At 47.0% G+C, this 72089-nt stretch overlaps 2 protein-coding genes and 1 non-coding gene across 3 annotated transcripts; all 3 read left to right on the plus strand.

Annotated features, from left to right (window-relative positions):
* The first annotated feature begins 8059 nt into the window (after positions 1–8059).
* Positions 8060–9025, plus strand: LOC123348340 (olfactory receptor 226-like). The gene has a single exon (XM_044985854.1). It carries the CDS (start codon positions 8060–8062, stop codon positions 9023–9025), a length of 966 nt encoding a protein of 321 aa, XP_044841789.1.
* Positions 9026–24709: 15684 nt separating this feature from the next.
* TRNAT-UGU lies at positions 24710–24782 on the plus strand. Its single transcript has one exon. It is a non-coding gene; the product is annotated as a tRNA-Thr (tRNA).
* A 41143-nt stretch (positions 24783–65925) lies between these two features.
* LOC123348341 (olfactory receptor 1009-like) lies at positions 65926–66870 on the plus strand. The gene has a single exon (XM_044985855.1). It carries the CDS (start codon positions 65926–65928, stop codon positions 66868–66870), a length of 945 nt encoding a protein of 314 aa, XP_044841790.1.
* The last annotated feature ends 5219 nt before the right edge of the window (positions 66871–72089 follow it).

Raw genomic sequence — 72089 nt, forward strand, 5'->3', positions numbered from 1 at the left:
GGTTTGGGCGTTGGAAGGGGTGAGGGGTGTGGGGGAAGGGTGAGTATCTGCCCCTGGATGAGGGCTCTTTTTGGGGCTCAGGGCACCGGGGAGGATCGTGGCTACGGTCGAAGTGCATGTCAAGGGAAGCCTGCCTTTACATTCGGGGATGGCAGGCACCAGGACCCTAGACAAGCATACACATCAACGAAAGACCTGGGGCAGCATACACCACACAGACTGACCCTGGTGCCTAGTGACTGCAGTCTGTGTGTGCCCTGCAGTTGACCCTGCACCCAAGTCTGTACCATGGTATAGTGGGCTATGCACTGCAATTACAATTCCCCCCCCCACACACACACAGAAAGTCTTCTGACACGAGAAACGTGACGGAAACAGTGAGTAACACCAAACCGCTTTTAATAATGTAGTACACAGTGGGGGGTTTAAACTTGGAGTTGGGACTGGGTGATGCTGTAAGGAAAGAACTTGTACAAATTTACAGCGCGAGAGGTGTCTTGAACATTAGCGCTCTGCTGCGGTGCAGTGACAGTTCTCACGGCCCCTACCGCCCCTCCTTCTTGTAACTTTGGGTGAGGGGGGGACAGGACTTCTTGGCGTAGGAGGGCGGTTGCAGATGCAGTGCAGGGGGGCTCTCTCCTCCTGCCTGCGGTCCTGCAGAACATCTACAAGGCGCCGGAGCGTGTCCGTTTGCTCCCTCATTAGACCAAGCAGCGTTTGAGTCACCTGCTGGTCTTCCTGCCGCCACCTATCCTCCCGTTCGATGTGTGTGCGATGCTGCTGACACAGGGTCTCCCTCCACTGTCTCTGCTCTGCCGCCTCCGCTCTGGAGCAGGCCATCAGTTCCTGGAACATGTCGTCCCTAGTCTTTTTCTTTCGGCGTCTAATCTGAGCCAGCCTCTGCGAGGGGGATGCCGGGGCAGTCCGGGAAAGAGCCGAAGCTGTGTGATGCGAAAAAGTAGGTGATTTCCTTGAACACATACATGTTTGCCAACAGTGAACACAGTCTAGTCAGTTTCAGTTAACAAGACCAAAGAGGGCACCAAGTCTCAGGAGATCTCAGAACTAGTCCGAGATTTCGGAATACGCTCTCATTGGCGGCGCCATTGCACTGGAGAGTGCACAAGCGAGGAAAGACAGCTGCATCCCTCTTGCACAAAGTCCTGGTAAGCCTTACAGTACATACTGCTTATCAGTTAGTGGTTAGCTGTGCTCTCCTGCTAAAGGCAATGTGCAAAGCAGAAAGGATGAGCCTTTTGCAGCCCCTCCCGCCAGTGCACGGGAACGATAAATGGATGCTTGTTCTCTGTGGCCTCTCGCACGTGGCTGTTAGGCGAGGGTCATTGTTATGCAACCTAATTTTAAACCATTAACAATAGTAACACTACACTAATTGCCCTACTTAGATGCAGTATTTGCAGAACGAGATCACCCTGAGGCGGGTCACTCGTGCCCAGAAAGACAGGATGTTACGGGACGCACTGCACAGACCAGGACCATATGCAGCAATGCTAGTAGAGGCGATGATTCCTCTCTATATTCGGATGTCCTGGCGTGGAAGAGTCTGCTTCCACGGAGCGCCCAACAAGGCACCTCTTCCGACGAACCTCATGCGGAGGCTTTGCGAGGAACTGAATGACACCTTCATGGAATTGTTGATAGAGGATTATTATTCTATCCCCATTTGTGTGGACCTTCTTTTCATATAGTTTAATATTTAGAATTTTGTAAATACTGTTTCTATTTTTTCTATAACAATGTTATAAAAAATAAATGTTTATACATGTGTAGCACTTACCGCCTGATCCTTCCCCTGATTCCGAGTCCGGGTTAACGGCAGGGGAGGGTTGGTAGGGGATCTCTGTGAGGGTGATGAAGAGATCCTGGCTGTCAGGGAAAGCAGGAGTGTGTTCGCTGTCGCCTGCGCCATCCTCAAAAGACCCTTCCTCATCTTCCCCATCGGCAAACATCGAGGAGGAACTGTCCCGGTACACTATTCCGTCCTCGGAGTCCACCGTCACTGGTGGGGCAGTTGTGGCAGACCCACCTAGAATGGCATGCAGTGCCTCGTAGAAGCGGCATGTCTGGGGCTGTGCTCCGGAGCGTCCGTTTGCCGCTCTGACTTTTTGATACCCTTGTCTTAGGTCCTTGACTTTCACGCAGCACTGCATCGCATCCCGGCTGTATCCTTTCTCTTTCATGGCTTTAGAGACCTTCTCGAAGGTCTTCGCGTTCCGCTTGCTGGAGCGCAGCTCCGAGAGCACAGACTCCTCGCCCCACACAGCGATCAGATCCATGACTTCCCTGTCAGTCCATGCTGGGGACCTCTTTCTATTCTGGGATTGCCCGGACTCCTCTGCTGGAGAGTCCTGCATCGTTGCAGGTGCTGCGTAGCTCGCCCCGATGTGCAACCAGGACGTCAGATTCAAACTGCCCAGACAGGAAAATGAATTCAAATTTTCGCGGGTCATTTCCTGTGTGGCTGGCCAGAGAATCCAAGCTCGGACTGCTGTCCAGAGCGTCAACAGAGTGGTGCAGTGTGGGATAGCTCCCGGAGCTACTAAGTTCGATTAGCATCCACACCAAGCCTAATTCGAGCTAGCCATGTCGAATTTAGCGTTACTCCACCTGCCGGGGTGGAGTACCAAATTCGAACTAAAGAGCCCTCTAGTTCGAATTAAATGGCTTCCTGGTGTGGACGGTTGAACGGTTAGTTCGAATTAACGCTGCTAAATTCGAATTAAAGTCCTAGTGTAGACCAGGCCTAATAGTGGGGGATTTCAATTATCCCCATATTGACTGGGAACATGTCACCTCAGGACGAAATGCAGAGAGAAAATTTCTTGATACTTTAAATGATTGCTTCTTGGAACAGCTGGTACAGGAACCCACAAGGGGAGAGGCAATTCTCAATTTAGTCCTGAGTGGAGCGCAGGATTTGGTCCAAGAGGTAACTATAACAGGACCGCTTGGAAATAGTGACCATAATATAATAACATTTAACATTCCTGTGGTGGGAAGAACACCTCAACAGCCCAACACTGTGGCATTTAACTTCAGAAAGGGGAACTATGCAAAAATGAGGGGGTTAGTTAAACAGAAATTAAAAGGTACAGTAACTACAGTGAAATCCCTGCAAGCTGCATGGACACTTTTCAAAGACACCATAATAGAGGCCCAACTTCAATGTATACCCCAAATTTAAAAACACAGTAAAAGAACTAAAAAAGAGCCATCGTGGCTTAACAATCATGTAAAAGAAGCAGTGGGAGATAAAAACGCATCTTTTAAAAAGTGGAAGTCAAATCCTAGTGAGGTAAATAGAAAGGAGCATAAACACTGCCAAATTAAGTGTTAAAATTTAATAAGAAAAGCCAAAGAGGAGTTTGAAGAACTGGTAGCCAAAAACTCAAAAGGTAATAACAAAATGTTTTTTAAGTACGTCAGAAGCAGGAAGCCTGCTAAACAACCAGTGGGGCACCTGGACATTCAAGATACAAAAGGAGCACTTAAAGACGATAAAGTCATTGCGGAGAAACTAAATGAATTCTGTGCTTCAGTCTTCATGTCTGAGGATGTTAGCCAGCTTTTGTAGGTGACAAATCTGAGGAATTGTCACAGATTGAAGTGTCACTTGATAAACTTAACAATAACAAGTCACTGGGACCAAGTGGCATTCACCCAAGAGTTCTGAAAAAGCTCAAATGTGTAATTGCAGAACTACTAACTATAGTCTGTAACCTGTCCTTTAAATCGGCTTCTGTACCCCATGATTGGAAGATAGTTAATGTAATGCCAATATACATTAATGCCTCCTGGCAGGCTAGGGGGCTCTGTAGGGAAGCATGTGATCTGGGCCTAGCAGCAGTCAGCCTGAGATAGCCAGCTTACAGTAGGGTGGGCTGAGTTTTGCCTGTGTGTTTTTAGTTTTTGGTTCTTGTGTATCAAGGTTCTGGATTCTAAGAAATAAAGTGGTGTTATGCTGATACCTTTCAGCAAGAGTATGTAATTCATTTAGTATATTACATCAGTATTAAATCGAACCAAGGGTGTAGGCACCTATGTCTGGGGCACAGGTGCCTAAGTACCTTTGTGGATCTGACACATAAAGTCTATCACTGTAAGCAATTTTCTCCAGCCTTTTGGTGGCTCCTTTTTGCTCCGTGTCTAAGTTTTCAACAGCCATAAGATGTAAGTGGAGACATTCTGTGACTCCTTCATTTTGACTCAGTCTCAGCTCTTTATATGCCCAGGGCTTGGCTGGTGTGAATCCGCATAATTCCATGGAGGATTTGACCCCTGACTTTAATGGATTTAGGCTGATTCTTACCACCTAAGGATATTGTGATCATCTAGTCTGACCTGCTGTAGAGCACTGGCCAGAGAACTTCCTCAAAATAATGTCTAGTGCAGATCTTTTAGAAAGGCATACAATCTTGATTTTAAAATGGTCAGTAAAGGAGAATCCACCATGACCCTTGACTCCAATGGTGCTACCCCAATTTATACAAGTTCAAGATCTTGCCTCATTGACGTCAATGCAGTTAGGCCGATTTATCTCAGTTGGGAATCTGATCCTCTGAATTCAACTGAGCTCACCTACTGAGGATGTGGTGTCATGTACAGCAGTGACATTGCATCAATTTACACCAGCTGGGAATGTGATTCACTCATTTCAGTGAGGGCTTTGTTTGGACATTAGGGTTTGGCCTATGATGGTTGGGACTGCCTCCAGGAAATTAGACTTGCAGAAGACACTGTGCCCACCTAGGAACTTCATTGCCATTCTGCATCCCAACACAGGAACTCCCACTAACAGTGAGGTTAGAACTCTCATTCTCAGGATACCAAAAACACAAGTTCCAACCACTTGGGCTAAAGGAACCATTAGATGATCCTGAAGTAGGGCCTACGAAGAATAGCTGAGCAGTTCTGATCCCACATTCACCAGCTGGTTAATTACATTATTTTAAGCAGTAAGGATAGGGTATTTAAAATTATTTGAAATTGAATCCCCTAGGGTGCTTAGTAAATCTCCAGATGCATAGATTAGGTTAGACAAATACACACCTGGTTACCAAAACTGACAGCTTGCAGCTTGTCCACAAGCTGACATTTTCACAGAAGACTAAGGAAGTCATGTGCCCAAATCATATTTACATTCAGTGGGAGTTGGGTGCCCAATTCCATTAGACTAATTTGAAACTATCTATGAGAGATAGATATGCAGAGCAGCTGTAGCTGTGTTGGTCCCAGGGTATGAGAGAGGGAGGGTGGGCAAGGTAATATTGTTTAGTGGACCAACTTCTGTTGGGTAGAGACAAAAGCTTTTGAGATTACAGAGAGCTCTTCTTCAGAACTGAAGAAGAGTTCTGTGTAAGCTCAAAAATTGGTCTCTCTCACCACCAGAAGTTCGTTCAATAAAAGATATTACCTCCTCCCCCACCCCGTCTCTGAGATGAAAGAGAAAAGAGAGAGGAGAGAGAGATACTGTGTGTGAGACACACACATACAGAAAGAAAGAGAGAGAGAGGGAGAGAGAGAGAGAGATCAAGCAAGCAATAACTTTAATAAATAGAATATACTTTTGAGTAGAAAATATGAATGGGACATTCATACAACATTCCTTTGCAGACTACCTTTAGAAATGTGGTCATGTTTTACAGAAAATCCTGCTACCTTCACCTCAAATCACCACAAGTTCCTCTGAACCCCAGAGAGAGACACTGTAAGGCCTGTCATTGACAGCATTACAAATGGGTCACTCTGGAACGTGATGTTCACAGATGCTATTCTCAGTGCCTAGCCTATTATGTCTGGGCATTTAATCATTTACCACCTGCTTGTACAACTACAGCGAACAAGCAGAGAGGTTCATGAGCAAATAAACTGTTTAGCAAATCACACCTGGGAGAATGTTCAGGGAGGCTGAAGGTTTGATCCATGGGGGTTTCTTTATTTTCATGGATATAGTTAGGTCTCTCAGCCAGAATCACTGAAGGAGCCAGACCCGTGGCTGATGATACATCTCCTTGTGAAAACACTATTCAGCCCTCTGGTTTGTGTTTCTCCTTGGTGGAGAAAGGAGCGGAGCAGCAATCTGAATACTGTCCCATCTACATTGATGGGCACTTTCTCGTGCTTGGGTCTTTGGAAAGAGACATCTCTCATAAATAAAGGATCCTCCAGCTTCAGACCTTGAATGTGTAAGTAAACGAAATAGTTATTATTATTTTAATGGATTCTAGCATGATGGGCTTGGATAAATGCGTAGAGCGCCCCATTGACTTCCATGGACCTGTGCCAATTTGTACCTAAAGAGAAATAGACCCAATGTCAATAAATATAAAAATTAAGTTGGGTTCTTCTCTCATATAGAAGCAAATTACTACAGTGAATTACTCCTGATTTTTGCTGTTCAAACTGCAGTTGAATTCCTCCAAATTGAACCCAGCATAACTCAATTCCCTTCAGCAGAGTTAGTCTTCTTTCACACTGAGAGGAGAAACATGCCTACTGTGCTTGTGGTTTAGGCCCATGACAATGGGTTGAGAATCAGACCCAGCGTAGCAGGGACTCAGGAGAAATATAGAAGTGACAGACCGGACAACTGAGCCCTTTCCTGTATCCATCCAAATGCAGAGCGTAGACACTAGCGGAGACTTGGCTGGGAGTATGGCTGAGTAAGAATTGAGGAAGAATCTCAAGCATCAGCCTATTGACTTCAGTGTGAATATGGCCCAAGTAACAATATTGCCCAGTAAGGCTGGGATTTTCTAAGGGGCCTAAGGGAATTAGGAACCTGATTGTCAATGGGACTTGAGCACCTAACTCCCATAGGCTCCTTTGAAAATCCCAGCCTAAGTGAGCAATAAGTAAATAATAGCTAGTAAGAAAGTAGATAATGAATAAGGACCCCAATGCTCCCCCTCTCTCAGTCTCTTCACCTCAAGGTTTGTCCACACTGCATGCTTCTTTTGGTGGCATGTGGGGTAGATATGCAGGCAGCCCCTAGCACCGGTGTAAATAGCAATATAATTGGTGAGGCATGTCTTAGGTAGGGTTGCCATTCCTCCAGGATTGGCCTGGAGTCTCCTGGAATTAAAGATTAATCTTTAATTAAAGATTATGTCATGTAATGAAATCTCCAGGAATGCAGCCAACCAAAACTAGGCTTGGGTGAGAAAAGAAACACTTGAAACCTGTTTGTATGTGTCCCAGAACAGACCCTACACAGCTCTCTACTCGCCCAAGCAGTGCTGTCTACATGGGTATTTTCAGCTGTATAGTGTCCTGCTGCCTCCCCCCAGCGCTGGAGCCTTTCCCCACCCTAGGGAAAGACTCAGGCAAGGGTGATGTAGCCAGGAAAGGCTCTCCACCGCTGAAGTGTTTCCCCTGCCATTGTCTTTCACTGAGCCATGCATCTACACACTGCAGCATGTAGCTACACATACCCTACCTGCTGTTGCCAGTGCTGTGTAGTGTAGACATATCCTCAGTTTCACTCCACACCTGGCCCTTTTAACATCTTTTTCCCTGCTCATCCCTCCTTCTCTTCAGTTCCCACCTCTCCCTTCCTTTTAGCTGATCTTCCCCCTAACAAAATAAATGGATGAACATTGATAGAATATCACAGTTGGAAGGGACCTCAGGAGATCATCTAGTCCAACCTGCTGCTCAAAGCAGGGGTAATCCCCAAACTGTTTTTTGACCCCAATCCCTAAATGGCCCCCTCAACAGCTGAACTCACAACCCTGGGTTTATCAGGCCAATGCACAAACCACTGAGCTATCCCTCTTCCCTGTTAAGCAAGGGCATAAAATATGGATGTGTAAACATGGAGTTAGAAATAAATGAATGAATGAATGAATGAACCAACACTGAGTAGCCATAGAGTAAGCATCTCTGGATGTATGCGAATAAGTAATATCAAGTAGGATATAGGGAGGTTTGGAGGGGTTGAATTTTCCCCCCACATACTCCCATATCCCTACTTAAAGCTCCGTTCAGTCACTTTTCCCAATTAACGTTTAGGCAGTGAGGAAAGCAGACTGTGGAGATGAGAAAGGGAAACCAATCCTCACACACTGACTTCATCATATTGGGCTTCCCAGGGCTCCCAGAGCACCAGGGGTTGCTCTTTGTGCTGTTTGTAACCATCTACGTGCTGACCCTCATGGAAAACCTGGTCCTGATTGTCACCATCAAGTTGAACTGCCAGCTTCACACCCCCATGTATTTCTTCCTGGGCAACCTCTCCCTCTTGGAAATCTTCTATGTATCGGTGACTGTTCCCAAACTGCTCTCCAACCTCCTGTTGGGGGAGAAGGCCATCTCTCTGGAGGGATGCATGGCTCAGCTGTATTTCTTCTTGTCCCTGGCTTCCTCTGAGTGTTTTCTCCTGGCGGCAATGGCCTACGACCGCTATTTAGCCATCTGCCATCCGCTGCGCTACCCAGCCCTTATGCATCACAGAGTCTGTGCTGTGTTGAGTCTGGGCTCCTGGCTGAGTGGCTTCCTGGCTTCCTTCCCATCCATTGTGATGCTCTCCAGGCTACAGTTCTGCAGCGATAACACCATCCAGCACTTCTTCTGTGACCTCCCACCACTCCTGAAGCTGTCGTGCACAGACACCTCCACCATTGAGACGCTGGACTTTGTGGCAGCACTGTCTGTCCTTGTGCCGTCCTTGCTAGTGACAGGAACCTCCTACATCTGCATCTTCTCCACCATGGCCAGGATCCCATCTGTGGTTGGGAAGCATAAAGCTTTCTCCACCTGTGCCTCCCACCTGTTGGTGGTCTCCATGTTCTATGCCACCACCATCTTCATGTATGCACGGCCCAGGGCTGTCGGCACCTTCGACCTCAACAAGCTGGTGTCTGTGCTGTACACGGTGGTGGCTCCATTCCTGAACCCCATCATCTATAGCCTGAGGAACAGGGAAGTGAGAGAGACCCTGGGCAGAGCGCTAGGCAGCAAAGCCAACTCTTTGGTCTTCATCGTTAGAGTCAAGTGGGGATAGAGTGAAAGAGTCACAGAGTTTAAGACCAGAAGGAATCACTAGGCTATATAATCTGACCTCCTGTATATCACAGGTGACCAGCACTGCCCAGCCCCTACACACTAAACCCAACAACCAAAATTAGACCAAAGTATTACAGCCCACAGGACTCAACTATAGGAGATGAGGAGGGACCAAGGTGTTACAATGTCCAATGCACTTGCAATGGCAGGGAATTGATTCAGTGAGAGATACCCAGATGAGAAGGTGAAACTTTTCTGAATTGATCCCATTTATAATACTATTAGGCCATACTGTGTTCCTCACAGTAGAGTGACTAACTCCTATGCTGATGGATAAGGTCAAAGTACTTTTTAAGTCCCTTGAGGTGGGGATGTTGCATAGGACGCTAATGGAATTAGGTGTCAAAATCCCATTGTATTCAAGGAGGAGTTAGATGGCTAACTCCTTTGGTCACCAGTTAGGTGCCCAATTCCCATTGATTTTCAAAGGAATTTGAACACCTAAATCATCACTGAACTGGTGTGTTTCCAGTGGGGCCCCACAGAGACCAGTTCTTGGCTCTTACACAAGTTCACATTTTTATTAATGACCCGGGAGAAAACATAAAATCATCACTGATAAAATTTGAGGATGGCACAAAAATTGAGGGAGTGGTAAATAATGAAGAGGACAGTTCACTGATACAGAGCCATCTGGCTCACTTGGTGAACGGGGTGCAAGCAAACAATACGGGTTTTAATACACCTAAATGTAAATGAATACATCTAGGAACAAAAAAATTAGGCTTACACTGCACTGGGAAGCAGTGATTCTTCCCTGATAGCAGCTGAAAGTTGAAGCAAGACAAACTCAGACTGGAAATAAGGTGTCATGTTTTAACAGTGAGGGTTTCAGGCCAAAGGAGGGGTCTCGGATACACTCAGTGAAGCCACACCAGGTGTATAAGTATAACTGGTTTTATTGCCAAAGTATAATAAGCTTCCCAGCCTTCACGCATTACTAAATACGTGCTTTCCAGCAACCAAGCAAGCAAGAATCAATGCTTATGCCCCTTCTGTTATGGACGGTCCCGGACCCTCCAGCCTTCTCCTTGAGTGCTCATAGCAAGTGCTGCTCTAGCATGGGGAATTCCTGTGCACCCACAAGGCCAAGGTCCGCAGGTGAGACTCTTTGTCTAAAGCAATTCTCATAGCCGTTTTTATCATCATCTCTTTCTCAGGGGGTATATTCTTACACAACCACGCTCTGGAAGGAAACACTATTGCTTTCTATTCCCCCACTTAACACTCTTAGGCCCTCCTCATCTCTTTACTTGTTTATCCAGTTGGAGTGGCTGCAAGCCAGCCTGGCTGGTCAAAGCCAGTTCACCACAAGCTCCACCCAGATCATTCTTTAACAACAGTCCAAGGTAACTTGTGGTCAGCCCCAACAGAAGGTAATTAACCATTGGAACAACTTACCAAGGGCTGTTGTCAGGGACGGCTCTAGGTATTTTGCTGCCCCAAGCACGGCAGGCAGGCTGCCTTCGGCAGCTTGTCTGCGGGAGGTCCCCGGTCCCACGGATTTGGCGGCACACCTGTGGGAGGTCCACCAAAGCCACGGGACCAGCGGACCCTCCGCAGGCATGCCACCAAAGGCAACCTGCCTGCCGCCCTCGTGGCGACTGGCAGAGCACCCCCCGTGGCTTGCCGCCCCAAGCACGCGCTTGGCATGCTGGTGTCTGGAACCGCCCCTGGCTGTCGTGGATTCTCCAACACTGACAATTTTAAAATCAGAAGTGGATGATCTTCTAAAAGATCTGGTCTAAGAATTATTTGGGGGAAGGTCTCTGGCCTGTGTTGTACAGGAGGTCAGACTGGATGATGAGAGTTGTCCCTTCTGGCCTTGGAATCTATGAACTCCCTTTAGGTCTTTTGACAATCCCAGTCAAAATATGTTCTAATTGGTGATCAGGTCCTGTGCTGTACAGGGGTGAATTTCACCTATAGAGTGAAAGAACACAATTCTGACTTTAAAATCTCACATTTGATTTGTGTTAAATTATGGCTGTGAAACATGGAAGAGGGGACTAACCAGAATCCAGGAGGGCTGGAAGCTGAGAACAGGAAGAGATGGACCAAACGATGTTGGGTGTCCATCACAGATTTAGGATGATAGATTGGTGTTTTCCTTTGGACTTTGATTGCACCCAAAAGGGTGGGGCAGAAGGTTTAGCTAGAGAGCTGAATCACCTCAATAACAGAGCTGTGCTAAAGGCCAAGAGAGTCATTGAAAACCCAGGAGGGAACCTGTGGCAGGTTGTCTGCAGTGCCACACCACGAAGGGGTGTGCTCCAGAACTGCAGCCTGCTATAGGTCTCATTGAAAATCCCAGTCCTGATGTCTATTCCGTTCTTTGGATTTCAGAATAAAAGCTACCTCATATCAGGTACAAAGGAAACAGAGACTCAGGTACCACAATAATCAGCTTAGCTAAATAGACAGATCTTCATACAGGGATCTGACTGTGACGTTATTGACATGAACTGTGACCATACAGATCATTGTTGCAACCAGGGTTCTATGGTTGCACCAGGTCTTGTACAGAGGACAATTTATGAGTTTACCCTGTATAAGGTTTATACAGAGTAAAACAGATTTACTGGGAGTTTGGATCCCATTGGGAGCTGGGTGTTTGGGTGCTAGAGTCAGGAGCACTTGCTAAGCCATTTTCAGTTAAGTCTGCAGCTTTAAGGGCATGGGTCAGACCCTGGATCTGTCTTGCAGCAAATTAGTGTATCTGGCTCAACAAGAAAGGGTTCTGGAGGCCCAAACTGGCAGAGAAAATGGGCTCAGAGGTAGTCTCAGCATGTAAGGTGACAGTCTCAAGGGGGTCTCTGTGACCAAACCCATCACACTGACCTCAAGCCATTGCCATGTGTTTGATGTTCCACTAAACACACACATCAAGGCTTTATAAACAAATCCAGACTGAAAACCACACCAAGGCCTTGCATAGCAGAAGACAACACGCTCTGCCCCTATGGCCATGCAATAAGGGAGGAAAGAAAGTGGACCTGCTTTGGCCAAGAGAAAGTATCACAGTTATGAGGATCCTGAACCTTGATAACAGCTGTGTAACATGTGATACTTGGACTGTGTGTTTTGCTGTCATGGGAAGGTGCCTCCTCAGCATTCTGAAGAGGGCAGAGTCCTCGTGGATGAGAAAAGGGCAGCTACACTGTATAATGGGCACTAGGAGCAGCAGAGGGTGGGGGCGGGGAAGGGGCAGCTACACTGTATAATGGGCACTAGGGGCAGCAGAGGGTGGGGACGGGGAAGTGGCAGCTACACTGTATAATGGGCACTAGGGGCAGCAGAGGGTGGGGGTGGGGAAGGATGGCTATACTGTATAATGGGCACTAGGGGGCAGCAGAGGGTGGGGGTGGGGAAGGGGCGGCTATACTGTATAATGGGCACTAGGGGCAGCAGAGGGTGGGGGTGGGGAAGGGGTGGCTATACTGTATAATGGGCACTAGGGGACAAAAGAGGATGGGGGTGAGGGAATGGGTGGCTATACTGTATAATGGGCACTAGGGGGCAGCAGAGGGTGGGGGCAGTGAAGGGGCCCATTATACTTTATAATGGGCACTAGGGACAGCAGAGGCTGAGGGATGGGGAAGTGAATAATTTATTCTGGTTTCCACCTGCTCAAGTTCTGGTGCTCTACATTGAAAATATGGGATTTGGGCCTGCTTGACATAAATCAGAAAGAATTCCATTAACCCCACACATATGTTTACACTTTAGAGCAGAGGTGGGCAAACTACGGCCCACAGGACCCTCCTGCCTGGCCCCTGAGCTCCTGCCCCGGGAGGCTCGCCCCCAGCCCCACCCCCGCTGTTTCCCCTCCCCCGCAGCCTCATGTCACTGTGCCGCCGGCACAATGCTGCCGGCACAATGCTCTGGGCAGCGGGGCTGCAAGCTCTTGTCAGGCAGTGCAGCTGCAGAGCCATGGCCTGACCCAATGCTCTGTGCTGCGCGGTGGCATGGCTGGCTCCGGATGAGCGGCTCAGCTGCCTGTCCTGCTGCTCTAGGCGTCACAGCTGTAACGCCGCCAGCCACCAGTGCTCCCGGCAGTGCGGTAAGGGGGGAGGGAGCGGGGGAGTTGGATAGACGGCAGGGGTGTTTGGGGTGGTGCTCAGGGGGCGGGGGTGTGGATAGAGGGCAAGGGAGTTCGGGGTGGTGCTCAGGGGGCAGGGGTGTGGATGGGGTCAGGGCAGTCAGTCGGTGGGGAACAGTGGGGTTGAATGGGGGCAGGGGTCTCCAGGGGGCAGTCAGGAAGGAGAGGAGAGGTTGGATGGGGTGGCAGGGGACAGTCAGGGGTGAGGGTTCTGGGGCTGTCAGGGGACAGGGAACTGGGGGGTTGGATGAGACAGGAGTCCTAGGGGACCATCAGAGGGCGAGAAGCAGGAGGGGTTGGATAGGGGGCAGGGGGCAGGCAACACCTGACTGTTTGAGGCAGCGCAGTCTCCCCTAACCAGCCCTCCATACAATTTCAGAAACCCAATGCGGCCCTCAGGCCAGAAAGTTTGCCCACCCCTGCTTTAGAGCCTTGCAAATTAATTTGAATGGAAAATTAAATCAGAAGATTACATATGTGAATTCATGTGAATGGGTGGGTGGGGAAATGAATGAGCTCCCCTGTTTCAGTGGAAGGACAGGTGAAGTGAGGTTTGAAAGCTGGGGAATTATTGTTTTATGTGGTGGTGTATGTGCAAGGCCCTTTGTGTGCAGGGTTTTTTTTAATTTTATTTTATTTTGTTAAAAATTTCCTGAGAATTTATCCGTGTTTATTACAAACTTAAAAAAGGGTGAAAATCAATGCAAAAAAAATCCATTTCTGTTAAATATTGACGTTAATACTGGGGAACAGGAGGACAGAAAAACAACAACAAATAGCAAAGTAAGAATATTGAAAGTAAAAACAGTTTAATACTGTGGTTTATTTCATGAACTGTACTTTAACAGTACTTACACACATGCACATGCATGTTTGGTTTTTTGTGTGTATGTTTTCCACTGCATTGCCTTACTTTAAGTGTAAATGTGAAGCTAATTTATTATTTCCATAAACACATCTACCTACAGTAATGTAGCAGAGTTTCTAACACAATCAGTATTTTCATGGACTTAAGAGCTCCAAAATTCATGTTCAAATTGGTTAAAAAAAAAAAAGTTGGAAAAATCTGGGGAAATTTTCAATAAAAATTGGTATGTGTTAGAGTGCTACTGTGTGTGTGTGCACATCAGGGCCGGCTCCAGATTTTTTGCTGCTCCAAGCCAAAAAAAACCCACCCCAGAATGCAAAAATGCCAAAGCAAAAAAAAAAAGCCGGAGTGCCGCCCCTTGAAAAGTGCTGCCCCAAGCACATGCTTGAAATGCTGCTGCCTAGAGCCAGCCCCAGTGTGCATGCATATTGTGTGTGGGTCTTTGTTTGAACCTCCTTTCGTAGAATATGTGTGTGTCCACATGCTTATGGGTAATTCCTGTATATGTGTGTGAATCTGTACATGTCTCCCTATGCCTGCATGTGTATCAGTGAGCACATGTTGGGAAACAAATGCCTGGTTACCATTTGAGTGTGAGAGGTGTGATTTGCTGTGTACACACAGCTAAAGGCACAACCTCAGCTAACGTAAGTGAATGTAGCACCACTGAGGACAACCCAGTTAGCTGGTGAAAATGAGTGTGAGGTTCTAGCCCGATGTTCCAATGCCTCCCTGATTTCTCCACCGTACCACTGATGTCCAGGCACAATTGTGCTCCATAGAGCTGCCCCTGCAATTGTCTGATGCTAACTGCACCACTGCCTGAGATGGTATGGGGCCATTAGCATCGCTGGCACCAACTGCGTATTGCCATGGTCTTACAGCTCTGTCCAGGCCTCTCTGGTCTCCGTCTAATCCATAGCAGCAACGGGCCTGAATGAAACTTCCTGGACTTCAGGATCTGAGAGCAAAAAAGCTCAGATCCAAACACCCCAATAAACTGGTGAGTCTCAGAATCCAGAACTGATTTTCACAGCCCTGGTCATTCATGAGTTCTTAATTGGACAAGCAACCACATGAGAACCACCATCCTGTGGATCGCACCAACTGGTCTCCTTACTGGCAGCTCAGAAGCCACATGAAGGGACAATAGACATGGAGTGTGAACGAATTTCTGGGTTCTGACCCATAGAAATGAGCACCTTGGGGCATTGCCTGATGGGGGGGGGGAGGCGGGGAGAGAGCACGCACATGTATCCCTACTCATCTACCTAGTCATCTCTTTATCCATACATCCATCCAACTGTCCATCTGTATAATCATCTGTCCATCCACCTAATTGTCTTTCTTGCCTGTCCATCAAGATATCTGTCCATCTTCTCCTTCTATTTGTCCATCTAAGTATCTACCCCTTGGTCTGGCTCATTGTCTGTCTGTCTACACTTTTGTGAATCTGCCTTCCAAGATGTTCATCTGTCTAATGATCTCTCAGTCCACCTGGCTAAATGTGTTTACATTCCCATTGTCTATTTATTGCTAATGGATCCTTCCCTGTGGAAGTGGACTTCAGTGGGCAGGGGCTGCTGAGTGAGGACATCACAGTCACTAAATTCAATTTAAAGGTTTAACCTGATATTTGGTAACTAAGAAATATTCCTTCTCACTCTGTGTGCTGCTAATTTCACAGGCAAAGCAGGGGGGAACTGGAGCTGACAAGAGGCTGGCAATGTATCTGACACTCTGCTAACAACAGCAGTGGCAAGGGGATAGACTGTAACAAGTGCTATCTTGTTCCCTGATGGCTGATTAGAGAAGTGGTAATGAATGGTCTGTCCACGGTGTGAAAGGTGCTTGACCTTAAGGATGCAACTCTTTCTATAGGTCTGATGACAGATGTGCTGTGACAGATCCCCAGTGTGAAGGAACCCAGAACAGTTTCATTTGGAACATGTTAATTTCACTGATGCTTTGCTTAGATAAAATATATTTTTTTAAAAACCTCCTTCCTTATGTGCTTGTTAAAACCATCTCAGCTAGCAACACACTTACTAAAAAGAAATCTCTCCAATTAGCTATGAAGGACCTGTGACTCTAGAGAGATTTAAAGGAAGACACACAGATCATTAAAACTTCAAGTCTTAATCAGCACTCTGAGGAATATTAAACCCAGCCAAGAGCTGGGCACTACCTGGAGATTTAACAAACTCTCAAGGAGTCATGGGCCAATAGCAGAAACAAAGTTACTCCTTCTTTTAATGGGTCCCGTTGAGGACCATTAGAAACAAAACGCTGTCAGGAAATGCAGGTCCCAGAGGCAGTCCCATCGGGGCTGATTAGAAGAGAAAGTCAGAGGCACTGATTAAAGTTAGACAAAGGAAGGGACAGGCCTGTTTCTGTGTCAAGTAGCCCCTGCTGGTTAAAGTGAAAGGGGTCAAGCCAGTCATTCCCAGCCCCTGTGAACGGCGACCCCTTCATTCATATATTCCATCAGACCCCAGGGAGGGAGGGAATGCAAGCGGGAGGCATGGCTGCAAGGAAACTGCCATGTAAACACACCTCATATTCCCACTAGGTTAGCCAAGACAGCATGGCCCAGGCAATTCCAGGTTTCTAGGCCTCAGAGAAGGAGCTCAGCCAACATACCTGGGTTATGACAGGCTTTGCTGTCCTGCCCACAAACCCCAGCTCTGCCAGTGCCCCTCAGTCCAAACCCACAGCCCACTGCACTGTTCCATCTCTGGGTTCACACACACACAGCTCTGGTCCTGCACCTCATTTCCAGCCTGCAGCCCCTGTTATCCCAGCACCGGGCTACCCCACAACACAGCACTCTGCTGATGGGCTCCAATCCTGATCTGCAGCCCCCTAGGCTCCCCCCACCCACGCACAGTTCTGTCATTGCCCCTCAGTCCTGATCTGCAGCCCCCTGTTCTCTGCTGAAGTCCATTAGTCCTGACCCACAATCCCTCTGCTCTCCCCGGGTTGGCTCCCTTCACTGCTTTGGTGACATACCTCAGTCCTGACTTACATCATCCCTTCTATTCCTGCCCTGAAAACGATCCCCGGCTCAGCCAATGCATCACAAGAGTGAGCTACAACCCCCCCCCATCATTGCTGTCCCACCCCGAACACACAACACTGACAATGTTCCTCGGTTTGCCCACTGCCAGTCCAGTTCACACCCACTCCTCTCTGAACACCCCGAACCTGGCTTTGAACACCCCAATGCCCTGGCTAACCCAGGCCTGCCACCCCCAGAGCCTGGTATTTCTGCTGAGTTCTGCCCCAGAGCACCCCCTGCCAGGCTAGGCCTGGGACAGAGCCGAGCTGTCTCAATGCATCGCAAAGCAGCTTGCGCTTTCCTTCCGCTACTCACACACACATACACACCCCACTGCTGTGGTCCTCCTGGGACACACCCACCAGAGTACACTGGGCTTCACCTGTGACGGCCCCTTACCCATGTGCATGGAACAACAAACCTACGTCAATCGACAACCCACACCCCTGCCTAAATACTCCACAATGCACAAAACTTTGATATCATTTTGGATGTGCATGCGCACGCACACACACACACACACACACACACACACACACACACAGAGAAGGCCTCAGTCCATCCAACAGGGCAGTCCACACACACACCAGATTGCAGCCCATCAAACAGGGGAAGTAAGTACACACATACCCCACAAGTCTTATAGCCTCCAAAAGGGGGTAACAATACACACATGCATACACAAACACAAATACACACATACTGAACAGGATTCATTTTTCCACCAGGGGGCAGGAATCTCTCTCTCTCTCTCTCTCTCTCTCTCTCTCTCACACACACACACACACACACACACACACACACACACACACACACAGAGCCTATATCCATCAACATGGCAATGACAGACAGATGCAAGTGCACACTGAAATGCTCATTGCATGCAGCAGGAACACACAGTTACACACCCACAGAACGGGGCTGTTTACCACCAGCAGGGCTCACCCACTGATTCCTGCATGAAGATGAAGTTCTGATCATCACACTTGACCAGCCCTCAGATGACTCAGCTTAGTTCCTGGCTTTACTGCTGGTCCTGCATGGGGCACTGAGATGGTGACTGAGGGTGAAGTTTACAAACCAAAATTAATGGGAATTGTGTCTCCAAATCCCACAAGCTGGCTAGAAAAAAAAATCTTAACCTTAAACCCTGTGGACCAGACCTTCAGCTGCTAGAAACTGGCCATAGCTCCATTTGATTCAATGGGGCCAGACCCCAGCTGGTTTCAATGGGTCATAGTTCCTTGTGTGAATCACTTAATTGTTGTAAATCACTTCATAGTCTCCATGCCTGGGTTTCCCTATCTGTAAAATAGAGATAATTGCACTTCTCACCCCACAAGGTGTTATGACATAAAAGTCTGTTCATGACTGTGAGATACTCAGACACTACACGGATGAGGCCTATGTAAATACTAGAAAATATAGAAGTCTGGATCCTCAGATGCTGCAAATCCACCTTTCTGTGCCTCAGTTTCCCTTCATTTAACATGGGGATAATCCCCTCTCCCTACTTCACCTGAATGATGGGAGGTTACATTTATTGTTGGTTGTGGTGTGCCCAGACTCTACTATGCTGGGAAACATTTGGCTACCTAGACAGACGTAATCCCAAACAATGGGCCCAACCCCACTGAGATCAAAGACCAAGCTCCCATTTGTCTCCGTGTAACCAGGACTGGGGCCTAGCTACATTACTTGCTGATGAAGTAACAATGCAGAGGTAAATTTCTGTGGGTGCCTGTGGCACTGTGAACTCGTCCAGATTTCAAGTGTCCCCGCTCAGCTAAGGGGTGGTTTTGGTTTAGTAATTTTATACTCAGACTTTCAGGTCAGAAGGGACCATCATGATCATCTAGTCTGACCTCCTGAACATTGCAGGCCCCAAAACCTCACCCACCCACTCCTATAATAGACCTCTAATCTCTGGCTGATTACTGAAGTCCTCAATTCTTCATTTAAAGACTTCAAGTTACAAATAATCCAACATTTGTCTAGTTCAAACCAGCAAGTGACCCGTGCCCCACGCTGCAAAGAAAGGCAATAAACCCCCAGTGTCTCTGCCAATCTGACCTGGGGGGAAATTCCTTCCTGACCCCAAATATGGGGATCAGTTAGACCCTGAGCATGTGGGCAAGACCCACCAGCCAAATCCTTGGGATAGAATCTCTGTAGTAACTCTGAGCCCTCCCCATCTAGTGCCCGATGTCCGGCCATTAGAGTGGCTTGCTAATAGCAGTTGCAGATGGGCCATATGCCATTTTCACTGACAAACTGTAAGCATTGATCTGGATCATGATCATGCTATCTACCAAAGGAAAAGCAAGAGACTGAGAATAGGGCTCATATCAAAGAAATGCTGTTGGCTTCATGTGATCACTAGAGGGCAGCAAAGAGTAAGAAATGAGAAGGAAGCAGCATTGTAGGGAATGGGTGGAAGGAGACAATAATTCACGGATTTTAAGGCCGGACAGGACCACTGTGATCTTCTAGCCTACTCTCCTGTTTAACACAGGCCATGGGACGTGCCTCACTCAATTCCTGCTTCTAATGCAAACAGCTGTGGTTGGACGAGAGCAGATCTTACAAAAACACATTCAGAACCGGGCAGCTCCTCTGTGAAATGACAATGATGAATATGAACAACATACAACACATGGACCATCACATTACTAGTATTATCACCACCTTCTACTATTGATTGTCATCTAGTGAGTGGTTTTCAAAGTAGTCTAAGCCAACTCCAGCCCATACATTAGAATAACACCCAGAAACCCTAACTGAGACCAGGGTACCCTTGTACTGTACCCTAGTACAAGAAACAGTCCATGCACCCAACAGCTTGCAGTCTAACCAGAGAGGGCAGACAAAGGGGGGGAGGGAAACTGAGGCACAGAGCAGGGAAATGAGCTGCTCAAGGTCATACAGCCTCTCAGTAGAAGAGCCAGGAATTAAACCCAGGGCTCCTGGTTCAAGTTTTACTAGAGAAAAATTAGAATACAACTCATTCAAACTTGATGGTACCTTGGAATGAAAATTAACAGCCATGTTTATATCATCGTTATGCATTACTATGGCATCCAGATGTGCCAGTCAAAATCAAAGCCCCGTTGTGCAGGGCTGTAGAAACACAGTGAGAAATAATCCATGCCCCAAAGAGTTTATGATTAGGCTCAAAAGAATTCGAATTTTATTGGTAATGCTGATTTCACCGAATACACATGAACTGACAACAAATATTTCCATCATTAATAATCAAAATGTACAGAGAAGCAAATAAGAAAAATGCTCCCTGAGAACAGAGTTTGATTTCAGGCTATTTACACTATATTTTGATATGTGATGTTGATCATTTGTTTTTTAATGTTTATAGAGCTTTAATTTTTTGAATTTCAATGTCTACTGTCATTAAATAATTATTGTTGCACCCCTCCCCCAATGTCTGACCTCCCACATTGTTTCCCACAACTGTGAAAACTTAAAAAAAAATGGAAAAAAAGGATTAAAAATAAGTTTCAGTATTATCTGCTGAAGTGTTAGAAAATAAATCAAATTCTGTCAAGTTTACATATAATGGAAATAGACAAGACAGACAAAGGGTGGGAGGGAACCACCGGCCCCGCGAAGTGAACATTACACTCATTAGTTTAACGAAGTTATTTAATCATATGAGAAGTGTTGGGAAATGTCATGATTTCATAGGTTTTGTAGCATTTAGGGCCAGAAGGGACAACTAGATTAGCTAGGCTGAGCTCCTGCTGTATAATACAGGCCATTAAGTTTCACCCAGGTACCCCTAACCGGGCAAAATTTGTTGGCTAAATAGTTTATTTGGGGGGAAAGGCAATGTTATTCATCCCAAACTAGTCACAAATTTTACAAAAATTTGCCAAATAGTTGTGGACAATTTTGCAGGGGTTAGGGGATTTAGACATCTTTCAGCAAACAGCAGTGCTCTCCTTGAGATCTTTAGTCCCAGGGTTAGGGCAAGTATCAGGGGGTGGCCATGTTAGTCTGTATCCACAAAAATACAAGGAGTCTGGTGGCACCTTAAAGACTAACAGATTTATTTGGGCATAAGCTTTTGTGGGTAAAAAACCCACTTCTTCAGATGCATGCAGGGTTAGGGCATTCCCCTGGGTTGTGGAAGGCCCAGGTTTAATCCACCCCTCTGTGTCAGGGCTGGAACAGGGGCAGCCTGCGTACACCGGCCAGGCAATGAGTAGCAGGGCTGGGAGCAGGGGCGGCTCCAGGCCCAGCACGCCAAGCGCGTGCTTGGGGCAGCAAGCCACAAGGAGTGCTCTGCCGGCGCTGCGAGGGCGGCAGGCAGGCTGCCTTTGGTGGCTTGCCTATGGAGAGTCCACTGGTCCCGCAGCCTCCGAACCCGTGGGACCAGCGGACCCTCCGCAGGCAAGCCGCCGAAGGCAGCCTGCCTGCCTGCCATGCTTGGGGTGGCAAAATGCCTAGAGCCGCCCCGGGCTGGGAGCAAGCCAGGCCAGAATGCCAGGGCCAGGCACCAAGTTGCAGGCGGCAGGTAAATAGCAGTGTCGGGGAGGGGACTCTGAAAAGTGTCATTGAGTCCAGCCCCCTGCCTTCACTAGCAGGACTGAGCACTGATTTTGCCCTAGATTCCTAAGTGGCCCCCTTAAGGATTGAACTCACAATCCTGGGTTTAACAGGCCTATGCTCAAACCACTGAGCTATCTCTCACCCAGCTGAAAGTAATAAATACATATATCAGTCGTAAGCCACTGCAGCGAGACTGTAATAGGATTAGATAGATAGATAGATACTCTCCAATGTTAAATTTTAATAAAATTGTAGCCTGGTGTTTAAAATGCACCTATCTATCCCAGTGTCTGTCCTCATCCACTTTCATGTCCTGATCACCATTTTAGAACAGGACTCGGTGGAAATAACTGGATATTTATAGTTGAAAGATTTTGTATATTTGGCTGTCTCCCTCTTCTAAACCATCTGAATTAACTGTGTTTGCTTTCTTAGGGCCTGATTCTGAAAACACTAACATTTGAGTAACTTTGTGTAGTCTATCACAGTCGAGGGCAACTGCATCTGTGTTCCCCCGCTATAGTCCAACAAGGTCACCCGCTCTAGACTCCCGGCTTCCCAGCTTCACCTCTCTTTGGTGGAGACACATGTCTCTCTCTCTCTCCTGACCAGGGTTATTCCAGACCATACTGTTCCCTGCCTAATTGTGAATTCCCCAGAATATGGACTGTCTCAACAGGCCTGCTTTGGAGGACTTCCTCTTCTCCTCTGAGGCCATACATAGAGTAATTGCTCACAGTTCAGTCAGCACAGAACTCTCCGTAAGCAAGCACAGTTATTATTAAGGTGAAAGCATTACAGAGAAAACATCTTAAAACAATAACAGAACTTACATGCTGTGATGGGATCCCTGGGGTGCAGCCTGGGACCGTAGGACCACTGTGCCCCTTTAACTGTCTCCAACCTGGCTGACTGTCACAATGCCTAGCTAGTGACCAGCAGCAAACTCCTCCAGGTGCTGTTATCACTCAGCACAACCGCATGTGGAGACCCCACAGCCAGCTAGATTGCATGAATGCTCCCAGAGCCACTCATGAATCACACAGAGAAAGGGGAAGCTGTGGGCGAGATTTAAAGGGCTCCATCGGGCTTCCCGCCAGGGTGGGGAGCCCGGAGGAGCCCTTTAAATCCCACCCACAGCTTTGGCAGCCGGGCTGGGGCTGGCATTTAAAGGGCCCAGAGCTCCACGGTGGCTGGAGCCTCGGGCCCTTTAGTTCGCCCCAGGGGCTACCAGCCACCTCTGCAGCTGGTAGCCCCCAGGATGATTTAAAGGCCCTGGGACTCCCAGCCACAGCTGGTGCCCCAGGACCTTTAAATCTTGAGGCCACACCTCTTCCACTTGAGGCCACACTCCCAGACTCCAGCCGTACAGCGTAAAGCTGAAATCGCGCATGTTATATGCGCGTAAGTTGCAACAGACCTGTACTTGGTCCTGGTAGTGAAGGCAGGGGGCTGGACTCAATGACCTTTCAAGGTACCTTCCAGTTCTAGGAGATAGGTATATCTCCAGTTATTATTAATTATTATTATTATTATTATTATTAAATTATACACCAACCTTTGCAAATCTGAACACATTTGCCACTCACTTCAGGCAAACTCACTGGTAAAGGTAAACAATAAAAAAAGTTTATTGACTACAAAAGATAGATTTTAAGTGATATTATGTGATAGGCAAAAAGTCAGAGTTAGTTACCAAAATATAATAAAATGTAGCCATGCAGTCTAAACCCTCAACCCTGTTAGACTGGGCAACATATAGATTAAATAGTTTTTCTCACTCCACTGGATATTGCAATTCATAGTATACAGATTTCACCCTTGAAATCTGGGCCAGTCCCCTCAGCTGGAGTCTTCAGAGTGTCCTTGTTGCTTGCAGCATAGGTGGCTGAAGGCGAAAGGCCCAATGTTGGGCCCCTGTGTTTGGTTTTATACCCTCAGTCCATGTGCTTGGAAAAAACAAGTCCAGGCATGTTTGGGGGGCATTGCTGAGTCTCCAGGGAAGGTTAAGAAATTCCCCTGGTGTTGCCTCATGCAGGTGAGTTATTGTGTCATAGCTCCCTTGCTGGACAATGGTTGTTGATGGGTTGATTGATACCCCCACCCGGGTGTTGGTTAGTTTCCTTGCTGTTGTCTCTGGGGAGCTAATATCTGGCTGATATCCCAAGTTAAAGCATGTTTTTGTGACCACCATACAACACAATTCTCATAACTTCATATGCATCAATGATATATGTATATGGACAGAGAAATGACTTTCAGCAGATCATAATCTTCCTCCTGATACCTTACAAGGCATGTTTTGTATGTAAGATCACAATTACATAAAAATGAGGAATATGGGGTTTCCAGGACATTCCCCCAAGGTATAGAACATCACACATGCATGCTAATAAGTCTACCACAGATTATCCCAATTCCAACAAGGGACCTGGCCAGTGATCAGTCTTTCAGTACTCACACAGGTTTCTTTTCTTTTTTGTTTGTTTGTTCCCCAGTGGTTACAAGTTCACAACAGCTGTTCTCTCAGAACAAGCACACCCATGAATCTGAGAGTCAGTTTTATTCCATTTGGGTCTCTGGTCTAGTCCTCATGTAACAGGTGATGATCAGATAATGGTTTCTCCTTAGGATGCAGCTTTAAAAGGATGGTTCGAGGGGAAGGAATTTGCCTTCCCCTCCTCCCAGGTATTTCCTAGCATCCCACATAACTGTGCTTGTCTAGCACATGATTTCAATGATTCCTTTGAAGCTCATAACACCTCCAAAGAGTTACATGAGTCACATTTCCTCGAGAAGTTATAGACAATCCCACAACAGCTCATAAACCTTTGCATTTTTAATACAGTGAAGTCTGAAAATACTTAAACTTAATTCAATAAGGTTAAACTCAATTCCACTTTGTACAGTCAGCAGGTTATGATGATGGGTGAAATAATATAGCAGAATAAATGCAGACATCTATGGTATAATCTTGGCCTTTTTAAGGCAATAGATTTTTTACCACCATTTGGAGCATAGTGGCTCCATAGCTCAGGGGTTAGAGCACTGGTCTTGTAAACCAGGGGTCGTGAGTTCAAATCTCCCTGGGGCCTGGTCTGTTAAATTGCATGGTCAGAGTGTGCTTTATATGGTGGGGATATATCAGAATTAACTCCTAAGTTTCCCCTGGCCCATTCAATTTTAACTTCACTATAGACCTGACACAATTAATAGGTTTTTCTAGGACACAACGGGGACTGAAGTTTCTGTCCAAGCACAATCTGCTGTTGAATCAGAACCTAAACTAGATTCCTCTTGTTATAGCTGGTGAATGCCAGTGAGGAACCCTTGGGGTGTTGCATAAGAGAAAAAGAAGATTTCCTGGACAGACATCAGGATATGCTTCTATGGGCATAACGTCCTGAAGAATCAGAGCAGGCTGTGCAGAGGGGAGAGAGAGATGGTGAAGAAATTTGGCAGCATGTGACCTCCAGAAGAAGAAAGAGGCGCGTCCATGTACCAGCAATGGAGATACAGGTGAGCAACCGTTTTCATGTTCTTTCCACAGGTACTAATGCGGAGAGTGGACTAGATGATACATCTGAGAGAAGGCAGCAGAAGGAGACTCCACCGATTGGAAGGTAGGAGATGCACTGTCCTAGGGATGGGGGTTCCACAACCACCACTCCCAAGAGGAGGAGGAGGGTGGTGGTGGTTGGAGACTCCCTCCTCAGGGGGACTGAGTCATCTATCTGCCGTCCCGACTGAGAAAACCGAGAGGTCTGCTGCTTGCCAGGAGCTAGGATTCACGATGTGACGGAGAGACTGCTGAGACTCATCAAGCCCTCAGATCGCTACCCCTTCCTGTGTCTCCACATGGGCACCAATGGTACTGCCAAGAATGACCTTGAGCAGATCACTGCAGACTATGTGGCTCTGGGAAGAAGGATAAAGGAGTTTGAGGCGCAAGTGGTGTTCTTGTCCATCCTCCCTGTGCAGGGAAAAGGCCTGGGTAGGGACCGTCGAATTATGGAAGTCAATGAATGGCTACGCAGGTGGTGTCGAAGAGAAGGCTTTGGATTCTTCAACCATGGGATGGTGTTCCAAGAAGGAGTAGTGCTAGGCAGAGATGGGCTCCACCTAACGGAGAGAGGGAAGAGCATCTTCGCAAGCAGGCTGGCTAACCTAGTGAGGAGGGCTTTAAACTAGGTTCACCGGAGGAAGGAGACCAAAGCCCTGAGGTAAGTGGGGAAATGGGATACTGGGAGGAAGCACGAGCAGGAGAGTGCAAGAGGGGAGGACTCCTGTCTCAGGCCAAGAAAGCGGGACAATCAGTGAGTTATCTTAAGTGCCTATACACAAATGCAAGAAGCATGCGAAAAAAGCAGGGAGAACTGGAAGTCCTGGCACAGTCAAGGAACTATGATGTGATTGGAATAACAGAGACTTGGTGGGATAACTCACATGACTGGAGTACTGTCATGGGATGGATATAAACTGTTCAGGAAGGACAGAAAGGGCAGAAAAGGTGGGGGAGTTGCATTGTATGTAAGAGAGCATTATGACTGCTCAGAGCTCCGGTATGAAACTGTGGAAAAACCTGAGAGTCTCTGGATTAAGTTTAGAAGTGTGAGCAACAAGGGTGATGTCATGGTGGGAGTATACTATAGACCACCAGACCAGGGGGATGAGGTGGACGAGGCTTTCTTCCGCAACTAGCAGAAGTTACTAGATCGCAGACCCTGGTTCTCATGGGTGACTTTAATCACCCTGATATCTGCTGGGAGAGCAATACAGCGGTGCACAGACAATCCAGGAAGTTTTTGGAAAGTGTAGGGGACAATTTCCTGGTCCAAGTGCTGGAGGAACCAACTAGGGGGCAGAGCTCTTCTTGACTTGCTGCTCACAAACAGAGAAGAGTTAGTAGGGGAAGCAAAAGTGGATGGGAACCTGGGAGGCAGTGACCATGAGATGGTCAAGTTCAGGATCCTGACACAGGGAAAAAAGGAGAGCAGCAGAATACGGACCCTGGACTTCAGAAAAGCAGACTTTGACTCCCTCAGGGAGCTGATGTGCAGGATCCCCGGGGAAAATAACATGAGGGGGAAAGGAGTCCAGAAGAGCTGGCTGTATTTTAAAGAATCCTTATTGATGTTGCAGGAAAAAAACATCCCGATGTGTAGAAAGAATAGTAAATATGGCAGGCGACCAGCTTGGCTTAACAGTGAAATCCTTGCTGATCTTAAACACAAAAAAGAAGCTTACAAGAAGTGGAAGCTTGGACAAATGACCAGGGAGGAGTATAAAAATATTGCTCAGGCATGCAGGAGTGAAATCAGGAAGGCCAAATCACACTTGGAGTTGCAGCTAGCAAGAGATGTTAAGAGTAACAATTAGGGTTTCTTCAGGTATGTTAGCAACAAGAAGAAAGTCAAGGAAAGTGTGGGCCCCTTACTGATTGAGGGAGGCAACCTAGTGACAGAGGATGTGGAAAAAGCTAATGTACTCAATGATTTCTTTGTCTCTGTCTTCACAAACAAGGTCAGCTCCCAGACTGCTGCACTAGGCAGCACAGTATGGGGAGAAGGTGACCAGCCCTCTGTGGAGAAAGAAGTGGTTCGGGACTATTTAGAAAAACTGGACAAGCACAAGTCCATGGGGCCGGATGTGCTGCATCAGAAGGTGCTAAAGGAGTTGGTGGATGTGATTGCAGAGCCATTGGCCATTATCTTTGAAAACTCATGGGGAGGTCCCAGATGACTGGAGAAAGGCTACTGTAGTGCCCATCTTTAAAAAAGGGAAGAAGGAGGATCCGGGGAACTACAGGCCAATCAGCCTCACCTCAGTCCCTGGAAAAATCATGAAGCAGGTCCTCAAGGAATCAATTCTGAAGCACTTAGAGGAGAGGAAAGTGATCAGGAACTGTCAGCATGGATTCACCAAGGGCAAGTCATGCCTGACTAACCTAATTGCCTTCTATGAGGAGATAACTGGGTCTGTGGATGAGGGGAAAGCAGTGGATGTGTTATTCCTTGACTTTAGCAAAGCTTTTGATACGGTCTCCCACAGTATTCTTGCCAGCAAGTTAAAGAAATATGGGCTGGATGATTGGACTATAAAATAGATAGAAAACTGGCTAGATTGTCGGGCTCAGTGGGTAGTGATCAATGGCTACAGGTCTAGCTGGCAGCCAGTTTCAAGTGGAGTGCCCCAAGGGTCGGTCCTGGGGCCGGTTCTGTTCAATATCTTCATTAATGATCTGGAGGATGGCGTGAACTGCACTCTCAGCAAGTTTGCAGATGACACTAAACTGGGAGGAGTGGTAGATACTCCGGAGGGTAGGGATAGGATACAGAAGGACCTAGACAAATTAGAGGATTGGGCCAAAAGAAACCTGATGAGATTCAACAAGGACAAGTGCAGAGTCCTGCACTTAGGACGGAAGAATCCCATTCATTGTTACAGACTAGGGACCGAGTGGCTAGGCAGCAGTTCTGCAGAAAAGGACCTAGGGGTTACAGTGGACGAGAAGCTGGATATGAGTCAACAGTGTGCCCTTGTTGCCAAGAAGGCTAACAGCATTTTGGGCTGTATAAGTAGGGGTATTGCAAGCAGATGGAGGGATGTGATCATTCCTCTCTGTTACCGAAATATCGGGTCCATCTGGCTGAGAGCCAATAACAGCCTGACAGGGATAAGGAAAAGGTTGCTTTATTCTGCAGAAGAAAGAAGAGCCTTACACCTTGGTACAAAAGACTCTGTCATATACAAATTTCACAGATCCTTTATACATATTCAGACAAAGACCCTTGTCATGTTAACACTTGATTGGTCGTTGCCAGACCCCGCACTTCTGCTATCTGGTCAGTGAAAACCAGTTTGGAGCCAGTTTCCTCTGCCTCAAGGCAGAGGAGAGAAGACAGTTCAAAAGTTCAGATTACTGTGTACATGAGGCTTCTGCTTCTCCCTAATGGCTGCCTGCTAGTTGTTAAGGAGGTTCGCTAGTAACTTTCACAGCTCTATTTGACATTGGTAAGGCCTCATCTGGAGTACTGTGTCCAGTTTTGGGCCCCACATTACAAGAAGGAGGTGGAAAAATTGAAAAGAGTCTAGCGGAGAGCAACAAAAATGATTAGGGGGCTGGAGCAAATGACTTATGAGGAGAGGCTGAGGGAACTGGGATTGTTTAGTCTGCGGAAGAGAAGAATGAGGGGGGATTTGATAGCTGCTTTCTACTACCTGAAAGGGGGTTCCAAAGAGTATGGATCTAGGCTGTTCACAGTGGTAGCAGATGAGAGAACAAGGAGTAATGGTCTCAAGTTGCAGTGGGAGAGGTTTAAGTTGGATATTAGGAAAAACTTTTTCACTCAGAGAGTGGTGAAGCATTGGAATGGGTTACCTAGGGAGGTGGTGGAACCTCCTTCCTTAGAGGTTTTTAAGGTCAGGCTTGACAAAGCCCTGGCTGGATGATTTAGTTGGGAATTGGTCCTGCTTTGAGCAGGGGGTTGGACTAGATGACCTCTTGAAGTCCCTTCCAACCTTGATATTCTGTGATTCTATGATCCAGGTTATGTATGTCTCCTTCAAAGTCACCTGGTATTCACTAATGGATCAATCAGTGCTAATGGCCATATCTACCACTACCCTATTTCTCTGGGGGGAGGGATAGCACAGTGGTTTGAGCATTAGCCTGTTAAACCCAGGATTATGAATTCAATCCTTGAGGGGGCCAATTGGAGATTGGTCCTGCTTTAAGCAGCAGATTGGACTAGATAGTCTCCTGAGGTCCCTTCCAACTCTACAATTCTATGACCCTGCTGGATCAATTGCTGCCTGCCAATCCAGTCAGCAATGAAGACATACTTACCACAGTAAGTTTAACAATGCCTGCAATAATACACTCCCATTGAAATCAAGGCACATAGGCATGGTTGAAAATCTCTCTAAACCCCTATCTGCTTCTTTAGGCATCAAAATACTTTTAAAAATCTAGCACTGTATGCTTAAGAAGTACCTACCAAAATGGGACCCCACTCTTGGTTCGTGTCTCTAGCTATTCCTGTACTAGAAATAATACATAGACATAGAATCACAGACTTTAAGGTCAGAAGAGACCATTATGATCATCTAGTCTGACCTCCTGCACAACACAGGCCACAGAATCTCACCCACCCAATCCTGGATCAAACCTGTGTCTGAGCCATTGAAGTCCTCAAATCATGGTTTAAAGACTTCAAGGTGCAGAGAATCTTCCAGCAAGTGACCCGTGTCCCATGCTGCAGAGGAAGGTGAAAAACCCCCAGGGCCTCTGCCAATCTGCCCTGGAAGAAAATTCCTTCCTGACCCCAAATATGGCAATCAGTTAAACCCTGAGCATGTGGGCAAGACTCACCAGCCAGACACCCAGGAAAGATTTCTCTGTAGTAACTCAGATCCCACCCCATCTAACATCTCATCACAAGCCACTGGGCATATTTACCACTAATAGTCAAAGACCAATTAATTGCCAAAATTAGGCTATCCCATTATGCCATCCAGGGCCGACTTTAGAGCGATTCCCCCGATTCCCCAGAATCGGACCCCATGCCTAAGAGGGCCCCGCACCAAAAAGGGCCCCGTGCCTTAGGTGTCTTTTTAATTCTTTTACTCACCAGGCGGCAGTCCGGGTCTTCTGTGGCACTTTGGCGGTGGGGGTCCTTCAGTGCTGCAGAAGACCCGAACCACCGCTGGGTATTCGAATTGGGCTCCGCAGTTCCTAAAGCTGGCCCTGATACCATCCCCCACAATAAACGTATCAAGCTTAGTCTTGAAGCCAGATATGTTTTTTGCCCCCACTACTCCCCTTGGGAGGCTGTTCCAGAATTTCACTCCTCTGACGGTTAGAAACTTTCCTCTAATTTCAAATCTCAACTTCCTGATGGCTAGTTTATATCCATTTGTTCTTGTGTCCACATTGGTACTGAGCTTAAATAATTCCTCTCCCTCCCTGGTATTTATTCCTCTGATATAGTTATAGAGAGCAATCATCAGCCTTCTTTTCGTTAGGCTAAACAAGTCAAGCTCTTTCAGTCTCCTTTCATAAGACAGGTTTTCCATTCCTTGGATCATCCTAGTAGCCCTTCTCTTTACCTGTTCCAGTTTGAATTCATCCTTATGAAACATGGGAGACCAGAACTGCACACAGTATTCCAGATGAGGTCTCACCAGTGCCTTGTATAATGGTACTAACACCTCCTTATCTCTGCTGGAAATAGCTCGCCTAATGCATCCCAAGACCGTATTAGCTTTTTTCATGGCCATATCACATTGGTGGTTCATAGTCATCCTGTGATCTGAGGTCCTTCTCCTCCTCTGTTATTTCCAACTGATGTGTCCCCAGGTTATAACAATAATTCTTGTTATTAATCCCTAAATGCATGACCTTGCACTTTTCACTATTAAATTTCATCCTATTACTATTACTCCAGTTTACAAGGTCATCCAGGTCTTCCTGTATGATATCTCAGTCCTTCTCTGTATTGGCAATACCTCCCAGCTTCGTGTCATCCACAAACTTTATTAGCACATTCCCACCTTTTGTGCCAAAGTTAGTAATAAAAAGATTAAATAAGATTGGTCCCAAAACCAGTCCCTGAGAAACTCCACTAGTAACCTCTTCCCAGCCTGACAGTTCACCTTTCAGTATGACCCATTGTAGTCTCCCTTTTAACAAGTTCCTTATCCACCTTTCAATTTTCATATTGATCCCCATCTTTTCCAATTTAGCTAATAATTCCCCATGTGAAACCGTATCAAATGCCTTACTGAAATCGAGGTAAATTAGATCCACTGTGTTTCCTTTGTCTAAATAATTTGTTACCTTCTCAAAGAAGGAGATCAGGTTGGTTTGGCATGATCTACGTCTTGTAAAACCATGTTGTAATGTGTCCCAATTACCATTGACCTCAATGTCCTTAACTACTTTCTCCTTCAATTTTTTTCCCAAGACCTTGCATACTACAGGTGTTAAACTGACAGGCCTGTAGTTGCCAAGATCACCTTTTTTCCCTTTCTTAAAAATAGGAATTATGTTAGCAATTCTCCAGTCATATGGTATAACCCCTGAGTTTACAGATTCATTAAAAATTCATGCTAATGGGCTTGCAATTTCATGTGCCAGTTCCTTTAATATTCTTGGATGAAGATTATCTGGGCCCCCTGATTTAGTCCCATTAAGCTGTTCGACTTTGCTTCTACCTCGGATGTGGTAATATCTACCTGCATATCCTCATTCCCATTTGTCATCCTACCATTATCCCTAAGCTCCTCATTAGCCTCATTAAAGACTGAGGCAAAGTATTTGTTTAGATATTGGGCCATGCCTAGATTATCCTTAACCTCCACTCCACCCTCAGTGTTTAGTGGTCCTACTTCTTCTTTCTTTGTTTTCTTCTTCTTCTATATATGGCTATAGAACCTTTTACTATTGGTTTTAATTCCCTTTGCAAGGTACAACTCTACATGGCTTTTGGCCTTTCTCACTTTATCCCTACATGTTCTGACCTCAATAAAGTAGCTTTCCTTGCTGATCCCTCCCATCTTCCACTCCTTGTAGGCTTTCTGCTTTTTCTTAATCACCTCTCTGAGATGCTTGCTCATCCAGTTTGGTCTACAACTCCTGCCTATGAATTTTTTCCCCTTTCTTGGGATGCAAGCTTCTGATAGTTTCTGCAACTTTGACTTGAAGTAATTCCAGGCCTCCTCCACCTTTAGATCCACAAGTTCTTCAGTCCAATCCACTTCCCTAACTAATTTCCTTAATTTTTTTGTTGTAGTAATATTGCAACTTTTAGGTCTGTAATCGAGTGACCAGGGAGATTGAAGTGTTCTCCAACTGGTTTTTGAATGTTATAATTCTTGATGTCTGATTTGTGTCCATTTATTCTTTTACATAGAAACTGTTCGATGTGGCCAATGGACATGGCAGAGGGGCATTGCTGGCACATGATGTCATATATCACATTGGTAGATGTGCAGGTGAATGAGTCTCTGATAGTGTGGCTGACATGCATCCGATGAAGTGGCTTTTAGCCCGTGAAAGCTTATGCTCAAATAAATTTGTTAGTCTCTAAGGTGCCACAAGTACTCCTGTTCTTCAAACAAATACATTTATTCTTCAGATGAAAGCTTTACTGAGAAAACATACAAAAATCCAATTTTCTGTATGTATGCTAAAAGCTTACCAGAGGTCACCCATCCATCATATGGAGCCTCAGTAGGTCAAAATCCTTTCACCCCCTGTCAGGAAGGATTGAGGGCTCCCAAAAGTGAAGGTCCTGTCTCTTTGCTGGATCAGAACAGGGCCGCCCAGAGGATTCCGGGGGCCCGGGGTCTTCGGCGGCGGGGGGCCCTTCTGTTCCGGGACCCGCTGCTGAAGTGCCCCAAGACCTGCGACGGGGGCCCCCCCGCCGCCGAATTACCGCCGAAGCGGGACCCGCCGCTGAAGTGCAGCCCGGTCTTCGGCGGTAATTCGACGGCGGGGGGGGTCCACGCCGCGGGTCTTCGGGGCACTTCGGCGGCGGGTCCTGGAACGGAAGGGGCCCCCCGCCGCCGAAGACCGGGCTGCGCTTTGGCGGCGGGTCCCGCGTCCCCCCCCGCCCCAGCCTCTTACCCCCGGCTCCCTCCTCACCCGGAGTCTCAGTGCCTCGCCGGAACAGCCGCAACGTGTCTCTGGCGGGGCCTGAGCTCTGTCCCGCTCAGAGACGCGTGGGGAGGGGGCGGGGCTGCGAGCTCCACGCCGAGCGGAGGCAGCTGAGCTCAGCCTGGAGCTCCCAGCCCCACCCCTCACCACGCAGCTCTGAGCGGGGCGGGGCTCAGAGGCCCCGGCGGAGACTCGGCGCTTGATGCACTGAGGCTCCAGGAGAGGGGCGGAGGCGGGAGCCTCCGCTGTTCTCTTGGGGGCCCCTGTGGAGCCCGGGGCCCGGAGCAAATTGCCCCCTTTGCCCCCCCCTCTGGGCGGCCCTGGATCAGAAGGAAGGCCCTGAGTTGATTTAAACTTAGTTATTTGTCCAAAAGTCTTTCTTGGTCTGTTAGGCTCTGGAGAATCCAGTTGGAACCTGTATACATAAGTCTTTCCTGGTGGGGTACCTCTCTAGAGGTGTTACAACCTGAGTGAATTTGCCTAATCACCACCCCACACCATTCTTAGTTCCTCCAGGGCTGATGTCACCCTCCCACATGGAATTACAGACAGTGCCTGGTCCACAACGATGCAGGAACTTACTGCAGTAAGATCTCCCAAACATATTTCAGGAAATTGTCATCTCTATCACAGATATCATTAAAGAAAAAAATTAAGTACTACTAAATATAACGACATGAGGACGCATTCTCAGTTCATTGTATGAGCTCAGGCTATTGAACACTCAGTTCTTCTGTGCATCTTTATTAACTAATTAAGGAACATTACTAACATGACTTGAGCATATTTTCCCCAGAGCCATTTCACTTCTTTGTTCTTCAGGCTGTAAATGATGGGGTTCAACATGGGAGTTAAGATGCTGTGTTGGATGGAGAAGAGTTCTTCGAGAACCATGGGGGATGCTGCCCTGGGTTTCCTATATGGAAGAGAGACGTCAGGTGCAATAAACCCACCATGGCGATGTGGGAGCTGCAGGTGGAGAAGGCTTTATGCCTGCCTTCCATGGAGACTATCCTCAGGATGGTGGAGATGATGTGAATGTGACAAAATGTGAATGTGACAAAAATGGGAATGAAGGAGCTCAATCCAAATATCACAATGGATGTAAGAAGAACCATTTCATTAGTGAAGGTCTTGGGGCAGGACACAGCTAGCAGTGAAGGGAGCTCACAGCTGAAATGATTGACTTCATTGGGTCTGCAAAAGTTTATGCTGAATAGAAAAAGTGTGTTGACTAGTGCAAACAAAAAACTCATTGTCCATGCACCAGCCACCAGGTGACTGCAGACTTGTTTGTTCATGATGTTCATGTAGTGCAGTGGGTCACATATGGCAGCGTGCCTCTCATAAGCCATCGCTGAAAGCATAAATCCTTCAGTACCACCTGACAGTATAATAAGGAAAACCTGTGCAAAGCAGCCATAGACAGAAATAGTTTTTTGCTTTGAACGGAAGTTCTCCAGCATTTTGGAGACAGTGACAGAGGAATAGAAGACATCAAAGAAGGAGAGGTGGAAGAGGAAGAAGTACATGGGTGTGTTAAGCTGAGAATCAGTCCTTATTGCCAGCATGATCACCACATTCCACAGCAGGGTAAATATGTAAATAACTAAAAACTCCAGGAAGAGGAAAATCTTGAGCAGTGGGTCTGTGGAAAGTCCCAAGAGAATAAACTCGGTCACATTTTTTCGACTTTCCATTGACTGTTATTCATAAAATGATGAGCAGTGAGAATGGGGAAAAATTAAACTAAATTAATTGACATCCTGAGAGGGGTGAATGTGACAACATGTATGCATGTGCTATCATAAGCTTAGTACCAATGTGGACATAAAAACAAATGGATATAAACTGGACACTAGGAAGTTTAGACTTGAAATTAGATGAAGGCTTCTAACCATTAGAGGAGTGAAGTTCTGGAACAGCCTTCCAAGGTGAGTAGTGGGGGCAAAAGACATATCTGGCTTCAAGACTAAGCTTGATAAGTTTATGGAGGGGATGGTATGATGGGATAGCCTAATTTTGGCAATTAATTGATCTTTGATTATTAGCAGGTAAATATGCCCAATGGTCTGTGATGGGATGTCAGATGGGGTGGGATCTGAGTTACTACAGAGAATTCTTTCCTGGGAGCTGGCTGGTGAGTCTTGCCCACATGCTCAGGGTTTAACTGATCGCCATATTTGGGGTCGGGAAGGAATTTTCCTCCAGGGCAGATTGGCAGAGGCCCTGGAGGTTTTTTGCCTTCCTCTGCAGCGTGCGGCACGGGTCACTTGCTGGAGGATTCTCTGTACCTTGAGGTCTTCAAACGACGATTTGAGGACTTCAATAACTCAGACATAGGTTAGGGGGTTGTTACAGGAGTGGGTGGGTGAGATTCTGTGGCCTTCATTGTGCAAGAGGTCAGACTAGATGATCATAATGGTCCCTTCTGACCTTAAAGTCTATGATAAGGAACTGGACATTTCAGCATGGATGGTAATCATTTACAATGACAATTCAGCTGGGTAGTTCTTAGAGCTTTCCATACTGTGTCACTTCCTAAGATGCAACTTTCTTTCTGGACATGTATTGTGGTCGTTTCTCAGAGCCTCAGTCTTGGAGCAGCATCCCATGATGCAAGCTGATGTACAAACACAGAACAAAAAGACAGTCCCTGCACAAAGAAGCGTATATGTGTGTGCTGTATCTTTGTTCTACCCTCTCATTTGGCACCTGTGCTTTTTATTCACTGTGATATACTTTAGAAACTTATATTAATTTCTTACATTGCAGCTTGCCATTGGGCTTCTCCTATGTGACAAATCAGGAAAATGTCTGTATTGTTTCTTATTAATAACACGTTTGACTGTGTTTCCTGGTCAGTTTGGTATTATCCACCTGATGCATGAAGTTCAATGGAAGAAGGCTGTAAGAGAGGGGGCAAGGGTGCTAAGGAAGGTGTAGTGAGGAGGCCTGGCTCCCAGCCGCTCCTGAAAGGGACAAGCCAGAACAGCCGCCACAGTGGGCAGAGCCAACGCCGCCTGTCCCCGCCCCCCAGAAGTCAAGGGGCGGGACAGAAAGTATAAAGGCCTGGCCCCAGCGCTCATTTACTGCCCGGCGGCTGGAGAGGACAGACGCTACTGACCGAGCTCCTGTTGGACTGAGCCTTCCCCGAGCCCGGTACCCTGAGGAGAACTGGCCGAGCCTTCCCCGAGTCCGGTACCCCGAGGAGTTGCCTGAACGTCTCCTCGCTCCATGTCCTGAGGAGCAGCCCGACCTAGCCAGCGCCCAGCATCCTGAGGAGCCCATGGTGTGGGACACGGTAGAGGACGCTAGGGATGAGCAGGTACCAATGGAGCGGGAGATTGGAAGTAGCCCGGGGGTAGCCAACCCCAATCTGGCTACAACAGACTTTGAGCCCATGTTGGTGTGTTGCGGTCAGGACCCCACCAACACAGCAGCAGACTAACTGCCACTGTTAGGGCCCCGGGCTGGGACACAGTGGAGTGGGTGGGCCTGTGTCCCCCCTGCCACCCCACTCACGGGTGGCAGTCTCCCCCCTCACACCAACGCTCAGGCTTAGAAGCCTGGACTTACCTGCGTGTGTTTGCTCAGCCCCGGCCTGAGGGCCTGAGCCCCTGAACTGCTGTGTGTTTGCTCAGCCCCTGCCTGAGGGCCTGAGCCCCTGAACTGCTGTGTGTTTGCTCAGCCCCTGCCTGAGGGCCTGAGCCCCTGAACTGCTGTGTGTTTGCTCAGCCCCTGTGTCATAGGTCTTCTCCCCCACTTGGAGCTGTTGGGTTCCAAGATGGGGACCTGCATGGACTCCTCTAAACTAAAATTCTAGTTTAGATCTGGTTCTCGCTGCCACCAGTCAGTTTTTAAGTGTCTGACACACTCCCTGTTCCCCCCAAAACTTTCCCTGGGGAACACAGATTCAAACCTGAATCTCAACACAAAGGGAAACAAACCATTTCCCTCCTCCCCTCTCCTAGTGCTTAGGAGAGATACCTGATTCAAACTCCTTGAATCTCAACACAAAGGGAAACAACCCATTTCCCCCCTCCCCTCTCCTAGTGCTTAGGAGAGATACCTGATTCAAACTTCTTGAATCAAACAAAGAGGGATTCACTTTCCCCCCTCCCCTTCCCCTGAAAATCCAAACAAGGGAAGAAATCAATCAAGTTCTAAAAAGAAAAGATTTTATTAAAAGAACAAAAAGAAAGTACACTATCTCTGTAATACCAGGATGGAACAATACACAGAGTCTAACCTATAAACCTGGAGAGAATTCCCCATCCCCCTTTCTTTCTCAGTAAAAGCAAAGTAACAGCAATAGAAATAAAGAATTCCTTCAGCAAACACACAATTGCAAATATAGAAAGCAACTCAAAAGACTAATCCGCCTTTTTAACTAATACTCACTATACTGGATAGTAGGAAATACTCCAGGAGAACTTGGAGACATATCTGGCCTCTCTTAGATCCAAAGAGAGCACACAGAGCAAACAAAGAACACAGACAAAGCCTTCCCTCCACAGAGATTTGAAATTATCCTGTCCCTTGATTGGTCCTCTGGTCAGGTGTTCCTCAGGTTACTGAGCTTGTTAACCCTTTACAGGTAAAAGAGACTTTAACCCTTAACTATCTGTTTATGACACCCTGCCTGAGGGCCTGAGCCCCTGAACTGCTGTGTGTTTGCTCAGCCCCTGCCTGAGGGCCTGAGCCCCTGAACTGCTGTGTGTTTGCTCAGCCCCTGCCTGAGGACCTGAGCCCTTGAACTGACTGTGTGTTTGCTCAGCTCCTGCCTGAGGACCTGAGCCCTTGAACTGACTGTGTGTTTGCTCAGCTCCTGCCTGAGGACCTGAGCCCTTGAACTGACTGTGTGTTTGCTCAGCTCCTGCCTGAGGACCTGAGCCCTTGAGCTGACTGTGTGTTTGCTCAGCTCCTGCCTGAGGACCTGAGCCCTTGAACTGACTGTGTGTTTGCTCAGCTCCTGCCTGAGGGTCTGAGCCCAGAACTGCTATCTGTTGCCCTGCCCTGACTGAGGGCTTGGGCTTGAAGTACTGTTTGTTTACTCAGCCCTGCCTGAGGGCCTGAGCCAGTGAACTACTGTTTGCTGCCCCGCCCTGACCTAGGGCTTGGACTCTGGGGACCGAACTGCTTGCTAGCCTCGTGTTGTGAGGCGGCCTGGCTCCCAGCCGCTCCTGAGAGGGCCGAGCCCCACACCGGACTCTTACAGAAGGGTACAACAATGGCACAGATAGAGAACGTCTCCTCAAACTCAGTTACCAGGTTTATGCCCACTCACTCTATCTTGGGACAGGGCTGTTTGGCCATGGCTGAGAAGGTCAAAAGACATTGATGTGTTATAAGGTGCTCCCAACAGAGAGGGAGGGGGAAATGGTCAGCATGCTGGTGGTTGGCAGATGGATGGAAAGACTGAGAGTCTGGAGCTGCAGCGAGCAAGTCTGGTGCCCAGATAGAACATGAAACAGCAAGGTTGGGTCATGTCTATCTAGGAGTTGAAGCACAGGGAAGAAGCTGTGAATTCAGGCCTCCTTGTTATTTTCATATCGGCTTCTCCAGGTACTGTGGACAATTTGGGCAAAATTCCCCAAACCAGTGTAATATTATTGATACTGACAGAGTTACTCCTGATTTACATTTTACACCATACTTTGGCATAGCTAGTAAAGGTCAACACCAGGTTACAGTAGAGGTAGGGGAGTAAGGGTTGACTGTGAGTAGCTACATAATGATAATATCTACCCGTGACTTCTCTCCACTAGGTTTTTAAAGAAAGACATCTATCTCAAAATATCTATCTATCTATCTATTGGCAGCAAAGACAAAGTTTGGGGGGTTAGGTATTTTAAAAACCAGATCTACTTGGGTCATTGGAGATGGGAGTTTTAAATGACTTGATTCTGTTGATTTGATCACTGATGATAGAACTAACATTCACAAAGCTCTGAGAAACCCTGGCTAAGGGGTTAAGAGGCCCCCTTTATCTCATTGAAAGATGCACGGTTTATTCCAGAATAATGGCTGAGGTTAATGGCTGAGATAATCCCCAGGTTCCCTTTGGCATAGGTCCCTGCAGTTTCTCATGTGTCACACTTATTTTCACTCAATAACTAATCAAAATGTTTAGCCTCCTTCCTTTTTGCAGCCTTAAGTAAAGTTCTAGGAAAGACATTATTTGATTTGATTTATACATAGGTACCAAGATTTGGATCCTCAGAGGGAGAAAATCAGTGTTGCCCCATTGACTTTGTTCTCTCCATGGCAGTCTGCTTCCAAGTTAATCTTCCCCATCTGCTCTTTATTTCCTAGATAGCATTAACTATCTCTTTGTTGCATCGTGTACATGTTTGGGGAGTGTCTCTTTGAGGTTCTGGGGTGAGATCACTTCCTTGACATTCTTGGTTTTCTATTTAGGGTTATGGCTACTCTTCCACATGGGCGTTCAGCAGGGATGGATGCTGTGCTGTCGAATGCTGTTATATTATCTGCTTATGCCACTTGTAGATTTGTATGGTCTCCTAGCTATGTTGTATATTAGGTCATCTGGGAAGGGATATGTGATGGGTTCCCCCTGGTGTGCCACCTGGGGCTGGGGTACCACTGAGCCCCCTGACTCACCAGCCTGGGCTCCCTCTCAAACTGTGCTGCTGAGACAAGCTGAAGACACACCCCAAGTCTTACACTTCCACCAGCATCCACACAGGTAGGGACACACCCAGCTATGGTTACATGCAGGCTCTCTGACCAGCCACTGCATATGAGCCAACAATACAAAGGCTAAAATCAAGGTAACCACCAGCTTCTCAGTCTAGGACCGCAGAGCCGTACTGTCTTGCCCTGGGAAGTGAAGAACAATCAATGATGTCATTCCCTGCCTTATATAGCTTTTGCATATGGCAAGAAACCTTTGCTTCAAAACTTGGTCCCCAAACCGGTTTGTGGGAAAATACTGACATCCCAAGATGGAGTCCAGAGTCATGTGTCCTGGTCATATGTCCTTGTTAAATAATAGCAGCCATTACACCTACAGACTGTCTGGAGTGTTCTCAGGAAGGCTCACCAGGTGGGAGATAAGCTTCTCCTAAGGTCTATTGTTTTCCCTAATGGCTCATTACTCTGAATAGGCCCTTCCCAACCAGCTCTCTAGACTGAAAGCATCTTGTCTAGTGGGTGTTACAGATACATAGTCAGTATTTATAACTTCAGATACAAAAAATGATACATGCATACAAATAGAATAAACATATTCAACAATTCATAACTTTTCCAATGACACATCACATGACTTATCTTGTACAAAATGCATCATAATTATGCCATAATCATATCTTAATAATATTACTATGACAAATGTCAGGTGCAGTGTCATAGGGGACATCAGTGGATCAGGTCACCACAGCATCTCTCCATACAGGACCATGCAAAGCCGTATTGTTGGTGGGTCAGCCTGTCACGAGGTATGGCTTCTCTCCCACCTTCTTCCCTGCAGAAACTGCACAGACTCCACTGGTTGTGCCTTCACTGTACCCTGTGATTTTAAGTTCAAGTTCACTCCACCATTTCCATAGCCACCCCGATGCAACAATATATCTACAGCTCCCACGGGCCCTCTCCCTAGGACCAGAGGGGAACCGAGGCCTCCGTGTAACTGAGCTCAGCTAGCCCTGGTCCGGTCTAGCTCCTCCTCTTTGGGACTTCCTGCCTTTTTATCAGCCTTGCACTGATGTGATAATTGGATCCTTATCCTGATTGTCTAATTACCCCCATATCTAGGGGAACTAATTAACATCAGAGAGAAGGCTCCCTGCACTCTGTCACTCAGCCCCCATCTTTCCCACCAGCAGAGAGGGAATTTGAGACTTCCACAGAGGAATGCCTGAGTCATTACACCTTGAGCTGATGAGCCACTAGCTTCTAGCCAGAACATATAATACTTTCTCAGCTTCTGTGGACTAGACATTGGGGGGGACAGGCAGGTAAAGTAGATGGATGAGGGGCTTTCATGTTTTCCTCTCAGCAGAGGAATATCTACCAAGCACCTGAAGACCACAGCAGCTCAAATCTCCCCATGGGGTGATAAATGCCATTTTGGGTGTCATACCAGGGATTGAACTAGGACCCTCCTGAGAACCATCTTCAGTACCCCTCCTGTGCACTCACCCATGTTACTAGCCCATATGGAAGCTTATGCCACCAGTTCTGTGCTGGTATTTTTAGAGTGGTAGTTAAATGAAAGCTAATTCTGGGATGCCTACCGGAGCTGCAAAATGACACCCTCAGGCCTTGTCTAAACTACAAGACTATTTCGAATCAACTTAGTTCGAATTTGTGGATTCGACCTTATGAAGTCGAATTTGTGTATCCATACTAAATACACTAATTCGAATTTCTGAGTCCACATTCACGGGGCCAGCGTCGACTTTGGAAGCGGTGCACTGTGGGAAGCTATCCCACAGTTCCCGCACTCCCCGCTGCCCATTGGAATGCTGGGTAGAGCCCCCAATGCCTGCTGGGGGGAAAAATGTGCCGAGGGTGGTTTTGGGTAACTGTCATTATTGAACCGTCACTCCCGCCCTCTCTCCCTGAAAGCGCCGGCGGGAAATCTGTTCGCGCCCTTCTCTTGTCAGTTACAGCGCGTACGCCACAGCACTGCGAGCATGGAGCCCGCTGCGATCATCGCTGCACTTATGGCCGTTGTCAACTCCTCGCACCTTATCGTCCACCTCTTCCACAGTCAGCTGCTGAGAAATCGGGCGAGGAGGCTCCGGCAGCGCGGTGAGAACAGGAATTCACAGAGTGGCGCAGACCTCTCACAAAGCAGGGTACGCCGCGCCGTGGAGATCATGGTGGCAATGGGTCAAGTTCATGGTGTGGAACGGCGATTCTGGGCCCGGGAAACCAGCATGGACTGGTGGGACCGCATAGTGCTGCAGGTCTGGGATGAATCACAGTGGCTGCGAAACTTCAGGATGCGTAAGGGCACTTTCCTTGAACTCTGTGACTTGCTGGCCCCTGCCCTGAAGCACCAGGACACACGGATGCGAGCAGCCCTGAGTGTGCAGAAGCGAGTGGCCATAGCCCTCTGGAAACTTGCAACGCCAGACAGCTACCAGTCAGTAGCGAACCACTTTGGCGTGGGCAAATCTACCGTGGGGGTTGCTGTGATACAAGTAGCCCAAGCAATCGTTGAGCAACTGCTCTCAAAGGTAGTGACTCTCGGAAACGTCCAGGACATCATAGATGGCTTCGCCGCGATGGGATTCCCAAACTGCGGTGGGGCTATAGATGGGACTCACATCCCTATCCTGGCACCAGCCCACCAGGCCAGCGAGTACATTAACCGAAAGGTCTACTTTTCAATGGTGCTGCAAGCACTGGTGGACCATAGGGGATGTTTTACCAACATCTTCGTTGGGTGGGCGGGCAAGGTTCATGACGCGCGTGTGTTCAGGAACTCTGGTCTGTTTAGACGACTCCAGGCAGGAACTTTCTTCCCGGACCACAAAATAACGTTTGGGGATGTGCAGATGCCTACAGTGATCCTCGGGGACCCAGCCTACCCGCTAATGCCCTGGCTCATGAAGCCCTATATAGGCGCCTTGGACAGTGAGAAGGAACTCTTCAACTACCGGCTGAGCAAGTGCAGAATGGTGGTGGAGTGTGCTTTCGGACGTCTTAAGGGGAGGTGGCGGAGCTTACTGACTCACTTGGACATCAGTGAAAAGAATATCCCCGTAGTTATTGCTGCTTGCTGTGTGCTTCACAATGTCTGTGAGAGCAAGGGCGAGACCTTTTTGGCCGGATGGGAGGTTGAGGCAAATCGCCTGGCTGCTGTTTACGCTCAGCCAGACACCCGTGCCGAAAAACTATCCCAGCGGGAAGCGCTGTGTATCCGGGAGGCTTTGAAAGCAAGTTTCCTCGGAGAGCAGGGTAACCTATGACTCTACACTTGATTTTAAGAGAAGCTGATCCTGGGCCTGTGTCTCTATGTGTTGAGTGAGATCTGCGGTTACATACCCCATTCTCCAAGTTTCCCCCACTTCCAAAACACGTTTTTAAACAAATTAAACGGAACAGTTATTGTTAATAAATCTTTCTTTTACTTTGCATTTCTGTTCAGGGTTTGAAACATGGACGCATACTGTGCTGGGTACGGTGTGGACTGATGTACAGACCGCTTGTACAATACAGTACGGACAGCCTCCTGCTCCTACATAGGTCTCTGGGGTGGGGGACGGTTTCAAGTGGTTGTGCATGTAGGGGTGGGTTTGCAGGAAGGGGCGAGTGGTGCCGTCTTTGCATAGGGATTTGGATGCAGGCTCTGGGCTGTGGGTTTGGGCGTAGGAAGGGGTGAGGGGGAAGGGTGAGTATCTGTCTGTGGATGAGGGCTCTTGTTGGGGCTCAGGGCAGCGGAGAGGATCGCGCCTACAGTGGAAGTGCATGGTAAGGGCAGCATGCCTTAATATTAGGGGGTGGCAGGCGCTAGGACCGTGGACAAGCGTACACATCACAGAATGACACGGGGCAGCATACACTACACAGAGGGACCCTGGTGACTACTGAATGCAGTCTGTGTGTGCCCTGCAGTTGATCCTGCCCCCGATAGTCTGTACCCTGCTAATGTAGGCTATCCCGTGCAATTATAAATCCCCTGCCCCCCCCCCCCACATACACAGTCTTCTGACACGAAAGACATGACGGAAAGAGTGAACAACAGCAAACAGCTTTTATTAATCTACTACATAGTGGGGTGATGAAACTTGGATTTGGGACTGGGTGATCCTGTAAGGGAAGCGCTTCTAAACAGTTATAGCGTCAGACGTGTGTGGAACATTAGCGCTCAGCTGTGGTGCAGTGACAGTTCTCACGGCCCCTACCGCCCCTCCGTCTTGTAATTTTCGGTGAGGGGGGGACAGGACTTCTTGGCGTTGGAGGGTGGTTGCAGATACAGTGCAGGGGGGATCTCACCTCCTGCCTGCGGTCCTGCAGAACATCAACAAGGCGCCGGAGCGTGTCCGTTTGCTCCCTCATTAGCCCAAGCAGCGTTTGAGTCGCCTGATGGTCTTCCTGCCGCCACCTATCCTCCCGTTCGATGTGTGTGTGATGCTGTTGACATAGGCTCTCCCTCCACTGTCTCTGCTCTGCCGCCTCGGCTCTGGAACAGGCCATCAGTTCCGCGAACATCTCTTCCCGAGTATTTTTCTTTCGCCGCCTAATCTGAGCCAGCCTCTGCGAGGGGGATGCCGGGGCAGTCTGGGAAAGAGCAGAAGCTGTGTGATGGGAAACAGTAAATGATTTCCTTGAACAGATACATGTTTGCGAACAGTGAACACAGTCTAGTCAGTTTCTCTGAACAAGACCATACAGGGCACCAAGTCTCACGAGATCTCAGGAAAAGTTCGAGATTTCGGAATACGCTCTCATTGGCGGCGCCATTGCACAGGAGAGCGGACAAGTGGGGAGAGACAGCATAATCCGTCTTGCAGACAGTCCTGGTAAGCCTTAAAGTAGATCATGCTTATCAGTTAGTGGATAGCTGTGCTCTCCTGCTAAAGGCAATCTGGAAAGCAGAAAGGCTGAGCCTTTTGCAGCCCCTCCCGCCAGTGCACGGGAAAGATCAATGTCTGCTTGTTCTCTGTGGCCTCCAGCACGTGGCTGTTAAGCGAGGGTCGTTGTTATGCAACCTAATTGTAAACCGTTAACAATAGTAACAATACACTAATTGCCCGACTTAGATGCAGCCTGTCCAGACCGACATCACCCTGAGGCAGGTCACTCGCAGTCAGAGAGAGCGGATGCTACTGGAAGCCCTGCACAGACCAGGACCATATGCAGCAATGCTGGTGGAGGCGATGATTCCTCTCTACATTAGGATCTCCTGGCGCGGAAGAGTGTGCTTCCATGGAGCACCGAATAAGGCACCTCTCCCCAGGAACCTCCTGCGGAGGCTTTTTGAGCTGCTCTCTGAGAGCTTTCTTGAACTGTCCCAAGAGGATTATTGTTCAATCCCTATATGTGTGGACCTACTATTTATATAGTTTGACATGTAAAATTTTGTATATAGTATTTCTATTTTTTCTATACCCGTTTTTTAAAAAATAAAAGTTTCCATGTTTATAGCACTTACCGCCTGATCCTTCCCCTGATTCTGAGTCCGGGTTAACGGGCGGGGAGGGTTGGTAGGGGATCTCTGTGAGGGTGATGAAGAGATCCTGGCTGTCAGGGCAAGCGGTATTGTGTTCGCTGTCGCCTGCGCCGTCCTCCGCAAACCCTTCCTCATCTTCCCCATCGGCAAACATCGCCGAGGAACTGTCCAGGTACACTATGCCATCCTCAGAGTCCACGGTCACTGGTGGGGCAGTGGTGGCAGACCCACCGAGAATGGCATGCAGTGCCTCGTAGAAGCGGCATGTCTGGGGCTGTGCTCCGGAGCGTCCGTTTGCCGCTCTGACTTTTTGGTAACCTTGTCTCAGGTCTTTGACTTTCACGCGGCACTGCATCGCATCCCGGCTGTATCCTTTCTCTATCATTGCTTTAGACACCTTCTCGAAGGTCTTTGCATTCCGCTTGTTGGAGCGCAGCTCCGAGAGCACAGACTCCTCGCCCCACACACCGATCAGATCCAGGACTTCCCGGTCTGTCCATGCTGGGGACCTCTTTCTATTCTTGGATTGGCCGGATTCCTCTGCTGGAGAGCTCTGCATCGTTGCAGGTGCTGCGGAGCTCGCCCCGATGTCCAGCCAGGACGTCAGATTCAAAGTGCCCAGACAGGAAAAGGAATTCAAATTTTCCCGGGTCATTTCCTGTGTGGCTGGTCAGAGAATCCAAGCTCGGACTGCTGTCCAGAGCGTCAACAGAGTGGTGCACTGTGGGATAGCTCCCGGAGCTACTAAGTTCGATTAGCATCCACACCTAGCCTAATTCGAGCTAGCCATGTCGAATTTAGCGCTACTCCACCTGTCGAGGTGGAGTACCAAATTCGAACTAAAGAGCCCTCTAGTTCGAATTAAATGGCTTCCTGGTGTGGACGGTTGAGCGGTTAGTTCGAATTAACACTGCTAAATTCGAAGTGAAGTCCTAGTGTAGACCAGGCCTCAGTTGCAGTGTAAAGAGAGCCTTCAAGAAAGGATGCGTGTACTGGCAGGTAACTTCTAATCCATCTCCAGCATAGGTCTAGTGGTGTGGGGAGAAGATAATTAGATCACTGCTCTAACAAGATCATTGCTTAAGACAAAGCAGATCTCTCTCCCGGCTTCTGTTTCTATGCATCCAGCAGCACACTGCTTCCAGTGTGGGGGTCCATAAGTCTCACTGTAAACATCCCTTCTAACCCTAATCTTCACACTTACACTCATTTTAGACACGTGAAACTCAACTGACTCCAATGGAATTATTCAAGCTGGTTGAAAAATCTTATTTTATTCCCACCAAATATTACAAACAACTGTATTCAAAAAATTGTTTGGAAAAAAAATCTCATTTTAGACCCCCGCCAAAAAACGTGAAATGATGAATATTTTTTATTTCAAATTGCAATTTTCATTTTTTTTGTTTGGTTCTGTTTTGAAAAACAAACAAACATATTTCTGTTTTCAAATTTCCCCTCAGCGCTTTCTCTCCTTGGTAAAAGGGGGGGGGAAAGAAGACAAAGGAAGAAAAAAATGTAGGGAAAATGGTAAAAAAAAAAATCAACTCTTCTTGACATACACTTTGTCTTCCTTTTTTATTTTCCTACCTTGTCAGTGAAAAAGAGGATGAGAATGAAAAAACAAAACAAAATTCTGAAAACCAAAAATCAAATCCCTCATTTTATTCTGTTTTCAAAACCCAAAGAAAACACTTTCTTTTGGAGGGTTAAAAACAAAACAAAAACTTGTTTTATGTTGTTTTATTTTTTCCCTTTAAAATTCCTTAATATACAACCTTTTGTAAAAAAGAAAATCTATACAACTATTTTTGTTGGAAAAATGTTTGTAAAAATACTTTAACTAGCCCTAGGAGTCACTCCTGATTTATACAAGGGTGAATGAGAAGAGAATCAGCTCCATTCACTCCAATGGAGTTCTGATTTACACTGAGGTCAGGGAGACTCCAACACAATCACTCCTGATTTGCACCAGGGTGCATGAGATGAGAATGAATCCTGTTGACTCCAGATGTACCCTAGAAAGAGGGATTAATTTAATTTTTGGAAAACTAAGGCTTTTTTTTTTCAAATCCAGCAACTGGATTCTCAGATCCCTTAGCTAGCTGTGAAATTGGCTCCATAGCTCAGAGGTTAGCACACTGGCCTTGTAAACCAGAGACTGTAAGTTGAACTCTCACTGGGGCCTCATCTGTTATTTTGAGGCACCTGCCATTGGCCACTGTTGGTAGACAGGATACTGGGCTAGATGGACCTTTGGTCTGACCCAATATAGATGTTATCTGAGAGATGCCAAATCCCTTTTTCCCCTTAGGTAGAGGTGGGACTTCAACCAGGCATCTCCCATGTGCAGCTGAGCTCACTAACCTCTGGGCTTGTCATAGGTTTATTCCCCACTTTGAACTTTAGCGTTCACAAGATGGGGACCTGCATGGACTCCTCTAAATTAAAATCCTAGTTTAGATCTGGTTCTCGCTGCCACCAGTCAGTTTTTAAGTCTCTGACACACTCCCTGTTCCCCCAAAACTTTCCCTGGGGAACACAGATTCAAACCTGAATCTCAACACAAAGGGAAACAAACCATTTCCCTCCTCCCCTCTCCTAGTGCTTAGGAGAGACACCTATTCAAACTCCTTGAATCAACCAAAGAGGGATTCACTTTTCCCCCTCCCCTTCCCCTGAAAATCCAAACAAGGGAAGAAATCAATCAAGTTCTAAAAGGAAAAGATTTTATTAAAAGAAAGAAAGAAAGTACACTATGTGGCAAAACCCCTGTCCCTCTGTTTGTTAGCTCAGTCCTTCCCAGCCTCAGAGGCACAGGCTAGGGTACAAGGGAAAAAAAACCCTTCTCAATCTCACAAGGCCGGGCTGATTCCTTCTCAGCCAGCCCCCTGGGGAGGGTGCCCTCCGTCCTGCAGCGAGTCTCAGAGTTCAGCTGTCCCTCCTTGCTGGCAGCTGCCCTGCTTCTCTCATCCTCCTTCCCCCCCCCCCCGCTTCCTTGTCAGGGAGGGTTTAAAAAGGTCTCTCGCAACTGGGGCCAGCTGAACCTGATTAGTTTCTTCCTAACCCCTGCCCCAGCTGAACCTTATTTTGCTGGCTAAGCCTTCCGGGCTAATTGTTACCCCTCTCCAGGTAGCTAATTGGCCTGAATTTGCCACATATCCCCCCCCCCCGCTCAACACTTCGGGGTTGGGCCACTTGGGTCGAAAAACAATGTACCCGTGACAGGCCATCCGCATTGCCATGTTGAGTCCCGGACCGGTGCCGAACCGTGAAGTGGAAGGGCTGAAGCGACAGGAACCATCTCGTCACTCGCGCGTTCTTGTCCTTGTTCTGGTGCATCCATTGCAACGGGGCATGGTCCATGACTAGGGCAAATCTCCGTCCCAGCAAATAATAGCGGAGGCTTTCTACGGCCCATTTTACCGCCAGACATTCCTTCTCCACAATGGCGTACTTCCGTTCTCTAGGCAGGAGCTTTCTACTGAGGTAGAGGACGGGGTGTTCGTCATCTCCGACCATTTGGGAAAGCACCGCCCCCAGGCCTACTTCCGAGGCGTCCGTCTGTAGGACGAACTCCTGCCCCCAGTCTGGGGCTACTAGGACAGGGTCTGTGCAGAGGGCCGTTCGTAGATCCACAAAAGCGGCTTCGGCCGCAGCAGACCATTTCACTATGTCCGGGCCCCGAGCCCTGGTCAGGTCCGTTAAGGGGCATACCCTGGTGGCAAAGTGGGGAATGAACCGCCTATAGTACCCCACGAGTCCCAGGAATGCTCGGACCTGCTTTTTCCGCAGTGGCCGGGGCCACTTCAGTATGGCGTCTAGCTTGTTGAGTTGGGGCCTCACCATGCCCCTCCCCACTACGTACCCCAGGTATTTGGCTTCAGCTAACCCGATCGAACACTTGGAGGGATTCGCGGTCAGTCCGGCCTTTCTCAGGGTATCCAGGACTGCCTCTACCTTTCCGAGATGTGTCTCCCAGTCGGGGCTATATATGATGACATCATCAAGATAGGCAGCAGCGTACTCCCTATGGGTCCGTAGCAGCTTATCCATTAGCCGCTGGAAGGTAGCGGGGGCCCCATGTAATCCAAAGGGAAGAACGGTGTATTGATATAGTCCTTCCGGGGTTGCAAAGGCCGTCTTCTCCTTGTCGGTCTTCGCCAGGGGGATCTGCCAATAGCCCTTGGTAAGGTCCAGGGTAGACATGAACCGGGCCTTTCCCAATCTGTCGATCAGTTCGTCGATCCTGGGTAAGGGGTAGGCGTCAAATCGGGATACCTCGTTCAGCTTGCGGAAGTCGTTGCAGAACCTCATACTGCCGTCTGGCTTTGGCACCAGAACCACGGGACTGGACCACTGGCTATGAGACTCTTCAATAACCCCTAGGGCCAGCATCTTCCTGACCTCTTTCCGAATTTCCTCTCTTTTGGCCTCCGGGATCTGGTATGGCTTGACATGCACCTTCACCCCGGGCTCTGTGAAGATGTGATGGTGAACTTCCGTAGTTCTACCGGGCTTCTCCGAGAACACGTCTTGGTTGTGTTTGACCAGGCTGACCGCCTCAGATCGTTGTTCTGGGGTCAGCTCCAGGGATATTCCCACCTGGTTGGGCTGATCGTCTTTAGGGGGTGGCACCCCCAACACCGTTACCAGGGTTTCTCTATCCTGCCAGGGTTTCAGCAGGTTTATGTGATAGATCTGCTCCAGCTTCCGGCGACCTGGCTGCCGGACCTTGTAGTTAACTTCCCCTACTGCCTCAACTACCTCATAAGGTCCCTGCCATCTGGCCAGGAGCTTGCTCTCTGCCGTGGGTATGAGCACCATCACCCGGTCCCCCACCTGGAACTTCCGGGCCTTTGCTTGACGGTTGTAGTAGGTCCGTTGTGCCCCTTGGGCCTTCTCCATGTGTTCGCGTACTAGGGGGGTGACCCTGGCGATTCGGTCTCTCATTTGTAGCACATGTTCTACAATGTTTCTCCCTGGGTTTGGCTGCTCTTCCCAGTCTTCTTTAGCCAGGTCCAGTATGCCCCTGGGGTGCCGACCATATAACAGCTCGAAGGGGGAGAATCCCGTGGAGGCCTGAGGAACTTCCCGGACGGCAAACAGCACGTATGGTAGCAGGGTGTCCCAGTCTTTTCCATCGCAGCTGATCACCTTCCGCAACATGTTTTTCAACGTCTTGTTAAAGCGTTCAACGAGGCCATCGGTCTGGGGGTGGTAGACCGACGTTCGGAGGGTCCGTATGTGGAGCAGGTCACACAAGTCCTTCATCAGCTTGGAAACAAAGGGGGTCCCTTGGTCTGTCAGGATCTCCCTAGGTATCCCTACTCTGGAGAATATCTGGACTAATTCTTTGGCTATGGACTTGGACATGGTATTCCGCAGGGGGATGGCCTCGGGGTATCGGGTGGCATAATCCAATACTACTAGGATGTACCGATGGCCTCGGGCTGACTTTTCTAACGGCCCCACTATGTCCATAGCTATACGCTCGAACGGGATCTCAATAATTGGTAGAGGGACCAGAGGGGCCTGTAAGTATGGTCGGGGCCCATGTAGTTGGCACTCCGGACAGGAGGAACAATACTGCCGGACGGCTGCATAAATGCCAGGCCAAAAGAACCTCTGTAGAACCCGGTCGAGGGTCTTATCCATCCCTAGATGGGCCCCGAACAGATGACTGTGGGCCAGGTCCATTACCGCCCTTTGATGCTTCCGGGGGACCAAGAGTTGTTCGATGACTCGCTCTTGGACCTGGACTACTCTATACAGCAAATCCTTTTTAATCATGTAATACGGTCCTGGTCCCTTAGCTCTTCCCTCCACCGGGACCCCATTCACCTCGACTACTTCTTTAAAAATGTTGTGGTAAAGGGGATCATTGGCCTGATCCTGACCAAAAGTCCCACGTGCGGCCCCTATGGGCCCCATTTCGGGGGGGTCCTCCTCCCCCTCCCCCTCAGAGATAGCCTTCGGGGAACCCGGCCCAACAAATGGGCTGGAGTCGGCTGGGCTGGCCCCGCTGTCAGCTGCACCCCTTCTTTCCCCCGCCAATGTAGGCGTCAGGTACCGGGTCAGGATCCTTGTCCCCCTCCTTTTGTCGGCCCTCCGTTCCCTCCGAGGTTTCCTGGGCTTCCCCGGTGGGGAGAACACGTCCTGGCCAAACTCGTGGAAAGCGGGGAGAGGGTCCCCCATCTGGGCCGCCCCTGGGGCCCCAGGGTTCTCCCACCCTTCCTCCTCTTTCCCGGGGAGTAGGCCATCAAATCCCGGGAAGTCTCGTCCGATAAGGACAGGGTAAGGGAGTTTCGGAACGACTCCTACCGTCACCTCGGTGGGGCTTCCGAGCACCTCAATGCGTACAGGGACGGTCGGGTAGTAGCCGACATCCCCATGTACACAGGATATTCCCGAGCGCTTGGCCTGGGATAGTTGGCCCGGCCTGACCAGCTTCCCAGAGACCAGCGTAATCGCACTGCCTGAGTCTATTAATGCCGTGGTCCCTATCCCGTTCAGCTTAACGGGCCGAGTGTATCTATGAGGGACCATCGTGTCCCCGACCAGACTGATTAGCCCGCACGGTCCCCCTATTTCCCCTAGTTTGCACTGCATAGGCTCCCCAAGGTTAGGGCATTGGGCAGCAATGTGCCCTAGTTCACCACAGGCATAACATCGGTACCCCCCCTTGGGCAGCCCCCTATTTTTCGGGCTGCTGGGACGCATTCCCGGAGCCCTTCTTCCCCAGTCCTCCAGTCTTTCCGGGACTGCCGGTGGTTCCTTCACCTCCTGCCTCCCCTCCATTTTCCGGCCCGGGGCTAGGGCGAACGGGGGCCTCGGTGTAGAGGCTGGCCTCTGATATTGGCGCCTCCCTCCCCCGGGGGTCTGAGATAGTTCTTGGGCTGCCAAGTGTCTCTCCACGAGAGCAACCAGATCATCATAAGAGGAGGGGTCGTTTTGGCAGACCCACCCCCGTATGTCCGGCGGCAACCCTCTCATGTATCTGTCCAATACCAGGAGTTCTAATACCTTCTCCGGCCCATGGGCCTTGGGGCGGAGCCACTTCCGAGCAAGGTGTATCAGATCGAATAGCTGGGACCTCGGGGGTTTGTCCTCCCGGTACTTCCACTCGTGGAAGCGCTGGGCCCTTAGGGCAGGCGTCAGGCCTGCCCTCGCCAGGATCTCCGCCTTCAGCCGAGAGTAATCCATGGCTGCTTCCGCGGGCATGTCAAAGTAGGCTTTCTGGGCCTCCCCGCATAGAAATGGAGCCAGCAGACCGGCCCACTGGTCCTGTGGCCAGGCCTCCCGCCGGGCCGTCCTCTCGAACCCAAGGAGATATGCCTCTACATCGTCCTCTGGTATCATCTTCTGCAAGTAGTTGCTTGCCCGTAGCGGTCGGGTCCCCTGGGCCCACTGCGTCATTGTGGTCAGGGCCGTCAACTGATTCACTACCTCGGTCAGGTTTGCTCGATCTTGGGCTGCCTGGCTCATCAACAGCTGGTTGGTCTCCTGTTGTGCCCGTACGGACTCCCGCTGGGCAGCCACCTGCACTCTGGTAGCCTCTTGTTGGGCCGCAGTGGCCTGTATCAGTGCCTTCAGCACATCCTCCATTTTAGAAAAAAAAATAATTTTTTTTTTTGTGGTCTTCACCCTGCCCAGTTACGGCTTGCCATGGTGCCTCACCCACTAGGCGATCCCACTCCTGACACCACGTGTGGCAAAACCCCTGTCCCTCTGTTTGTTAGCTCAGTCCTTCCCAGCCTCAGAGGCACAGGCTAGGGTACAAGGGAAAAAAAACCCTTCTCAATCTCACAAGGCCGGGCTGATTCCTTCTCAGCCAGCCCCCTGGGGAGGGTGCCCTCCGTCCTGCAGCGAGTCTCAGAGTTCAGCTGTCCCTCCTTGCTGGCAGCTGCCCTGCTTCTCTCATCCTCCTTCCCCCCCCCCCCGCTTCCTTGTCAGGGAGGGTTTAAAAAGGTCTCTCGCAACTGGGGCCAGCTGAACCTGATTAGTTTCTTCCTAACCCCTGCCCCAGCTGAACCTTATTTTGCTGGCTAAGCCTTCCGGGCTAATTGTTACCCCTCTCCAGGTAGCTAATTGGCCTGAATTTGCCACAACTATCTCTGTAATACCAGGATAAAATATACAGAGTCTAGCTTATAAGAACTGGAGAGACTTCCCCTCCCTCCTCCTCAGAATAATCAAAGTAACAGCAAACAGAAATAAAGAATTCCTTCAGCAAACACAAAATTGCAAATATAGAAAGCAACTCAAAAGACTAATCCGCCTTTTTAACTAATACTCACTATACTGGATAGTAGGAAATACTCCAGGAGAACTTGGAGACATGTCTGGCCTCTCTTAGATCCAAAGAGAGCACAGACAACGCCTTCCCTCCACAGAGATTTTAAATTATCCTGTCCCTTGATTGGTCCTCTGGTCAGGTATTCATCAGGTTACTGAGCTTCTTAACCCTTTACAGGTAAAAGAGACTTTAACCCTTAACTATCTGTTTATGACAGGGCTAAAGGTCACCAGGAAAATCCTCTCCCTCCTGGTCATTTTGTATGGAGTTCAAGCATGCCGTAGGGGCTCACAGATGCGTTAGGTATAGGAACACCTATCATTCCCCAGTTTGTGCATCACTCTGGGGCTTGGGCTGGAGATAGGCATCAAGTGGGCAGCATTGCACAAGACTAGAGGAAGAAATATCAGGAGCCTTTACAATGGACAGTTAGGTGCTATGTGAGTTTAGGTGCCTACAGTGTTCAGGGGTTTCAGAGTGGATCTTTTGTGAATTTCAGTGAAACCTAAATCTGGGACTCGTGCTCCAAAAGTGGCTGTTAGGTGTCAGCTCCCACACCTGATAGAACTTACAGTCTGGGTGTCTTCTTCTTAGCATATGTGCAATATGCTTCAGGTGGCATGAGGCCAGGATTCATCCCCAAACTTGGTCCGCTGGTTGGATCATTAGCTTCCCCGGCCCAGGTACTGACAGAGAGTGTGACATGAATGCTGCTCCATGCCCCCCTCTGGGTGTCTGGCATGGAGGATGCACCTAGTGGATGCATAAATAATAATACTAATAGTATGATATCCCCTAACTTGTATATCACTCTTTCATGGAGTCATAAATAAATGTGTGACCAAGGCCATTGTGACCATGTTGTCTGACCCAAGCAATGTTAACATCAGCTCTATAACAAAGGATTGAATTTAAAAATTCTGGAATCCTAAGCTTCTTTGATGGCCAGGATTCTGGAAATGAAAGTGTTAGTTTATTTCAGTCACTCATCTGATCTCTGAAGAGCTTTATTGTGCGTATGTTTGCATACTGTCTATGACTGTTTCTTCTTACTCTTCTAGGTGAATTCCATACTATCAGATTTTCAGTAGAACTCAACTTCAGTGGAGAATTCTGCTTCAAGGCTGATAGTAGAATATGACCCATAGCAATTTACATTTAAATAACTGTTATAAACGTTTAGCACTTTCAAATTCTTGTAGTGGGTTTAGTTCCTAGACAGAGAACGGAATACACAGATCACTTTTAGAACAGTTAAACACAAAGATGAATGCACAGCATGGATGTATCCAGTACGATACAATCACAGAAATAATGTTATTAGGAAAAACTGGCTACGGAAATAAAATGTTCAGTTCTTAGTGTGACGGGTTGGATCACAGAACCCCCCTTGGGAGCTGCCACCTGATGTGCCAGGACTACTTCTGCCCCTGATTTCTTGCCCCGTCAGCTTAGGACTTCAGTACTCTGCCTGGTTTGAGCCAGACTTGATAGCCTGCTGCAAACACAGACCTAAGTCTGAATCATGTCCCCTAACAGCTGTAGGCTTAGCTGAAAGCAGCTGACAGAAGTGTTCTTGTCTTTAACATTCCGATGCCCAACTCCCAGTGGGGTCTAAACCCAGATAAATCCGTTTTACTCTGTATAAAGCTTATGCAGGGTAAACTCAGAAATGGTTTGCCCTCTATAACACTGATAGAGAGATATGCACAGCTGTTTGCCCCTCCAGTACATACTCTGGGTTAATTGATAAGAAAAAAGTGATTTTATTAAATACAGAAAGTAGGATTTAAGTGGTTCCAAGTAGAACAAAGTAAGTCACCAAGCAAAATAAAATAAAACACGCAAATCTATGTCTAATCAAACTGAATACAGATAATCTCACCAGTTCCAGAATGCTCCCTTTTACAGACTAACCTCCTTTTAGTCTGGGTCCAGCAATCACTCAAACCCCTTGCAGTTTCTTTCAGGTATCTTTGGAGGTGGAGAGGCTCTCTCTTTAGTCAGTTGAAGACAAAATGGAGGGGGTCTCACATGGGCTTAAATAGACTTTCTCTTCTGGGTGGAGACCCCCTTCCCTCTCCTATGCAAAGTCCAACTCCAGAATGGAGTTTTGGAGTCACCTGGGCAAGTCACATGTCCATGCAGGACTGAGTTCCTTACCAGCTAAGCCACATTCCTGGGAAGGCCTAGATGTGGATTGGTGTCTCCAAGTTCATTGTTGGCTTAAGTGTTTCCTGACTTGGCACTTACTGAAAATAGTCTTTTCTCAGGAATCTGACCAACTGCTCCACTACAGCCTACTTAGAATCAAACAAGTATGCAGCCAATATTCATAACTTCGAATTAAAAAATGATACATGCATACAGTGAGAGATTATGGAACTGGTCCAACCCTGAGATTCTATGATTCTATGGTCAGAAAATAGTTTAGTTATTGTGGAAAACTTTGATGGAAACTAGCAAAGCATTCAGTTCCTCAAATATTTTTTTCAGAAGAAAGAAAGAAAGAAAGAAAGAAAGAAAGAAAGAAAGAAAGAATACCTGAGAATATTTTTTTCCAGTTACGGGTTTTTAATTTTTCCATTAATATCTGGAAAATTTAATAAAAAATAGACATTTCCCACAGAAATTTCATTTTGATGAAAAAGCCATTTTTTCATCAAAAGGGTTTTTAATGAATGCTATTTACTAGTTAGCTAGCCAGCTAGCCAGATATTCCTAATAGTTAAGTCATCCCTGATATAACTCGTATGCTTTTGGCCACTTGGTTATGGAGTAGCTGTTATGCCTTTTTATTTACAGAATTATTAATAGAGGTTTATCCAGCCAGTCCCATGGAGAGGGAGAACTGTACAGTGGTCACTGAGTTCATCTTCTTGAAGTTCATCAGCGTTTAGCAGTTCCAAGTCTTGCTCTTCGTGCTGTTCTGAATCATTTACATCCTCTCACCCGTGGGTAGCATACTCATCATCCCCATCATCCTCATGGACTCCCACCTCCACACCGCCATGTCCTTCTTCATCTGCAACTTCTCGCTGGTGGAGGTCTGGTACGCCACCGTCACAGTGCCCAAGATGTTGTCCAACTTCTTAGCAGATAAGAGGACTATCTCTGCCTCCAGCTGCATTTCTCAGTATTACTTCTTCTCCTTTGCTGGCACTGAGCTGTTCCTCCTGACAGTCATGGCTTATGATAGCTACTTGGTGTGACAAAGTGGGGATTTTCCCTTGTTATATTGTATGTGAGCCTATGTGAATCTTACTATTTTCCATGAATGCTGTGTGTGCCTCAGTTTCTCTGTGTATTGCACCAATATCTAGGTGGTGGGAATAAAGGTGTATGACTTTGCAGAGGCTGCTCCAGCTGCCTGCATAGATGCTATGTTCGCCCCTTCATAACCTGAGACCCAGGAGGGGGATGAGACCAGGTGACTCTTGGGCCAGGAAGTGAGACAAAGGCTGGAGGAGCAGCAACGGGCAGGGTGGGGGCCAAGCAGCTGAAAGCAAGTCAGTCTCGGTTGGCTTGGGACACAGGGGGAGGACCAGAGCCCTGTCTCTGGGCTCCCCTACCCCCAAGATGGACTTGGATGAAAATCACTAATTTTTGTGCTAACAAGTTCTGTTCTATGCTGTGTTCCTGTTGACTAATAAACATTCTGTTTACCGGCTGGCTGAGAGTCATGTCTGACTGCAGAGTTGGGGTGCAGGGCCCTCTGGCTTCCCCAGACACCCCGCCCAGGCAGACTCACTGTGAAAGTGCACGGTGTGGAAGGCGATGCTAAATGCTCTGAGGTCAGACCCAGGAAGGTCGAAGCTGTGTAAGCTTCTAGCCCTGTAGACAGTATGCTCAGAGAGTGGAGGCATGCTCCCCCAGAGTCCTTACTGGCTTCATATGGAGTAGTTCCAGAGCATTGCCCAGGTGACTCTGTGACATTTGACCATCTGCAACCCACTGCGTTACTCCACCACCATGAACCCTAGGATTTTCCAGAATGTGGCCATGGCATGTTGGCTCATGGGGTTCGCCTGCCCCTTTTTCCCATCCTTCATGCTAGCCAGGATTTCCTTCTGCATCCCCAGCAGGATGAACCATTTCTTTTATGATGCCCATCAGCTTTTTAAGCTCTTGTGCACCAACACCTACACCATCCAGGGCAGTAGGCTATGCCGTTGGCATTGTCATTACCATGTCTGCTATCCTCTTCACCATGGCCTCTTACTTCCAAATCATAGCCAGCATACCGAGGATGTCATCAGCCTGCAAGAAGACATTCTCCACCTGAGCTTTGCACCTCTCAGTGGTCACCATCTATTTTGGGACCCTCATTTTCATGGACATCCATCCTGCTGAATCCGATAATATACACACTGAGGAACAAGGGCGTGAAAGAGGCCCTGAGAAAAACATTCCTGAGGAGCAAGGGTTAAGTTTCAAGAGTACATAACCCTACCTTCCTACCTCTTCTCTCATTGTCATAGAATCATAGAAGATTAGGGTTGGAAGAGACCTCAGGAGGTCAATTTTTCCACATCCTTCTTGTAGTGTGGGGCCCAAAACTGGACACAGTACTCCAGATGAGTCCTCACCAATGTCTAACAGAGGGGAATGATCATGTCCCTCGATCTGCTGGCAATGCCCCTACTTATACAGCCCAAAATGCTGTTAGCCTTCTTGGCAACAAGGGCACACTGTTGACTCATATCCAGCATCTCGTCCACTGTAACCCCTAGGTCCTTTTCTGCAGAACTGCTTCCTAGCCATTCGGTCCCTAGTCTGTAACAGTGAATGGGATTCTTCCATCCTAAGTGCAGGACTTGGCACTTGTCCTTGTTGAACCTCATCAGATTTCTTTTGGCACAATCCTCCAATTTGTCTAGGTCACTCTGGACCCTATCCCTACTGTCCAGCATATCTAGCACTCCTCCCAGTTTAGTGTCATCTGCAAACTTGCTGAGAGTGCAATTCATCCCACTATCCAGATCATTAATGAAGACTTTGAACAAAACCGGCCCCAGGACTGACCCCTGGGGCACTCCACTTGATACTAGCTGCCAACTAGATATCAAGACATGTCCTGTGTCTCTTCATTCCATTACAAACTCCCATGCTCCTAGACCTCTTCTCCTCTCCATGTCTCCTTGCACCTCTGTAAGAGAGTGAGCAATACACGACTGACCTTTTCAGTCCTGACCAGTGATTTTCAGTGCCTAAATTTCTGAGTGTTCTGGTTGAGACCCATTAAAGTGTCCTGGTTTTCAGAGGATGGCTAGTAAGACCTTTCTGAAAATGTGCCTCAAGTTGGGCACCCAAAACAACAAGGAATCTGAAGCCAGATTGAAAATTTAGGATCTAGTATACTATAGTAGAGTGGCAGCTGTGGTAGACTTAAAGTGGAGACACTTGCTGTTTAACAGATTACCTGCATACTTTCTCAGATTGTCTTGAAAATTGCTTTGCCTCATGGTTGGCCAGTGTAGGGTTAGTGATCCAAATGTGAGGTCACTTAAACAACAGGGTCTTGAGATAACTACTCCCTAATAAATAATGTCATAGATATTTTTTTTTCTGATTCTTCCAACTTTGTTTGGCCCATGCCTGGGGCTACATGCCTTAATTTTTTTTCACTATTTTTCAGTTTGCATTACCTTTACTCTGCATTATCTGGTTTTCAGAGAGTTAAGTTTAGCCACTTTAATCAGCCTGGAAGGACATGAGTAAGCCCTGGGCAATTACTTCTGTGTTAAGGAAGTTTGGGGCAGTTAGTACATAAAATAGGTAAAAGAGTTGAAGAGCTGAACGATAATTAGGTGAAAAATCCAGAAAATTACAATTATCATGGCATTTGTCAAACATCACTCTGATCATTCTGCTTGCATGTTGTTGTTGAGGTGGCACTCTTTGTGAGTGGAAGGATCAGAACCTAGTCCTAGAAAAAATTGGGACAGTCTCAAAATTCATATCTGCACCTAGATAAGGATTGGGACGGCGTGAATTTTCCAGTCTCTTTTATTTTAATTTAATTTTATTTTTTTTACCAGCCCCATTCTGGATCCAGGAAACAGCCATGAAATTAGAGCTAACTTGGAGGGAATGCTTGAGAAAAGAAAATTCACCAAAACCTGCAGGTTTTCTGGAAAATAAAATAAAATATAAATATAAAAACCAAAAGATTACATTTTGACATTTTTAAATGAAATGTTTTGATTTTTGCTTCAAGTTTTAATTAAATTTTATTTTTTAAAGATTTGAAAGTTCAAAAATGAAATAAAATTTGACCCAAATGAAAATGTTAATCAGTTTGCTGAAAAAAATAATAAAAATGTTCAGGTTGACCTGAACCATCCTCCTTCACCTTCCCCCCCACCCATGTTTTCAGTTTGACCAGTAAACCAGAAAATCAGTTACTCACAAGGCTGCAGCTGAAATCCACACCAAGATCAGGTTCAGACTGGGAAATGCCACCTATATCACACACAGTCTGGTGGTACCTTTGGCGGTTCCATGTTTCAGGTTGCATGGTGATATGGTTTTCATTTAAAACAGGTGCTAAAATCCTTCAGATAAGTGACTATATCTAGTCACTTAACTGCAAATACACAGCAGTACGGGGACTTAAATTACTGAGGGATATTACAGAGGGCTAGATTCTGCCTCCAACAAAGCCAATGGTAAGCTCGAATAGATTTCAATGAGGCAGAACAAGGTGCAGAAAGAACAAATATGTACTATTTTTACAGGATCCTTTTAAAAACTCTCTCTCTAGTGAGCAATTCCTGGACACTGTTTGTAAGACTGCTCTCAACAAACTACAGGCCTAAATCACCACTAGGTCACCATAATTTTCCACCCACCTAGATCCATTAAATCCAGGTCCACTAGCTAGATGAATTTCATAGGTTCATAGATTCAGAGACTAGAAGGGACCGTTGTGACCTCCTGGACAACATAGGCCAGAGAACTGCCCCCAAATAATTCCTAGAGCAGATCTTTTAGGAAAATACCCTAAAATTAAATGTAATTCTAATTTAAAATTGTCCACTATGAACCTTGGCAAATTGTCACAATGTTTAATTACCCTCACTGTTAAACATTTATTTCCAGTCTGAAATTGTCCAGGTTCAACTTCCAGCCATTGGAGCGTGTTAGACCTTTCTTTGCTAGATTGAAGAGCCCATTATTAAATATTTGTTCCCATGTATGTACTTATAGACTGTAATCAGGCCACCCATTAATCTTCTTCATTAGATTGTGCTCTATAACTCTGTCACTCCAAGGTAGGTTTTTTAATCCTTTAATCATCCTCATGGCTTTTCTCTGACCCCTGTCCCATTTACTCACATCTGAATTGTGGGAACCAGAACTGGACACCGTATTCCATCACCAGTCACACAAGTCCCAATACAGAGATAAAATAACCTCTCTTCTTCCACTTGAGATTCCTCTGTGTATGCATTCCAGGATCGCATTAGCTTTTTTGACCACAGTCTTGCACTGGGAGCTCATGTTCAGCTGGTTATCCACCATAACTCCCAAATCTTTTTCAGAGTCATTTTCTCACAGGACAGCCCCATCCTGTCAGTGTGACCTACATCTTCAGTCCTAGATGTATCCATCTACATTTAGCCATATTAAAACACACAGTGTTTGCTTGCATCCAGTTTACCAAGACATCCAGATTGCTCTGAATAAGTGATCTGTCCTCTTCATTATTTTACATGCCTGCTGAGAAACGTAAAGGTTTAAAGTACAGTGTGGTGCATGCTAATACATAATCATTACATTCCATTTATTTTGTTTGAAAATTGTTCACTATTTTTGGGAGGGGAAGGGGAAAGAGGAAGGGAAATGAAATTCTATCATTCAGACAGTCTATGTCATTCAACATTTAAAAAAAAAAAAATAATGTAAAAGTGGCAATTAAAGCAAAATGAAATAGAACTGTTCTTTCATTTTATTTAGAAATTTCCTGTCAAAACGATGTGCAAAAATTGACTTTTTTTTTTTGCCAAGTGTTCCTAATTCACTTAGCTGCAGTGTTTTCATTCTCTCAACAATGACTTATGTTGGATACAGGCTGAAGCCTGAGCCCCTCCACCCAGATCTGAAGCCTGGTCCTTGGTGGGCTCCCTGAAACCTGATTGTGGACACTCAGGAGGCCACAGAACCCATCTGAGATCCTGTGGTGTAGTTGGACCAATTGGTTGAGCTGAGTGATCTTCCAATCAGAGCTTCTATGTTTGGCATCTTGGCTGGGATTTTAGTCTTAGCAGCTTCTCAGCCCACCAGATTTCAGTAGGCATTGGGTGGCAGCTGTGTGGGGACTCCCTGGCCTGGGTTCAAAACATGGGTCATCACATGGCTTCCTTAGGTTCTTCAGAAAATGCACCAATTCCATTTATGGAATTTTTAAAAAGAGCCTAATGAAGTTAGGTGCCAAACTCCTATTGATGTTCAAAGGCATTGGGTACCTAACTCCCTTAGACCCCTTTGAAAAACCAAAGGACAATCAACCTGGAAAATGACCATGGATGGGATTAGAGGAAAGGGGCTGCAGGCAATAAAAGGAGATTTGAGTCTACTAACAAGTAAAGTACACCCAGTAGAGGAAATGGACAGCAGGAAACAATATGGTGAGATGTGTCCAAGTTGCAGCACTAAAGTGTAATTAAGGGGTCTACTTGTGTTGGGGGAAATCTGGGGGTCAGCGATGGGTAGTTTGGGCAGGGAGGTGATAAGCATGTCAGATGTTTCCTTTCCATAATAAAACATGACTATGATTCCCCTACATCTCCCATTCATTTGCACTTTCCACTGCAGTCATTTGCCATCCCATCAAAATGTTTGTGGAAGCAAACAGGTGTGGGGGGGATGAGTACCCATGAATTTCCCTTTCTGCAAACACGGAGCTACTCCACAGTACACTAGTGATAATCCAGACTCCTGGATTGAACACCAGTTCTAATTCCTTTTAAAATTTAGCAGATTCTCCCAGCAATCACACTCCCTGACCCTGGCCCCCACCCACACCTGCGGATATACTAAACATAGGATGAACTTTATGTGATGGCAAACAAATATGATGTAAACACAGACTTCAGGGAACAGGTCCTAAAGGTAAACAGCCTCCTCCCAGAACTCATTAGAAATTTGAAGTCAGATAAAGGCCATCTCTTTGTTCTCAGTTGAGGAAAGAGAAAGAAGGACTGGATATAACTTAGGTTCTGTTCTACCCAATTCCTCCTATGCCAAAAAGGATTTGGCTGGTCAGCATAAAAACCAGGCAATTTCCTTAAATATCAGAAGAGATAGACAGATAGACAGATAGATAGATACCCTCTCATCTGTGCCGCCAGAACTCCAGAGGACAAATACTACCGTCTCATGGTTTCTCTCATTCCCACGCAGTCCTCAGGTGAGTTTGGCTGTATTATTTATTTCAGGTCAATGTGTTAAAATATCCCTGATGCTGAGAGGTGGTGAATCAAACAGCACTGAGGGTACATATGAAGGTGAACATTTATAACCAAGAGGCTAATTTCTTTCAATCAACCAATTTAATTAAAGACCCAAAAACGGTCCCTCGGATAAAACTTAAGATCAGTAATTTTTATAGTTCTGTGAATTATTTTATGATTTTTTCCCACTGTCTTTCGCCTTTGCCCATTAAATCATTGTGGTTTTCTTTATTTGATTTCAAATCCCTCACTCCTCCTCACAACTTCCTTGAGCCTTCATTGAATGGTATAAATATTAAGATTATTTATTTCTCTCTCATCCATTTGCTCCATAGCCATGTCCCTTGTTGTGAGATCCTGCACTGAATTTATCATGAGGCCCAAACAGTGTGTTTCCCTGCTTTCGCAGCCACTTTCCTGACACCCTACTGACTCGGTTTCTTCACTGGTATCAGTTTCAATTATTAGATTCGCCTCAGGTCTTGAACTGCAGCTCAAAGCTGAAGAAGTCACAGTCGAATCATAGATCAAAGCAGGATTCTGCATGCCACAAATTTGATCTGTCTATACTAATCCCAGCCCTGAAGAAGAACTATGGGTAAATGAGAAACCTTGTCTCTTTTACCAACAGAAGTTGGTCCAATAAAAGATATCACCTCACCCACCTTATCTAATCTATCTATCTATCTAATCTTCCTCCTCCAGGCCACTATTCAGAACAGCAAGTAATTGCATGCTTAACTTAATCACATGCTTAAGTGCTGACCTAAGGATACTTTCCTTAATTGTGGCCTTAATGGCCACTTCTCTGAGCTCCTTTTGTTCCTTTGTTTCCAGGCAGGTAGGCATTGAAATGGTCCAGGGACTTGGAGCTGCAGGTGACAGCAGAATTGTGGGAAACTGGAATGTCTCAGGGCAAGACCACCTCCTGGAGATGTTCAGTGTTGTCTAGCAAGAAACTACGGCAACTGTAATGATGGGAGAGCCAGCAGTTGCTGCTGCAGAAGCATTAATATAGTAATAAGAGGAGAGAAGTCTGCAGGCAATGAGGAGGGACTCAGTAGTGTCGTCATTCAATATGGAATAACCATATAATAACAATGCTAATGATATAAGAGCATGCTGCCTTGGGATTACAGCTCTGTGCTATGCCCTGGCTTTTGAACAGTCTCCTGGGAGTATCCAGACCCCAAAGGGTCACACTTTTCCACAAGGGTCAGCCACACAGCCTTGACGCTGCTGAGACTGGGTCTTTGGCCTCCAGTGCCCCCGTTACTCACTGTGAGCTTGCTGCAGTGAGTCCAGCTGAAATCAAGGCCCTAAGAGAGACTTTACCCCTTCAGGGATCAATGCAAGGCAGTCTTTGCAGCAGCCCGAAGCAGCCTTTTCCAAAAGAGGGTAGGGTTCTGGAGACAGCCAGAAGACAGCGCCGGGCAGCATTTGGCGTCACATAGTGAAGCAACGGTCAAAGCAGAGTTCAGACTAGCAGGTGCCATGGCTCTACAATGTCATGCTCCTGCATAATCCGTCTGTATCTCATTGACTCTCAGCCCTAAATGAGAGCTGCTGTGTGCACGGCTGGAAACCCTGGTCTTAGTGCAGGCTCCTGACACTGCCAGTCCATTGTCCCCCCGTGACTACGCCACCCTGTGTTCACATGTTCAGCCCATCTATGCCTCCATTTTGTTCAGTTGCTGGGTTTCCTCATGTCTTTTCCATGTCCTCCAGTGCTATATGTTGATTCCAGCTGGCCCTCGATGGCTCAGTCATACCCCTCCAGGCAGGGACATGACCTATACTTGTCATGCCTTGTCCCCTGTTCCAGGGGAAGGATTTTAACCCTTCTTCACCTAATGGGTGACAACACCAATGCTTGTAAAAATATTACAGAACATTCCCACTTTCATCACCACATTTGGCGTCATGTAAAAACACAAAATCTTTAGGTTTGATTCCCCTCTCACATAAGCTTTACAGCAGCAAAACTCAAGTGGGGGCGAATCTTCCCCATCAAATCCAGTAGAATTACTTCTCATTGATGCTACGGTAAGAGGAGAATCAGGCCCTCTGATGACAAGAGAGTTATCCCTGGTTTATACTTATTTTATGTTCTAGTCAAAAGGGAGGCAGAAGCGGAGATGGTATCAACCACTGAGGGGTGTAGAGAGAAGTGCCTACAGGGAGTAAAATATAAAGATTTTTTTTTGTAAAGAATTTTATGTTCCTTGAGGCTTTCTCAACTATTTTCTGTGCTGTATTTATTGTTGGAAGGGTATATACAATAGGCTGGAAAGGGAGGATTTATGCTAAAGTGTCTGGATCCGGTTCTATGCTTGGGGCTATACACTGTTCCAACGTTAATGAGAGCAGAACAGGGCCTTGCATGGTCTTGGGTGGAGAAAAGTGTTTTCAGGAGAGAGGCAAGCGGAGCTCCCAGCCAAAGGGAAGAAAGCTCTGCGATGGAAATACTAAATGCAAAGTCCTGTGCAACTGAGACCAAACAGCAAAGATAAGTGTGACGATGAAGAGTTAATAATTATTAGTAAAGATGACTTCACAATTATCCTATCACTTAGATCATCTCTCTTTTTCACTATCTATTTATAACAGGTGAATTGCAATTTCATTTAAACAAATTCTTACAGAGGAAGGGTTTCCTGGATTAATGGCAAAGGACAATCGAACCACGGTGACCGACTTCATTCTCTTGGGACTGTCTGATGATCCACGGCTCCAGCCATTCCTCTTCCTGGTATTTTTAGTGATTTATCTCATCACCTTTGCCGGGAATATGGTGATCATGGGGGTGATAAAGGCCGAGCCTCAGCTTCACACCCCCATGTACTTCTTCCTGTCCCATTTATCCTTTGTTGATATCTGCTATTCCTCCGTCACGGTGCCTAAGATGCTGGAGAACTTCCTAGCAGAGCAGAAGAAAATTTCCTTTAATGGCTGCGTTACTCAGATATTCTTTTTTACTCTGTTTGTTGGAGCTGAAATTTTCACTCTCTCAGTCATGGCTTATGACCGATACACAGCCATTTGTGACCCACTACATTACCTGGACATAATGAACAAACGTATCTGTGTCCAGGTGGTGCTGAGTACATGGGCTTTGGGTTTCTTGCATGCCCTGATAAATACTGTTCCTGTGCTGAACCTTCATTTCTGTGGGTCCAATGCAATCAGTCATTTCAGCTGTGAGCTCCCTCCCCTGCTACAACTCTCCTGCAATGATGCCACCATCAATAAAGTGGTGCTTTTTGCGACCCTTATGGTATTTGGATTGAGCTCTTTCCTCCTCACCCTAGTGTCCTACATTCACATCATCTCCACTGTCCTGAAGATACGGTCTGTGGTGGGCAGGCATAAAGTCTTCTCCACCTGCAGCTCCCACCTCATTGTGGTGGGTTTATTGTACCTGACGGGTTTTTTTCTGTACATGAAACCAAACACAGATTCTGCATCAATGCCAGACAGACTAATTTCCATCCAGTACAGCATCTTGACCCCTATGTTAAACCCCATCATCTACAGCCTGAAAAACAAAGAAGTTAAAACAGCTCTGCGGAAAATGCTAAGAAAATTCAAGTTCCTCAAATATTTTTAAGGTTATCTATTGGGTGTATAATAAAGACTTATTGAAGAAACATTGGCCAGTGATGCTTCTATATTGTGGTCCTATAGACTGATAACATGTGTATTTATTTACTTTAATTTATTTCAATATATTTATTCCTACAGAAGAAGGATCGTCTTTTGGATTGCAACTAATGAGATCTAAATTCAATTGCTGGCTCTTCTCTACATTTCTTGAGTCATCTAGTGAGTCACCTACACTGAAGTTCTCAAAGCTACTTAAACTGATGTAGGTCCACAATGCCCATGAATATTAAACTGGCTAGTGATGAGATTTTCATAGAAGATTTCTGTGCCTAAATCTTTGAGAATCTTTTAAAAAAATCCAAGCCTAAATTAATGGGAGCTCACCACATGATCTTCATTGCTCTATGACAGTGGTCGGCAGCCTTTCAGAAGTGGTGTGCCGAGTCTTCATTTATTCACTCTAATTTAAGGTTTTGCGTGCCAGTAATACATTCTGACATTTTTAGAAGCTCTCTCTCTATAAGTCTATATTATATAACTAAACTATTGTTGTATGTAAAGTAAAAAGGGTTTAACATGTTTAAGAAGCTTCATTTAAAATTAAATTAAAATGTAGATCTTATCAGTTTAGTGCAGTGGTTCTTACCTTTCTGGGGGTGCAAGACATGCAAGATTTTTTTAGAAGGTAAATCATCGAAAACACAAAATAAGCACAGGCACATAAGTACAACTACTTTGTTTCATCAAACCTATGTATTTATTAACATTATATATTTTTAACGATTACTGTAATATACAAAGTTTTTAAGCTAATTGTAGTGTAATTTTTGATAAGTGGTGTGAGAACATATTTTGAGACCTCCAGACCATCAGCGGCTGAGCAGGGCCAGCTGTAGTATATTAAATCACTCCCCGTAGGAATGTGCTACTTACCCTGTACTTCTTACTGCTGCCAGTCCTGATGCTCTGAGTGGCACGGTAAGGGGATGGGGAACAGGGAAGGTTGGATAAGTGGGGGGCTGTCAGGGGTCGGGGGTGTGGATAGGGATCGGGGCAGTCAGGGGACAGGGAGCAGGGGTTTGGATGGGTGAGAGGTTCTGAGGAGGGGCAGTCAGAGGTCAGGGGGTCCTGGGAGGGGGTGGTCAGGAGCCAAGGAGCGGGGGGGGTGGATGGGTCAGGGGTTAAGAGGGGGACAGTCAGGGGATAGGAAGTGGGAGGGGGCAGATAGGGGGAGGGCTGTTTGGGGAGGCACAGCCTTCCTTTCCCGGGTTTAGTGTATTAAATTTCTCCCTGTAGGAATGGGCTACTTACGGTGTACTATTTATGGCTGCCAGTCCTGGTGCTCCACAAGTAGCATATTCCTACAGGGAGAAATTTAATACACTACAGTAGTGGACAAAACCCCAGACTGGCAGTGGCTGAGCGGAGGCGGCGGCCGGGACCCCGGCTGGCAGCAGCGTGCCAGTAAAAATTGGCTCATGTGCCACCTTTGGCACGTGTGCCACAGGTTGCTGACCCCTGGTCTATGATATTAATATAAATTCGGGAGCAATATCTTGTAGGAACCTCTGGAAATGTAGGTTAATCCTAGGGATAATAATAGCAACTTTCACACTCTTTTAAACTCTTGTCTGTGTAGTTTTGTGGTAACTGGGTCCATACATTTACCCTAATTAGGACCTCAACTGTGAAAAGCCAGTGAAAGTTTATAAGGAGTCAGAGTAACCTATAACAACAAATGTTGATGGGAAAAGGGAAAAAGAAAGACTGAATGAGTCTAAACAAAAAGTCTACCCAATATAATTCAAGGACTGTGCTAAGATCATGCCTGGTGAATAAGAAAAGAATGGGACCAGCAATCGATGAACCAAAATCTGTGTGTCCGAAATTAAGCCTAACTGGTGAGTACAATAATGCAGGAATGAGCTATTCCACCCATCTCTCCCTCTTCCGTTCCTTACAAGAATAATCATTTGGGGGAAAGCTGGCAACCATGACCCCAGCTGAGTGAAGAAGGGGAAGGAGCAAGTTTCACCACCATGCTCGCCACCCACAACTTGTCCTGGGACCCTGGACCTTCTTCATCCTAATTTTGAGAGATATCCTGACCAGATCGGGTCAGAGAGACTGAGCCAGATGACACTGCCACCTCCAATGGCTCTGGCTAAATGTTGAACACCACCATGGATATGAAACTCTGTTACCTTCGTCTCCTGGTGTGTCCTTTTTCTTCCGATCTTATTTTTTTTCTCTTTCCTAGCACTCTTTTGTCCCTCTGGTTAAAAAGAGCCTGGGTCAGCCAGCCAAAACTGTGGGGTTTTTTTTGGTTTTGTTTTGTTTTGTTTTTATTTTCAACACTGCTGTAAGCTTGTGACCAGAGAGACATCTAAATGCAATGACCAAAACAGCCCAATGCTCGTTCAAGTTTGACAAGTCTCAGAGTGGCTGGTAAGACCATGTGCTCTGCCCATGTTTTTCCAACAGTGAGACTGCAAGTGAGAGTCAACACCAGAGACAGAAGCTGCATTTTATATCTTTGTTATTCTTTTCTTTTCTTTTTTTGGTGTGTGCTTGTCTTGTTTGGTTTTCTAGCAGATGGGAAAGATCTTTTACAATAACGACAGCTTCAACCCATCTCAACTCACTTTTTCTCTTTGCGCCAAGAAAGACAGTTATTCCTATGTTGAATATCATCTAAGAGATTGTTGAACAAGGGGTGTTTCCTTTAAAAAAAAACCATCCAGCTAACAGGAAAGGGAACAAAGGATGTTATCAGAATGAAAGCCTGATTTCATACTTCACATTTCAAATGCTTTAATGGTTTTTCTTTTTTTCCCCTTTATTGTTAATAAAAAGTTTAAAAGATACTTAATGGTGTGTTTGCCATGATACTAAACAGCTGAGGTTTCTGTATTACCAAATCCCAAACTGTGTTTAACACTCTTTAATGTTGGACAGTTACAGGGTCATGTTAATACTTTTGACTCTTTGGCTGAGACAGACCTTTTCAAATGAGCATCAGAGAGTTTGTATTTAAATTCTCATTTGATTTCAAGGTATTTGAATGTCTACCTCCCTTAGGCTCCTCTGAAAATCTGAGTCTCTAACACCACCACCACTTCTTATCATTATTCTCCTTCTTCTCACAGGTGCTAACAGTGTTCTTTGTTTCATCACCCATCATCATGCTCCATGGGAGTCACGTCACTGCAAATGCAAAATGTAATCTGGCCAGGGAACCTGGCCTATAAGAGCATGTCTACAGAGCAAAGAAAATCCTGTGACTGGCCCTTGACAGTTGGCTCGGGTTCATAGCATGCAGGCTGCTGGGCTGATTCACTGCTGTGTAAACTTAGGGGCTCGGTCTGGAGCCCAAGCTTAGTGACCCTCCTACCCCACAGGGTTCTAGAACCCAGGCTGCATCCTGATCCCAAATGTCTACACAGCAGTGCAACAGCCTCCATGACCCCAAGTCGGCTGACACTGGCCAGCCATGGGTGTCTAGTTGCTGTGTAGACATACCCTAACAGAGAATAGAGGAATCAGGAACCCAAACTACAGCTCCCCTGAGGCTGTGCATGGCCATAAGGAAACACAGATTAATACTGAATTGACTCAAACCACTTTGTTTAAAAGTCAATCCCCCAACAAAGGGGACCAAGATATTCTAATTCAGGAACACTGAAATGTTTTCTTTCAATTGAAAAAGGTAAAAGTAAAATATCTTATCATTTCCAAACTGAAAATTTTCAGAACTTTTCATTTCTCTATTTCTATCTCTATCTATGTTGATATAGATATAGATTATATCATAGAATCATAGAATCTCAGGGTTGGAAGGGAACTCAGCAGGTCATCTAGTCCAACCCCCTGCTCAAAGCAGGACCAAACCCAACTAAATCATCCCAGCCAGGGCTTTGTCAAGCCTGACTTTAAAAACCTCTAAGGAAGGAGATTCCACCACCTCCCTAGGTAACTCATTCCAGTGCTCCACAACCCTACTAGTGAAAAAGTTTTTCCTAATGTCCAACCTAAACCTCCCCCTCTGCAACTTTAGTCCATTACTCCTTGTTCTGTCATCTTCTACCACTGAGAACAGTTTAGATCCATCCTCTTTGGAACCCCCTTTCAGGTAGTTGAAAGCAGCTATCAAATCCCCCCTCATTCTTCTCTTCTGCAGACTAAACAATCCCAGTTCCCTCAGCCTCTCCTCATAAGTCATGTGCTCCAGCCCCCTAATCATTTTTGTTGCCCTCCGCTGGACTCTCTCCAATTTATCCACATCCTTCTTGTAGTGTGGGGCCCAAAACTGGACACAGTACTCCAAATGAGGCCTCACCAGAGCTGAGTAGAGGGGAATGATCACATCCCTCGATCTGCTGGAAATGCCCCTACTTATACAACCCAAAATGCCATTAGCCTTCTTGGCAACAAGGGCACACTGTTGACTCATATTCAGCTTTTCATCCACCGTAACCCCTAGGTCCTTTTCTGCAGAAATGCTGCCCAGCCATTCGGTCCCTAGTCTGTAACAGTGCATGGGATTCTTCCGTCCTAAATGCAGGACTCTGCACTTGTCCTTGTTGAACCTCATCATACTTCTTTTGGCCCAATCCTCTAATTTGTCTAGGTCCCTCTGTATCCTATCCCTACCCTCCAGCGTATCAACCACTCCTCCCAGTTTAGTGTCATCTGCAAACTTGCTAAGGGTGCAGTCCACACCATCCTCCAGATCGTTAATGAAGATATTGAACAAAACCGGCCCCAGCACCGACCCTTGGGGCACTCCACTTGATACCGGCTGCCAACTAGACATGGAACCATTGATCACTACCCGTTGAGCCCGACCATCTAGCCAGTTTTCTATCCACCTTACCGTCCATTCATCCAGCCCAGACTTCTTTAACTTGCTGGCAAGAATACTGTGGGAGACTGTATGAAAAGCTTTGCTAAAGTCCAGAAATAGCACATCCACTGCTTTCCCCTCATCCACAGAGCCGGTTATCTCATCATAGAAGGCAATTAGGTTAGTCAGGCATGACTTGCCCTTGGTGAATCCATGCTCACTGTTCCTGATCACTTTCCCCTCCTTTAAGTGGTTCAGGATTGATTCCTTGAGGACCTGTTCCATGATTTTTCCAGGGACTGAGGTGAGACTGACTGGCCTGTAGTTCCCTGGATCTTCCTTCTTCCCTTTTTTAAAGATGGGTACTACATTAGCTT

The sequence above is a fragment of the Mauremys mutica genome, chromosome 13 (genome assembly GCF_020497125.1).
Source record: "Mauremys mutica isolate MM-2020 ecotype Southern chromosome 13, ASM2049712v1, whole genome shotgun sequence".
NCBI lineage: Eukaryota > Metazoa > Chordata > Testudines > Geoemydidae > Mauremys > Mauremys mutica.

What these genes read in the sequence shown, in the direction of transcription:
- LOC123348340 (XM_044985854.1), top strand. Translation starts at nt 8,060, where the DNA reads ATGAGAAAGGGAAACCAATCCTCACACACTGACTTCATCATATTGGGC.
- LOC123348341 (XM_044985855.1), top strand. Translation starts at nt 65,926, where the DNA reads ATGGCAAAGGACAATCGAACCACGGTGACCGACTTCATTCTCTTGGGA.